The 72,089-nt window shown below is 39.2% G+C and overlaps 1 protein-coding gene across 1 annotated transcript; it reads left to right on the top strand.

Moving 5' to 3' along the window:
* The first annotated feature begins 37,872 nt into the window (after positions 1-37,872).
* On the top strand, positions 37,873-70,727 carry MTDH (metadherin). The gene is made up of 13 exons (XM_080380121.1): positions 37,873-38,466; positions 44,644-44,748; positions 49,097-49,178; positions 49,627-49,806; positions 51,292-51,360; positions 53,942-54,193; positions 56,325-56,411; positions 58,738-58,836; positions 61,139-61,263; positions 61,818-61,937; positions 64,298-64,417; positions 68,301-68,457; positions 70,041-70,727. The coding sequence occupies exons 1-13, from the start codon at positions 38,062-38,064 to the stop codon at positions 70,109-70,111; spliced, it is 1,872 nt and encodes a 623-aa protein (XP_080236247.1). The 5' UTR covers positions 37,873-38,061; the 3' UTR covers positions 70,112-70,727.
* The last annotated feature ends 1,362 nt before the right edge of the window (positions 70,728-72,089 follow it).

The following is a 72,089-nucleotide window of genomic DNA, read 5'->3' as shown; positions in this document are numbered from 1 at the left end:
ATAAGAAAGATGGGGACAGAGGGACAGACTTCTCAATAGGGCCTGTAGCGATAGGACAAAGGGTACTGGTTTTAAACTAAAAGAGGGTAGATTCAGACTAGATATATAGAAGAAACTTTTACAATGGGGGTGGTGAAGCACTGGCACAGGTTGCCCAGAGAGGCTGTAGATGCCCCATCTCTGGAAACATTCAAGGTCAGGCTGGACAGGGCTTTGAGCAGCCTGATCTACTTGAAGATGTCCCAGGTCATTGCAGGGCAGTTGAAATAGATAACCTTTAGAGGTTTCTTCCAACTTAAAACATTGTATGACTCTATGATAAGAAAGAAGAACCAAGAAAGAAGAAAGTTGTTTAGGATGTCTTTGAAAATTGCTGTTTGGCTACTTCCATTTGACTACTTGAACACATAAAACAAAAAAAAATACCTTTCTTTGACTAAACCACTTGTATCTATTCCAATTCAATTGGGAATAAAATGTTATTGTTTTGAGGATGTGGAGATAAATTGAGTACAACAGAGGACACGTTCTCTTCTTTGAAAACTGTCTTCATGAACCCTTACTTGGAAAAAAACGGAAAATAAACAAGTAGACCAGAAAAATCTCAATATATTAAAGAAACAAGTACTTCTCAAGAGGTTCTTCCTATATTAAAATCTCTTCTCCCAAGAGGCATGAGGAGACATTAATTTCCAAGACTGACACTGACTCAGAGTGAGCAGCTAATACACAATAAAATGGGTAAAGACACACTTCACAGAAGCTGACATCAAGGACAGTGTTTCTAAATGATAGTCCATAGAGTCTGAAATTCAAGCAGCAATTAAAGTTGTTAAAGACATAGAAGCAAAACTAGCAGACCAAAAGTAGAATGTTGCACTGCTGCAATTAAGGGATTTTTGTGCTCTAGGATTGTAGAAAAGTTCTTCTTGACTTCTAGTCACTGCTATAGAAATGAACTTGAATGAGCTTAAGACAGTCCAAATATAACAACTGTGAGTATAGCAAATTCAATTCAAATAGCTTCAGAACAGTGTGACAAAATAAATTCTAAAAAAAAATCTAAAAAGCATCCAAAAATGATAGCTGGAAAGAGAGGTGTTTGCAATACTTGTGGAGCTGTGAGTTAGACACTTTCTCAGAGGTAAAATGAACTCCTCTGACTGACAGCTTGTGTCTGTACAGTCAAGCTGATTGCAATTACATGTCCAGATTTTCATAAGTATCTAAGTATAATCATCCTTCCTTTCTTTTCTGAATGAGATGTAGTGGGAAATTCTGTCTGGGATTGTACAGCTGGTCTATCAAGGCTATTGGAGTCGTGGTTATTTTGGGACCTCCACCTGTTCTTCACTTCTCACTGGGATAAGGAGCTGTGACACGTCTTATGAAGAACTGCAACCCAAAGACTACTGCAAATCAAAGACTAAGGATATGCAACAAAGCTTAGGAAAATAAATCCCTACTCTTATGACTCATTATAAATCTGTGGTCTAGTGGCTCTCCCACCCAAGCCTAGTATACTCACAGACTGACTAAATATCGCTGTTAGCAACTGATAAACACCAACTACTTTAAGTAAGCATTTCTGAATCATTGTTATCTCATGTAGTCAGTGAGGAGGTGAGAATGAAATAAGTATTTATTACTCAAAATCTCCATAGCCTGAAGTTAAAGAAACTCAAGTCACACAAATTCAGTAAAAAGTATATACAGACTTGCACTCACATATATCCATGAAGAGTAGCTACTCTCCAAGCTTGATGACTACTTTAATAATGTCTTCGTATGCTGTCTAAACTTGCAACATGTCAGAAGTTTTGTAGAATGTGTATACAATCAATGATTTATATATTTAATGTGAGTATATTACTACTGCCAAAGGGTTGTGAGCTTCCAGGCAGTAGTACTATGAAGTAGTTTCTGTGCCTGCCTTAAGGAGGAGCCAACAGCATCTCAAAAAATTCACCTGCCAACAAAAAAGTTTCCGTAAGTTTCAACAGTGGCTGTGGATGAAATAATGAGGAACATTTGCACTTCAATCCTAAAACCTGACTCCTAAAAGCATCAGGAGTGAGGACAGCAAAGAAAACATGATTCAGAAAGTGACAGGGCTTTCTAGGAAGGCATGGCCCACCCTGGTGAACAGGGTACCAGCTGAGGCTTATGTTTCAAACCAAGGGTAACCCTAAGGGTATGCAGGTGTTGCTTTCAACACTGAACGCCTACCTACATGTCATAACAGGGCAAGATCTTAGCGTGCTAGGTAAGAGATGATGAGTAAATAGTATTTGGTATAATTGAATTATGTGTTTTCTGTGTCTGTGACCCTTGTTTCCAATCTAAAGTCTGATCTTAGGTCTAGCTGCAACAGCTTATATTTACTTTACTATTGAGCTTGTCTAGTGCTAAAATCAAGATGAACAATAAAAATGCACTGTCTCCCCAGAGGCAGTGAACCCAAAGAAGTATGCGTACACAGCCTCACTAACCCATATCCAGAGAAATCCTGAGGAGAGAGGTGGAACTGAGAGTGCTTTCCGCCAGACTGCACTGCCAAGTGCCAAGCTGTGGGAAGGAAGACACCGGTGATCATCATACAAAGCAGAGATGCTCATGGATATTCCATGACTCAAGGGTATCTCTAATCACAGACTAGCACAAAACCTGAAAGTTACCCCAAGTCAACAAAACTGGAAATCCCTGTGGTATCATTGATTGCAGAACTTACAAGGCACTCATGAGAAGTCTCTTAGAGGTGCTTCTGGATAGCAATATTGAGAAAAACTGAAAAAAAATGCTGCTGAGCCAAGGAAAATAATTTCTTCACATCATAGAAAAATAATCCAAAGCATACTATGAAAGAAATTTTCTCTATCTAGAAGGCAAGTATTAAGTTATGCAGGAGAACAGCATTATTATAGACCAAACAGTAAAGCTGATGTTTGAAAAGTTTGAACTGAAGAAGCAACAACCCCCAGTCATTTGTTTGCTTTTAAAATCAGACATAGATTTGATAGAATCTGATGGTATCAAAGAACTCTTAGCGGTAGGAAATCTTTTCCTATCTAGCTGCAGAGAACCACATCTTACAACAGAATTTGGATATTCTAGGCACGCACATGTTAATGAACAGATATGCAGACTCAGAAACTGAGTTCTGCAATTTAATCTTGCTGACTTGGAATGGTTCAAAGAAAGAAAAAGTTTTCTTTCAACCTTTACTTTGTATTTGCACAGAATAAACAGGAGCAATATTGACATGACAAACTAGAAAGCAGGTGTTTTAATTAAAGCAACCACAGGAAGGATCATTTGCAATGTCTCAACAGCCACAATTAACTGATCTCTGTGTCTCAGTGTTAATGGAGCTCATTTAGGAAGAATCAGAACATTTAGAAAATGCTGCAAGTCAATTGTTTTCTATCTCCTGTTTTGTAGGGTTACTGCAGAATATTCATTCTTCCTCCAACGTAGCTTAAGTTAACATTAGAAAGTCCCCTGCATTGTAGCTATAGAGTTAATTGGCTTCATTCAAATTCAGTGGTTATTTACAATGCAAAATTCTGAACATTAAGAAGACCTCACTGTGGCAGTTAGGTAGTATACAACCTTTGTGGAGGCTCCCTACACACAGATGAAACTCAGCCTCAAGATGTGGGTCTATGGAGGCATTCTACCCCCATGCCAGGGATGCAGTCCACAAACGAGTATGAACTTCACTGCCTGTGATCTGGAACGTCCCTCAACAACGGACCAGTGTTGGGCTGTCAGGGCTCTCCCCAGAGGCTGTGGCAGAAGGAGAAGGGGATAGTCTAGTACTAAGGACCTCACAGAAGGACTGCAGCTGCTTCTTGCCATTCCAAGTATGTCTAATGGTGTGGCAAGATGGACCCCCTCCTGCCAGGAAACAGGCAAGTAAACAAGCTCTTCTAGAAAGACCTACATCCAAAAAAGCAAAATTACCGATCTTCTAAAGCTTTGTTTCAAAGAGTGAGTTTCCCCAACTGCATTTTTGCTCAGGTAGTCACTGTTTCTGTTGGTCCCGATCCAAGCTGTAGTAAACAGGCTTCCATGCCACAAAACCACCATGACAAATACAATTCCACTGAAAAATCCCAGTATGGACAAGGTCTGAATTACCACAAAGATTGTAGTAATAACTTTTTCTGAACATCGAACTTCTATTAAATAACTATTTCTGACAATACCTTGTGAAAGAAAAATGATCATGGAAAGAGACCCTGTAAGGTTTAAAAGCTATCCACAACGAGAACTGACGCTATGAGTTCAGATTATTGAAAGGGGATACTCTGCCTGGAGATGCGGTGGTGGTTCAGCCATGAGCTCTCCTACCAGCCCATCTCTTAGGGACTCTCTTCTCTGATGCAAGGAAAGGTCAGCTCTTGGTGAAGCAGCAGAGAAACTCCAGTTGTTTACAATATGATGTGTTTATATAAACCAATATTCAATTTTTATTGTACTTAATGTCTCAGGGTAGCAGTGGTAGCAATCCAGAAACTACTGCATGAGCTGGAGATTCATCTGGGGATTGAGGCAGGACAGGTAGGTGGGGACAGCACCACCATAGCTACCCCAAAGGCAGTCACCCTTGTGGCAAAGCAAACTCTGTAAGCCAGGCTTTCATAGCTGGCATTATGGCTCATTGGGTAGGAACGAACACTAGCGAAACTTACCATCTGCCATCTTAGCACTCCTTGTGCGTTGAGGAGTGTCATTTCTTGGGAGGTTATTCTTGTTAGCTAACCATCAGTGTTTCAGCCTTCCCTATGCTTGCAGCAGGAGACCAACTGGGGACAGGAGCCTCATCATCACCACATGAAGCTCTGCAGTCCTTTTTTGTGAATTAAAGCTTCTAGTAATCATGTAGCATGCTGCAGCCATTTAGGATCTATTTTTTCTGACATAGTTGTCACCTGCACTTCCCATGGGTTTCAGCTACCCCTGAGGCTGATTAAATGTTCTTTCTACAAGAAAGTGGTGTTTCAACTAAGTTAAAATGTCTGGAGATGGAACACGGAATCTTTTTCTTTTTAAAAAAAAAACACATATTATTTCTGTTGGAAAAGCAGTAACATTCAGCTGTAAGCCTTTTTATCCAGGCTATTTGATTTTTTCACAAAACCTCAAAGCTCTCTGTGGAGTGAGTTCTCTGCATTTTATAACCAGATCTGATTATCTAATGCCTGCCTTTTCTGGAAATATAGTATATTCTTTAAACCCTTTTGTCCCATAAGTATTTCTGTTGCACTTTAAATCATCTTCCTTTTGACTGCTTTTTACTATAGGAGTTCTCAGCACTGTGATGCTCATGTCGTTCTCATTTCATTGCTGAGATCCATGTCAGAAACTTCCGTAACAAGAACATTCTATGTAGCTCAAACATTTGTTACCCTCTGAATCCCACTTTTCTGCTTTCTGCAAGCCAGTGCTGCCTCATTTTCCCTTTCAGCTGTACACATCTGCAAGGCTCTCCCTCCTGTTAGAACAGTGCCTCCTGGGTTACTTTGCCCTCCCAAATCAAATGGTGTGGTTTCCCTCATGTTTTTCCTTTATGGATATTTATTAACAATCACCAGTATGTGAAATGACATATAGACCAGAAACAAGCTCAGACTCAAGACTGTAATCTTGTAGACACGTCTGTATTTATAATTTGGTAAACGTTTGTGTCTTTAATTGAATGGGACCATTCATGTTTATTAAGTTGCTCACCTGTATAAGAGTTCACAAGCTTCTGGCCTAAATAAAAGAAATAAATATTCATATTATTTGCAGCAGAACTACAAAATGACCATCTGCTTAAGGCAACTCCTTCGCCTTCCATGTTTCTTCCTTGCTCATCTGCCACCATCTCATTACACCTACTGTGCGGTTAGGTCTTTCTCCCTGTGCAGGTTGGCTTATAACTTCTGGGGGAGTTAGTTGTATGAGTTACTCCAGTGCATCTGCAGGACAGGAGGGTACACTTTCATCAGCTTGGAGGCACCTTTTCTTTTTTGTCTCTCATATGCTTGAGAAATTTCTGAACACTGTAAATACTGATGAAGAGACAAGACCAGGACACAGACCATACAAGCTCCACAAATTTTCAAACCAAATATGCATAAAACTCTGTATGCTCTGGAGGAAAACACATTAAGGATATGCATAAAGTGATACCTTTGGATTGCATCTGTTTCTTCATTCTCTCTGTCTCACTGAGATTTTCCACCCTACAACACAGCCAAGGAAGGTAAAGTAAGATCTTATTTATTCCACATTAGTACTGGAGAAATTTTACATGAAATAGCGGATCTGCAGGATACAACAGTGAGCACTTACATGATCAAGCTGCACCTCATCAAGCCAACTTGCTTAGCCTTTAGGTGCTTTGTTTGCTTCATCTGCATATCTGACACTATTAGAAAATGCTTCTTTGTTTAAGATTTGTGCATTAAATGACAATGTCCAGCTGGGAAACACCAGGCAACATATATTGCTAACACCATCCAGTGGATGATCAACCACATGCAGAAAAAATTTCGTATGCGGACACGCTGAGGGTTTGGGGTTGCTCAGCCTGAGGAAGAAAAGGCTCTGGGGAGACCTTATTGTAGCTTGTCAGTACTTAAAGGCGGCTTATAAGAAAGGTGGGGACAACCTTCTTAATAAGGCCTGTAGCAATAAGACAAAGGGTACTGGTTTTACACTAAAAGATGGTAGATTCAGACTAATATATATATTACTATATACTATATATATAGAAGAAACTTTTACAATAAGGGTGGTGAAACAGTGGAACAGGTTGCCCAGAGAGGTGGTAGATGTCCCATCCCTGGAAACATTCAGGGTCAGGCTGGACGAGGCTCTGAGCAACCTGATCTGGTTGAAGATGTCCCAGCTCATCACAGGACAATTGAACTAGATGACCCCTAAAGGTTCCTTCCATCCCAAACCATTTTGTAGTTCTATTCTATGAAAATGTAAGAGGGAAACAGAGATTGTTGTTTTCATGTGCATGTGTGTGTGTGCATGTGTACGTTTGTCCACAACTGTACCTCTGACTAGACTTCAGAACATCAAATAAATAATACGACTCAAAAGGTAAATCATTAAATAAGGTATCTTCAAGTGCACCATTTTATTCAAGTGTATGAAGAACATAGACCAAGCATCATCTCGCTGAGACAGGAAAAGCTCAGAGCAAGGTTTTCCTATCTTTAAGAGGGCAAATGATGACAATCTGTTTTTTTTAAAGCACCCTTGTCACAGCTGTCCTTGTCACAGTGTTTCTTTTACCCAGAACTTCCCTGCATGTAAAGCAAAACATCTGCTTCTGGATGTTTCATCACTGATGACACCTATAACTATTGGCAAATACTCTTTTTCCCATTCATAACTGTTTGGCATTTATTTTAAAGGTGGCAACCTTAGAAAAGACAAAAATGACTGATCTTTTGAGCAGGCTCCAAATGTCACATTGTGAAAGATGTTGTTTTATCATCGACATATGGTATCTGTCTGGGATCCTTAAAGAAGTCTCTAGCTGAAAAAAAAAAAATGTTTTCTAAGCAGGATCTTTGTGTCTCCAACTTTTAGGCAGCCTTGACTGAAACACCATTCTGAACATTATTTACCTTCAACTTAATTTGATCCTCAGGAATTTACACATAGTTTAAAGTTTCAGAATAAATTCCTCAACTAACTCCTCATTAAATTTACTTGAAGGGTTCTTTTATGATTAAAACAAGCTGGTTCCCAAAAGACTGTATCTGCATAAATGTACACATTAGTCTTTGGACTACCCACATCCTGGTACTGTGGTTGCCTGTGCTTTTTAATGAAGAGTGAACTCCACAGTATATTTGCTGTGCCAGGAATCAAGATATTTTCAGTGTGCTGCCAGATAAGGAATTTATTTGAGCCTTTAATAGGGCTGCCTTACTTTGCATTCTATGCTTTGTTAAAAAACATTTTTTTTCTCAAGAAATTATAGTTATAGTCGATAATGAAATAGGGGCAGAAGAGCAGCCAAACTGTGCAGCGATGGATGCTATGGCAACTAGACCAGGTATGAAAAATGCTTTCAAGCAGAGTATTTAAGTCAGAAAATTTGTAACAAGAGAAAGCTAATTAGCAATTTAAACAGACACCTTTGACTCCAGAAGTGAAGAGCTCTGGAATGCTAGCAGCTGATGTTGTTACAGCTTATTTGGAAGTGCTTTTAATTTGTTGTGGGTTCTTTCACTGCAATTCAAGGAAGACAAATTTAAATTCATGCTAGCTTTTTGCCAGTTTCTTCCAGGGTGAATTCAGGCTTCTACAGCAAAAAGTTTGCCAGGAAAAGAGGCTGTGGCAATGGAAAGAAGCAATGAGCATGCTATGGCTGCACCATCCTTGGTGAACCCACTCATGAATAAAGGTGGCACTGCTTTCAGGAAAGAGACATGAGCAGGAAAGTTGAGGAAATGGTGACTTCAATGTGTTCAACTAGTAAATATAGCTCAAAAAAATCTAACTTGAAGATAAATCTCTTTGGAAAGTCCAACTTGGTGTAGCAGCATAGGTCATTCACCCTTCCTGTCTTGTCCAAGCACAACTGACCAGGTTAAACTGGAGAAGTAGGCCTGAGTCCTTCTTATATGATTTGGCCTCTTTTTTTTCAGAATCTATTCACTTGCTCCTGGAGACACATAGATCTTCTATATACCTTCTGTGGACACATACACCTTTGCATCTTTGGATTCCTTCAGTACTTGATTTTCAACATGTGTTGTGCAGCTATCCTGATCTGACATCCAGTTTAGCCTCCTTCCAAATAATACAAATTTTCTTTCAACTCCTCTAAAGAATATGGGTATATAACAGTTGATACGAATATCATCACTGTTTTCTCATTTTCCTGCAAAAGACAAATATTAATTTCTGTTCTGAAGATCAAATGCTAAAAAAAAAGGAAAAAAGTAAATACTGTTGTTTTATGGCAGGAACTCACAAGACTACCTCCTAGGCTGCAAATGTCACATCTACAGGCACACTGTGCTTCTGATCTCTGTGTATTCTTCAAAGCCTCACACACTCAGTGTGGCATGGAGACAGCTGCTCTGCTTTGCATATGCAGTGCCATCAGGCCCCCTCTCCTTCTCCCCCAAGTGTCTAGATTCCTTAGAATAGTGCTCTTGATAGATAGTCTTTAATGGCAAGGCTGCTTAGCACTTTGCAGGATCAGGCCGCTTCGGCATTTGAGAAGCTGAAGGTTGGTTACAGATTATGAAAACAGCCTGAAACCAAAGGGCTAGTCAGGTGAACATCTGAGAAACTTACAGCTCCACTTCGCACTGATGTGACATGGCGATGGACTGGGATACTTCTTATAACAGAAACCCCTAGAAAATATGAGAAATGTTGTTGCCAATCCTGGCTCCTTCCCTGAACGTGCCAGGATGCAGGATGCAATGCCATGAGAATGCGAGGAGCCAGCCAGGGGCCAGCCCTGTCTCTGGGATGATAAGTCCTCCTGGAACCTGCAATGAGGGAAGCCTGGAGCAAAGCCACCTGGGTGGCTGTGGGCATTGCCAGGTCCAGCACGGCTCACTGAGTCCAGGCTGCTCAGCCTGAGCTGGCTTCAGTGTCTGTAACATACTCACCAGCACTTACAAGAGCAAGCATGTGAGATACGTGCTGCCATCCTAACTACCCCTTATGGCTTCACATGGCAAGGAGCCCGACAAGGTACCTGTACCCCTGGCATGTGTTATCTATAGCTATAGATTTAGCTATAGCTATATTAGATATAGATTTATAACTATATAGACAACTTGCTTAAAAAAGAGAGCTGATTGCTGAAGATATGCTATCCTCTAGCTTAAATAGTCTGCCTCTACAGTGGAATAGGGGGAATTGATTAGAAAACCCTGGAATGTTTTTGTACCTTTGTTATAAGGCTCTAAGACCACTTTTATTACTCTAGATTACAGCGAACGGGTTCTCAGTGGTCCTGCAGTTTTATAGTAATCACATCCCATAACATGCAGCAGCACAACACAGAGCAGATCAGCTTTAAACAGAGGGTTTGCTGTGCTAGCTGAAATATTTGCTTGTTCACATCAAAGTCACAAGGAACTGTTCTATAGTCAGCATCTCAACAACAAATCACAAGAGTGTTTTTGCAGAGTAGATGTAACTGCATCAAATTTGGCCTAATATAAAAGACCCTGGAACAGAAACAGGCTTCTCTATACATCACAAGCCCCTGTAAACTAGATGTTGACCTTTTGCTTCCACAACTTCAGAGACTATTTTCTTTAAAGTAGCCTCAGCGGTTACTTTCTTTCTAAAGAAAATAAATGTTGTTTTAGTCCTGCTCCTGGAGACTGCACACTACGGAGGTGGTTACAGCTAGCTCAGGTGACACTGAATGAAGCTGAAGAATTAAAATGCCCTGTGTGGTAAGAAAATGTAGGTGATAGATGAAAATACATTTCTTGATCATGTCCTGCACAGAAAGGACATGAGATTTCAGTAAACAGATCCTGGTTTATTAAATCAGCAACTTGATTTTAGGGGCAAATGGCTTAAAAACAGCCTCTCAGTTTGGGTCTGCAGTGACTCAGGAGCATGGAACGGAGTCCATGGTTGATAGTCATGGTCTGCTAAGGTACAGTCCTGAAAATCTGACTTCTTTTACAGTTCAAGCTGAAGCAGAGGAGCCTGAGTATATTGCGCAGGCACTCAGAAGAACAGGAGAGCATTCATGGCCTGACAGACCACCACACAGATACATGCTTCCAGGCAGGGAAGACAAGAGCCTAAATGCAGCCAGAAGCATATGTAGGAGATCAGGCCCAGGATGACAGACATCAGCAATGATGGTCAAGGACAGCATTAGCCAAATTCAGCTTGCAGAGTGGATGAGGCCCCTCCAGCAGCAGAAAGCTGCATCCCACCTTTTCATCCTTCTCCCCACATGCTGAGGTTAGTGGTGACAAGGAGATGCTACCCCAGAGCAGCTGTGAACCCATTACCATGCTCCAGCACTTAAGAAGACTGAAAAGATGAGTTAGCCCCAAGAGCAGCGAGGCCAGAAAAAAACACAGTGGTCACCTTTTTAGCCAGGTGACCACTCCCTTTCCCATGAAAGCATGTAGGACAGCTTAGTCTCTCACAAGTCATTGTGACAGTTAACTCCCCCACACCCTGTGGTTCACATATCTTGATTGCTAGCCACTGTTATTGAATCCATCTGTCACACCATAACATTGTACTGGGAAGAGTGGCAAACAGCCAAGGAACTTTTCCAGAGCTGTAACACAAGATATTCAGGAGTTCCAGTAAGAACCTCCCAACCCTCATGTAACTGACGTATGAGACCAGTGAAAAAAAATGCAGCATTCAAAATAAACCTGAAATGTGAATCTGCAGTTTGTTGGGGTTTGTTATTATCAGTTCACTATACTGATCCCCTCTTCCTTTGTATTTTTTCTTACACGGAGCAGCAGAGGCTTTATGAATGTGTGTCTGAAACACTTCTTGGGGCAAGGCAAAATATTTGCCCCCAACCTTACTGAAACTGAACCTGAAGTTTGCTTTAGGGTTCTTTCCTAAGCATCAACCTATGGTTGTGAAAATCTAGCCAACAGTTCTGCTGGCTGTATTTCTGTGCTCTCAGGTGCAGGGCTGGTCTGGTCCATGACATGTGATGCCATGGGCTGAGGGCAGTGGCCCAGCTTGAAGCCAGAGGGACGATAGTTGCATTAACAAACTGACATAAGTGTAGTACCACACTGACATGTCTCCCCTGCTTTTAGCACCAGAAAAAGTATCTTTTCATGGTTTTGTGTTATACTATGTTGACACAACAGCTTGCTTCGTGTCTTGCAGACATTTATTTTTTTTTTTGCTTTTCCAGCAACTGCTCCTCATTTTCTTTTTCTGCTCTTCTTAGGTTGGATTTTTTTTCCTTCTTCTTTCCAACATGATTTAAAGCTAAAATTCTTCTTATGTAGATGGGAGAGGTTTAGTTGTGCAGTAAGACAGTCCTCCATTCCTTATTCAGGTCAGGTTTTTAGCAACAAGAGTGGGAGCGCTTCGTGTGCACTGACTGTTGGATTGGCCCCATGACTTCTGCATTACAAAAGGGTCTGTTTGCAGGGTTTACTGGCTGCTACCTGCTGCTCTGCAGCCAAGAGAAAAAGTGGAAAACCCAGGGCCAAGCTCCATTCCTGGTGGAACCCCAGCAGATTTATGTAAAATGAAGTTGGCTCATAGGATGTTGTAAAAGCCATGAAATGAACGGCTGTTGTTTCTGCATAAATACTTCAGCGATGATGATAGTTTGCTAGTTAGCTGCTGCTACTGCCATCTAAAGAAACATAAATACTGCAATTTCTTTAGGCTGTACAGTATGGGGTGCTCTTAACTTCTTTTGAAAAAACTTCTACTTAATGCACAGTAGTCAATAGCTCAGTATTCAGTTTCCAAAACTTAATACCCTTAAATTACCTCTATCATTTGATTAAGATACTGAAGTATTCTCTTGAAGGGAGAGATAATACCTTTGCAGGACAAAAACAAAACGAAGTCCTGTTATTAAATTTTAATATTGGTGAATCCCACGGATCAAAATACTTTTGATACCAATACAATACCACAATGGTCCTCTAGCATGTCAGCTCTCCATGCTTCCGTGCCTCAGGAACTGTCTCTGTGTGTCTTTGTTGTCATTAACTTGTAAAAAAATGCCTTTATTTCTAGGCTTAATAAAGTTTCTTAAGGAAAAATCTTTCTCAGAGGAGTAGTTAATTTGATCTTTTATCTTAAGTCAATGTTTTTCATTTAGTTTTCTAAGCAAATAAAAGGTCAATTAACACTTATAAAATAATGAAACAGCCTCCGTGTGTCTTCCTTGAAATCTCCAAGTTATCATTGAATGTAATTACACAGGAGCATTGCTAATTTCATTTGCAACTCTCTATTACCCTATTTGAAACACTCCTTAAGATACATCTTCAACTCCCATGTCTGGCAAATATTATTCTATTTTAGCACTAAAGTATAATGCAAGATTATCACACAAAGACCAGCATGATTTAGTTCTAGCTACAAACTAGTGTATGCACAAATGGCTTTCTCATTTTTCCAATCAATATAAAAATGGAATATTATTCTGAACTTACTATCAATCAGAACTCCATTACTAGATACTTTAGGAAATACTGTTTCTTAATTAAAAATAAATATTACCCTTTAAAGCTGAAACTACTTCATATTTTCTCTATTTTTCTCCCCCAAATCTCAGTATTCAAACTTAAATGTTCCCTAGAAAGAACAGCCACATGTTCCTTTAGTGATACCCATACCTGTTAGAATGAGACCCGCAGCTACCTTTGCTACTTACACTGCAGTATAGCATCTTGATTGACAAAGGCTGGAAGGAAAATAACCTTTCTACCAAGGAAAAAAAAAAAACCCATGTTGTGCTTATCCTTTCTTATATGTTCTTTTAAGAACTTCTCCATCTGTCACGGACAGGATGCCTGGCTTTGGATTAACCAGTTCTTTATATTTATACTCGTAGGTGTTGTATAATCCTAGTGCCAGTGAACTGGTGCCAATAACAGATAATCAATGACTGCTTCACTTTCCTGTGCGGGGCTGGCTGCTTTGGTGGTATTACTAAACAGAGTCTCTCCAAAGTTCTTCCAGTTTTATGTCTGTGTGCTGTTCCTGCTTTGACATGTTAAATCTCTGACATCACTGGGGTTTCTATCCAAGACAACGGTCTTGTTGAAAACAGAGCTCTGGAATTTATATTTGGATTGTGCGTGGCTCACTGGATGACTTCAGCCGTTGCAGAAATAGTTTATGTATACAACAAGCAAATGTTGTAAATGAGAAGCTGGAATCAAATCAATGTTTTAGAAGGAATTTGAGAAGGTTCATCAACTTGTCTGTCAGCAGTCTTATTGTCTCTAATTCCTTTATTAAAACCAGCTTTTAGTAGTTTACTATGAGAACATTTAAGTTGCAACACAACCCAAATTCATCCTGTGGCCAGAAAGTCTCCAGGAGTAGCAGAAATTGTACAATTCCACTTTGGAGAGGGAGGAGCTGAAGAACAGTTAGGTAGCACAGAGAAATCCAGAGCTTCCTTTTGAATCCTGTAGCCTGACACTTTAAGTCATTTTCTACAATCACTTGCTCTGACTGTGCTGTGAATCACTGCACAGCAGCTCTTCAGGTAGGAGGGGAAAGGTTTAATCCTAGAAGTCTCCCCCACCAAAGCTCTTTACTCTTTCTTCTTGAAAGAAGATGGATTTCATCCTTAGATGATGACTAGCATTTTATGTATTCATTCTCTGCCGTCTGGGAATAGAAATCCTCTCACACGGGCATTTGAGTAGCTTTTCAGTGCTTTACATCTGAGCAGTTAAGAACTAATCCCATCCTCAATACAGAGTTTTGTGTGCTGGATTATCTATAGCAGTGGGAGAAGAAGAACTTCTCTCCTGGCAGGCTGGAGCACCCTGTTGGCTGGTTGTTACTCCCTGATAGGAAGATGAAGCCAAGATTTCTTGCAGTTTTGGCCTATAATTGTTCTGCCATTCCTGATACCCTGAAGCAACCACACTCTGGGTTTGAACCAAAATGGAACCTCCCCCCAGCACACATCCCAAGACTGGCCAGACTGTCAGTCACTGGCTGGGTTTCTAATGCTGCTACCTCTCCAAGTGTGGCTTCAGCTGTTTTCTGGGTGGTGGCATCGGGCTATCTGTCATGAACGCTGACCGGCAAGCACCAAATGTTCAAGGAAGCAAGTACAGGGTTTTACAACAGTTGTATATTGGCCAAGCCAACCACTCTAGGAGGCTTTGGACAGTCAGAGAAATAAAGAGAATTCATGGGAGATGGGTCTAAAGACATTTTGGGTGTAGTTGTTGACAAGTCAGATATTACACTCATTTTAGACCAAGTACATCTTTGCTGGCTTCTGGTCTCCTGCCCCAGGTCCCGTGGAGACATCCCATCCTGATACTAACAACTGCCGGGAGCTGGGGCCAGCTGGGGTCAGGAGGTGGTGGCAAAAAGGACAGGGATGCTTTTGAGCTGGGGATAAAAACCAGGACCTAGAATAAGAAATGTCAGAAGGCTAGTGGCTTATCCCTCTGGTCAAACAGGGAGAGGAGCAAGAGAAGGAAAATCTGGCAAACTTCAGGTAAGAAACAGATGCTATTCCCTCCTTCTCTTCAAATCAATTTGAGCAGGAGAACATGATCCCCAGAGGACAAGGAAACAGCATGTAGGTGTGGGGAGGTACAGGGATGGTCTAATAGATGTTAAATCCCAGCTAATCTGGGAACCACTTTTTCCCAGGAACAAGAACAATCAAAGCAGCTAACAGCCACGTTCCCCCACCCTCCCAGCTGGGCTAAGCACTGCCTTCACACAGCTGACAACCTAGTCCTTAATCTTGTTTCCCTGGATAAACAGATGACAGCCATGTATCATCCTTCCCCTGTTGACTTTTACTTCTGGCACCATTTCTTTCCATTTCATTTTAAGGTCAGTATGAATTGTCTTGGGCAAAAATGACTTAATAATGAAATTAATAAAAATGAAACAATGTTAAAGTAATACTATAAACACATCTTCTGGCAACCAGTCCAGCAAGAGAGGCCTTAGATCAGATTATTCTATAACTACTGTTTACAAATATACCTAAGCCATTTCTCAGCGTAAACTTTCAGATAGCACAGGCGCTCAGCAGTCCCTTGTAGGCTGCGGGTTCCTATCTTTCAAAAAACTCAGCAAGGTTTGCTGCATGAAACTCTCCAGTCTAAAGACTGTGATATAACTGATTGCTTTAATATACTTTCCTAGCAGAATGTTCCATAGAACATTATGCCTTGAGATAGCATCTGAAAGTGGTTGCTTGGGAGAGGTGTAGGAGGACCAGGATTCAAGACTCCATGGCAACTGAAAAAAATGGGGTCCCAAAGTCATAATAAAAATGATTCCCTGCGATAGGATATTCTGTGTATTCTTTGAAGCTGAGGGCAAGAGAAGAAAAATAATATTGATATCTAACCAATTGGAACAGGTGGAGCATTTTATACTCTGGTCGGAAAAAGCAAGTATGTGAGTCATCCTGCAAGACAGCAGCATGAGGCAACTAGTAGAAAAGAAAAGAAAAATAGTTCACAGGAAGAAAAAAATGGCATCCCTATACAAAAATTATTCCTTAAGAGTACATGGGTTTCCTAGCCAGAGACATGGCAAATCACATCACAGACCATGAAGTAACTAGCCAGCCCACATCATCTTAAGGAGGAAATGAAAGCAAAAAAAGATGGGGCACACACCTCTTGAAGCAAAACAGCATGGCAGCACTTCAGTCAAGGCTAAGTAAGAACTGGGCCTGGAAGGGATTAATAAATGGACAACATAGGAATTTTTTTTCCAGAGTTTTGTACATTGAACAGAATCTTATGTCTGTGCTAAAACGTGCAAAAAGTGCTGCCATTTTGCACAGATGACTACCTGAGGAGCAAAGGCCGAGACAGTCAGGTCTTTCATCTCAATAGTTACAGACAGCAACAGAAGAGATCTGATGATCTACTGATGTCATATACAATTTTTTTCTTCCACAGAAGAAGATTAAGTGCATTCTGTCAATTAACTTCTACCCTTTTCATAATAAGCAGTGAAAGACAATTTTAACTAAGCCCTGCAGTAAATGAAAGACATGTGTATACGGAGTAAAATTGCTTCTTTCCTTTTCACAGTTACAAAAAGACGATCTGACTCCAATGATAATCAGCCACTCCACATGATCCCCATTAGCTCAGTCCACGGAACACCTGAACAAAAGCCAAAGGAATTTGGACATGTTCCTCATTCTGCCTTTAGTTTTTTTCATCTAAACATCTGTTTTCCCATGTTGATGTATGAGCTCATAACTTGCAGAACAAAGACAACCTGGTCCTTCATGTAGCAGCATGTTTATGTAGGTAGCGCTGGGCTTTCTGACACTTGCAGATATCAGTTCTACCCTTTAGCCTGTGCCCAAATTCTCGGCCACTTTGCAAGGAATGAGCAAGAGGCACTGAACACTTCTCATGCGGGGTATGATTTTCAAAACATAAGCAGAAATTATGGCATAATTTAATGAGGGATATTGGTTAAATATAGTTTTATAAGGAAAACATGATCGTGATTACTTCATGAATAGCAATGCTATGACCACTGTCACAGATCACATCTATTTAGCTGCACAAAACCATAGCATTTTCAAAACAAATGGAGCACATGTACTCTACTCTGAAACACTTACATTTTAGGGCCATAATCTGTAAAAATTTGCACTTTTCACAGATTGTGGGGACCTCTTGCAATACCCAATGCTAAGTATGTGTGTGTTACATCTCAAAGGACCAGGGCTTCTTAAACACAGAGCAATCCTACTGTGTTTAAGATCATGGGAACCTGTGGAATGTCTTCCATGTGGAAAGCTATGAAAAGTGTAAGTGCTTGCAGATCAAATAAGTGAATTTAGAAATAAGATGAAAGAGAAAAAAGTTAGACATTACAAAATGGAGTACGAAGTGGACTTGCTTTGGACTGTAATGTGGTTTGTGCTAGTCCTGCTGGTGTTGGCTTCACCTTGTTTACATTACAAATGCTGTGTACCAAAACACACTTCCTCTCCCCTACATAGATCCCAAATATAATTGAAGGTGGATTCAATGTTAGGCATTGAAATGTTTAAAAAGGTTTAACAGTTTACAGTATTGAAGTTTTTCTTGCACCAATGCAATTAATATTATCTTTAGATTAGAGTTTACATAAAACCAAATTTCTTAATTTTATTACTTTGTTCTCAATTACATAAGGAGAAACTGGAGTATTGAGATCAAGAAAGTGAAAGGCAGAGAGGGACAAGAAGATGATAAACGACACAGGAGTCACAGTGGGAGGATCTTGGAAACGAATGAGAGAATGAGTAGCATCAGTAGATTAAGAAGGTGAAGCAGTAATGGTATGGATGTATGGATATGTGGCCATCTGGGCAACTTAATAGAGAAATGCTGAATACCAAACACAGTTCTGTGTATTCCCTCAGTAATGTAAACAGAGCTATGGGTGTCAGGAGTGCAGCACCTGGCTCCAGAGGTGCGGCCACGCTGCTGTCAGAGACCATGAGAAGGCACCAGTTCCAGCACCAGCTCAGGGACAGGGACTTTAGAAAGATCTTCCAGATGCTGGTGGCACAGAACTAGAAAGGACCCTGGGGCTCCAACTGGCTCTGTATTCATTGGGAAAAGTCCAAGTCAGGGAGCAGCAAATGTGATTTCATCAGATTTTGGGTTTTTTCAGGTTTCTTCATGTTGTAATTCTTCATGCACAAACTGTTTTATTGCTCCTCAGCTCACTTTGGGGAACCTGTACTTCCCATCATGGATTTCTGGGGATGCCCATTTCCATAATGTTTATTGTTTGAACATTGCAGATCTAGCCATAATTACTAGTGTTTCAGCCACAAAAAGGTAACCATAACTTCAAGTATTAGTCACCACCATCCCATGAGCTACATCTCCTCACGTGTCTTTTCCACCTAAGAGGAGGGTACAAATGCCAGTGTTAGCTGACTCTGGTCCCATGACAAAGACATTAAGAGCAAGGGCTTCTTAAATCAGATCTACGTACAGCAGATGCAAGGGAATGCAGTTTGTTTTTATTTTTGTCAAGATGTGTTGCATCTGAGACAGAAGTAGTGTGCTTTCTATATGGTATGCACTGAGGGGAAGCGTTCACGCTGTGCAGTTTGAGGGGAAGGCTGGGGAGTTCAGATCCCTGTGTACAGGACAAATGGGCTTCCCCCGGAGGGCAACATACATGCTGTAACTTCTCTACAGGCTCTGAATCTGTGCAGCACATCTGGCCAGCTGATGCCAAACAGGGCATGAACACCCTCCTCATACCTCCCAAATACCTGGAGCTGTGTTTTTCGTACCTTCCCTTGCGCTGGCACTGGCACTGTGCTGACGGTCTCCGTAACACTATAACAAACCAGGTTGGGGAGCTAATGCAACACCCAACTATTTGCATTTTCCAGTGCTGGTTTTCTGTTGAGTTGGCTTCCTGATCCCATCCCTCTGAGAAGGCAGGGGCCATCCCACTGCAGTGCTGCTGAGCCTCTGCCGGGCCACCAGGCTGTACAGAAACCGGCAGCACTCTGGGACCCTGCTTCTCCAGCCTCTCAGCATAGATCAGTGTGGGTGCACTGTCTCACGGGCAGGAGGACTAGCTCCAACCTAGAGAAAGCAATACAAAACTGTATAGTGAGTGAGGGTAGCTCATTCCCACCAGCTACTCCTCCTACTCTGGAAGCCCTGGAGTATACTCAGTCCACACCAGAAACCATCATCAGAATGCTATGGGGTCATAGATTTTTGGGTACTGTGCAGTTGCCTAGCCCTTCTGCAGGTTTTGTTACTTCTTGCTTCTAGTCTTTCTCCCTCCTTTATTTGTGTTTTCCAGGCAGTAAAAGGAAATATCTTAGCTTCCAAGCTGCAGAGGGATATGGAAATAGGAAGATGCCCTAGTTGTCTCCCAGATAATCTGGCAGGGTCAGGAAGAACTTCCCAGCAGAAGTGTTAGGATTTTCTGCTGTGACAGAAACATAGAGCTTTGATGGGTCAAATGAAGATGAAAACCACCTTTACAACATTTCAGGGCAAAAAATGGACATTTGGCTTCACTACAGAAGCATTTTCACAGTATGATGAGCTGCACTATAAGCTGAGTAATGCTGCTGTTGTGCTTGTGACCCAGGATCCTTCTGAAGGATCTCTCTCTTCACTGCATGGGGTGCTGAGCTGACTCTTTGTTAAAACAAAGTTTTTGCAGAAAGGAAGTGTGATAGCAGCAATGGCTCACCAGGGCTCAGACACTGAAGAAGTCTTGAGTCATGTATACACAGCTATAGAAACTTATGAATCTGTTTGCAGCCAACCCTGCCAAAACATAGCTAGACACTGCCCCTGCCCTAAAAGAGTTAAAACCCAACTTGGGAGAAGACCAAATGGAAAGAGAGAAAGGAAAAACATTAAATAATAAAAGTGAATATTTATATGGTAACTAGAAGCAGCTAAAGTCTTAAAGTTTCAAACAAGGATAAACATTAAGAGGGAACACTTCATAAAGGTAAGGACAATCTGAGAAAGGTTGCTTGGAGAGAAATAGTGTTTCATGCAGTTCCATGATTCTGCAGATTTGTATCATTCCCAGATGTCCCACTGGTTTCATATCTGAGATCCTCCTTCAAAGAGAGTGTAAACAGAAGAGTAGTTCTTGCAGATCAATTCAGAAAAGGTAAAGGGGCATGCAGCAAACAAGCAGCTGCAGCAGAGTGGATGGCTAAAGGAAGAGCAGTGCTACAAGAAACTCAGCAATGAAGTGCTTTCACAGAGAATTTACATGCAGTAAAACTCAACACGTTTCACAAACCTGTTTTCATGCTCTGCATGTATATTTAGGGCTGCTTTAAGCAGTTCTTTCAGTACAAATTCATTCGCATAGTTTGGTTCCAACTGTTCTATTTTGATTTATTAAAAGAACCAACATAATGAATGAAAGTATCCATCTCTGTTCTTTAAATAACCTTCAGTACTATGAACTCACAGTAATTCACAGCAACTGTGCTTCATAGTTACATTCACAGACCTATTAATTAAGAAAATACTGTTATCCTCAGTACCATGAGAAACCAAGTTACTGATAGACAGACCTTTAAAGTTTTGAGGTGCCTATGTCCCATGGGAGCTCGCAATGAACGGGAATGTGGGTGTCTGACAATCAAAGAGCTTTGCAGCGTGGCTGAGAAAATTGAACCTGCCTCTTTGCACCCTCAGGTATTCTAACAAGAGTAGCATTCTTCCTGTGAGCACTCAACTGGATTCAAATGGCATTGTTCATACTACGTGTTGAGTCATACGAGGGTTCAGACTGTCCTTTCTCCATTCCTCCTTGCTTCTGGGTACAGCCAGCCTGAAAAATACTGTACATTAAGTTCCAGCAATGTGAGGGTATAGGAACTTCACTTTGGAGATCCCACACCTGAAAAATCCTGGCCAGGACATGACCAAATTCCAACTTAATTTTATATATCAGGTAGTATAAACAACTTCATGTAAAGTAGTGTTGATTATAGTCCCACAATGAAACTGCCAACAGCGCTAAATCTGATTTAAACCTCAATAGTTCCTCTTACTGCTGTTTTCCTGCTATATTCCTTCATGTTTTGGTCTGTATAGATGTGTAGAGGTGAAATGATACATGTGCTAGATACACAACTATTTATGTCACATCTGGCTTACATGTTCTGATTCAAGAAGAAAGAAAAATTACATCTCCTAAGATCAAGATTCTAAGGAGAGGACTGTTGTTTCACTCAATGCATAAAAACATTTATGTTTCAGCCTCCCAGCACCTACAGCAGTGAACAGGGCAGAGAGAAAGATAAGCAGAAGTGTTTAGTCACTCAGCCTTTATCTTTTTCCTCATTTTCATCTTTCTCTCCTTCCAAATACATGAAAGGGAAAGAGCACACAACAGTTAGCTCTTAACAAACCAGACTAAAACCCAGGCAAATCTCCTGATCCTTATCAGGGCAATGACACAACAGCACAGTATGTTTAGAAGAATGCATGATAATATTTTGCAAATAAGTATGCATGCTCCTGAGATGCCTATTTATGACCCATTTGCTTCCTATACTTGACTGAAATTGTATCATGCAAGAAGACTTACAGTACATTCACTGACACTTATGTCCCCCATCTGACTGAACAGACAATTTAGAAATACTACATTCTACATTCTAAATACTAAATTCTTGTTATGCATGTTTGAAGTCTAACAGTCCAATGTTACATACTGAGGTAAGTGCTACTAAATACTTCATGCTATATTTCACACTGGTATGAAAGCTAGACTTTTTGTAAAGTGTTAGATTTTCTCCTGGACATACTTACCCTGTTAGTTACAAAGCAGGAGACAACTAAACTTGCTAGTGGACAGTTTCAATACTTAATCTTTGGCATACACTGTGTAAGAAATTCCTTTAATCCAGGAACAAAATCTGAAACTCTTATTCAGATTTAACTGCCTTCAACATAAAGAACTGGTGTGTCGTCCAAGGTTATGCTGGATAACCAATGGAAAAATGGTCTTACAAGCTTTTTGTGATACCTTCTGCTGTATGGAATGGCTTCAACATTAAGTGTGGGTAAAACTCCTACCCACATAGTAATAATCTCAATACTAATAATAGTAATAATACCAATAAAGCATCATCTGGCATTATCTAGTTTTGCCAAGACAATTGCTATCATAATAAAGAAATTAAAGACCTGTTTATTTCTAGGTGTTCATGGAGCATTTAATTTTATATTCACAGAACCATATTAAGAAGCTATGTAACACTTCTCATTAAGAGTGAAGATGCTGCCTGGGAATGATTCCTGTTCTGGCGCAAGCTGATCATTCTCTAAAGAGTGTTTCACTGAGGAAAAGATCAGAAACAGGACTGAAGAAAATTTAAAATAAAATACTGGAAAGAAATGGCCTCCTAGAGTACCATATAATCCAAATAACCCAGCCAACTAGAAAAAAAGAAACTCAAATCCCGAGCAAAAAAAGTTACAAACCTCATTAGTTTCCTTCACTTACCATTTTTAGGATACCAAGGAAGAATAGTTTGGGCTTCTCAGCTGAATGGCTAATGAATAAAAAGCCTAGATGCTGTAACGTCTCCCACAAGGGAGCTTGGGAGCTTTGATTTAGAAAGTGCCCAAGAAAAATTAGTATGGAAAGCAAATTTTATACAATTCATACAGAAGATGGTCTTTCATACTGCAGCTCAGATCTGGAAAATAATTCAGGGTCTGCAAGAGAGGTCACTGAATTGTGACTGTTTGCAAGTATCAAGCTATTTCCAACTATTTCCTTTGCCTTGTCTTTCCCCAGTTGGAACATTTTTCTTAAGCAGTAGACAAATAATAATAGAATGAAGCACATAGCAGCGAAATTAGAGCTCTCCATCAGTTAGTGGATTTTATGTTTCTTACACCATGAGGTGAACTTTACTGTAACTTGTCTGATTCTGTGAACTTACATAAAGGATAGAACAAACTAATGAGTACAGTAGGATGAATGGCAGTAAAAATAGAGCTGATTTCAAGATTTACTGTGAATTTTATCAGGGCTTTAAATCTGCTATACATTGTCCAGACCTGTATGAGTTGTTCCTGCTACAAAATGCCCAATTGACTTCAAGTCTGAAAGAATTCCGACTCATTAATTCACATTATCGGTGGCAATTCATGCAATTCAGTAATAGGAAATATTAGTACTCAAATGCCATAGAATCATAGAATGGTTTGGGTTGGAAGGAACCTTTAAAGATCATCTAGTCCAATCCCCTGCCATGGGCAGGGACACCTTCCACCAGACCAGGCTGCTCAAAGCCCCATCCAGCCTGGCCTGGAGCACTGCCAGGGATGGGGCATCTACAGCTGCTCTGGACAACCCCTGCCAGGGGCTCACCGCCCTCACAGTTCAGAATTTCTTCCTAATATCTCATCTAAATCCACCCTCTTTCAGTTCAAAGCCATTGCCCCTTCTATCACTACCTGCCCTTGTAAAACGCCCCTCCCCAGCTTCCCTTCGGCCCCTTCAGGTACTGGAAGGCCACTGCCAGGTCCCCCCAGACCCTTCTCTCCTCCAGGCTGAACAACCCCAACTCTCCCAGCCTGTCCTCATACGAGAGGGGCTCCAGCCCTCTGACCATCGTCATGGCCCTCCTCTGGGCTCGCTCCAACAGGTCCATGTCCTTCTTATGCTGGGGGCCCCAGGGCTGGATGCAGCACTGCAGGGGGGTCTCACAAGAGCAGAGTAGAGGGGCAGAATCACCTCCCTCGACCTGCTGGCCACACTTCCTTTGATGCAGGCTGGGGTTCAGTCGGCTTTCTGGGCTTCAAGCAGACATTGCTGGGCCATGTTGAGCTTCTTGTCCACCAACACCTCCAAATGTTACTCCTCATGGCCAAATGAGAACAGTTTCCCTTATTTTTGAACAGCCAGATCACTTATCATAACTCCACAAACTATTTTTTTTCCAAAAATACTTCAGTAAAGAAAGCGCAGCAAAAAAGAAGGATATATCTAGGAATTCCATACTAAATAGATGAGAAATGCAGCAAACTTTAATCATGCAACCCAACATGGTTTTGAAGCGCTTGTATCTTCAGGATTGGTTTTTCAGGTATTAGCTCCTGCTTTTATTGATGTTCCAGGTCCCACAGCGGCTGTACTGATGAGTGACAGGACTGCATTGGATAAGCAGGATCTGCCATCTGCTGGAAGGATATTTTCTAGCACTAATGAGGTTGGTGTTATTTGGTTAGGTGCCCAAACACGGGAAAACTGAACTAACAGCATTCTAGGAGCTGGGAAATTGAAACTTAATCTACAACATAATAAAGACGTTCACATGCTGTTTACCAGTGGAGAAATGAGTCACAGAAAAGAAATGACTTACAGAGCGACTTAATGGAAGAGGACTAGACAATCTAAGTCCTAATCCACTTTTCTGTATGGTATCCCACACTGCTCCCGTTTTAGCTCATAAACCCCACCAAAAACATTTTTGCATTCACAGCATTTTGACAAAACAACCTTTCCCTATCCACTCTGCAATTATTTGCCAGAAACATAGAATACACAGTACTGCATGTTTGAGCAGAAAAGGGTCTTGGTATTCTCGTGTTATGAGAAGTAAAGCATTTAAGTTAACCTTGATGATAAAACATTTTAAAATGGCAATCAAACCTAGTGTTCCTGTAATGGAACACTTGCAATTGATATAGATGGCTACTGTTACACACACATACATATATGTTGCATACATGTAGACTCTCACATTATATATCTTTGGGATTTTGACACAACGTTGTTATTTGGCTGTGCTTCATAATGCCTTTAAAAGTATACCATTAGGCTTCAAAATCGTATTTCCATGATGTGAATGAATGGAGTGAAACGTTATAATCACCTCTGAGCTAAAAGTAATTGCACTGCCTGTACTGCTCTTCGGTGAGCAGTAGTACTCTACCTGATTTGGTTAACACATTAGAGTGTTTTAGTCAGACTGGTAGCGCTGTTATGACAATTATCCATCACTTCCAAATGCACAGCCCTGTTATCAGCTGCATATAGTTTTGCCACACTTGAATTACTCAGTCTGGAATTTTCCATGCTGGATGTTTGCCTCCAGACAATTTTCTAGAAAACTTCAGTCAAAAGCTTTCAGCTGTTTCTGATAACTAAGAAAAAAAATTACATTGTTTCAACCACGTTAAAAAATTCTGGCAGGCTTTTCTTTAAATAGCTTTAGTATATTCATCCTTTGGTACAGGGACTTTCTGTTTGCAAGCTGGGTGGCCTATTTATCGAAGATGAACTTGCTGTCCTCATGAAATTTTACCACAGTTTGGCCACATGACCTTGGAGCCTGTGCATAACGTGTTTTCAGTAGAAGACCCCAATTTTGAATTAAACTCTCCCAGAGCCCATCCACCCAAGCAAGCTCCAGCCTCAGGCTTTGCATGACTTTCCCCATGTTTCTGGCTCTAAGCTGCTGTCGTTGCTGGATGAAGTCTGGGAGTGTGATCTGAGAGCAGGGATGCACCTTCAACAGGCACAACGTCAGGTCTCAGTGGTATGGGAGAGAGACCAGGGGAACTGGTCAGGACAGGAATGCTGTGGTGAGTGTGGTGTGGTGTGGCATGCCATGGTGTGGAAGCTGCAGCGTAACAGAGGAAAGCTGGAACAGGCTGCCAAGGTGCTGAGAGCAGTAGGATGGGAATAATCAAGAGGAGAGAAAAGGCTGCGTGGGTAGCTTAGGATCTAGTGTGAGACAGGATTGAGTTGAAGATCTAGAAGAGTCTGAGTGAACAAATAGGTTGGTAGAAAGAGGTATGAAAGGGAGATGGGTTTAATTAGAGATCAGCTATGGTGGGAAATGTCTAGGAAAAGACACTAGAACAAGAAGCTGAGATGAAGCTGAGATCAGGTGACAAATCTAAAGGAGGAGATTGGAAATCAGTGTGAATGCAGAAGCTGAGGAAGAAAGACTAGATGAGGAGTTAGGAGAGAAGAAACACTACAGGTAAGGCAAGCATGGAAATGTGAGCTGAGGAATGCAAAGTGGCCAGTCACTGAGACAGGGTGGGAGCAGAGCTGGGATTTAGTTGGATCAGAAATTAGTACTGGCCTGAGAAGCCTGTCAAACTGAATATTCCCAGCCATCATTTATTTCAAGACTCCTTGAGCAATATGGGATGTATGTCTCAGAGGAGTATGTCCAAGGCATGGGTTATAGGCTGAACTTCCACAAATGGTGTAATTACACAATATCTTTTCCTCCCATTTCTGCTCTGATGAAGAATTTATCACTACTGGAGTAAAGGAAACTGTGTTGTTTGCTGGCCAAGATGTAAACAGAGGTGGCTGAAGCCTCCCATTTCAGTAAACATACCAACTATCAAAGACAGGGTTTACCACTTCCCTCAAATGGTTGTGCATGTGTATGTATGCATGCATTTCTCTTAGTTTACGTTTTCTTCACAAAGTGGGAGAGAAATATGAAGGAGAAGACAGTGATCTATCACCTCAACCTACTGTACCAGTACCGCCCTCAAGCTTGCATGCTGCTTTAAAAATGAACCTCAAGTATTTTCATGCTTCTTCTGGTATGAAGAGAGCTGAAAAGCATAAGCTCATGTTCAGAGAGTCAGCACATTGAGAACCGCAGGCTGGAGAGACCAAGATGCGTGGGCAGAGCTGTGGGCGGCTGGCAGTGAGCACCAACAGTTGACTGGAAGTTGCTGCATTTCTTGCACTGGCTCATATGAAGATCCCACTGCGTCCCTGGCCATACACTAATTCTTTTGAGAAATCTGTTCTCAAGAATTCCCCACCGATTTACTCATAATTTTTAAAGACCACATTGGTCTCAGGGGCACTCTACTGATAGACAGTAATCCATTACTTTCGGATTTTCATAAGCATGGTTAGAAGTTATTTTGTGACTTCAGCAATAAACAGGATACCATTTTCTCATGCAACTGAGGAGCAGGGAGATAAAGTAACGCAGAGATAAACAGAAGTTTTTCCCCTGTCTACTGAAGACTGTAGTGAAAATGCCCATTTCCATGAAGGCAAGAAGAAATAAAAAATACCTAATGAGACTAGAAGAAACTTAGTCATGTATATAACATTATGGATTAATGGATTTAGAACAGGTACTGACTTACTGCTCCCAGAAAAACTGCATATAAAATCTCTAACATCCTGTAAAAAAAATCTAGGTTTTGCTAACAAGAAAAAAAACCAAGAAAAACAAAAACAAAAACAGAAAATAAAAGGGAAAACAGATTCAAATATTTGAAATATTTCTGTGTATCTGGAGTATAATTTTAAGAAAGCCTTACTAAAGCTTCCACAACTGATCTGTAGTCTCTTTAGACTGGAATTAGAACAAATATGAAAGAACAACCCATGTTATTCAGTGACAGACAAGGAAGTCTTTTAAAGTGGGTGATGTGTGTACTTGAAGGCTTCCATTGCTCTCTGGTGGCAAAGGTTCCCAGGCACCAAACCTTTCCTGAGTGGTCAAAACCAGAGTTTTTTCAACCTCCTCTAAATTCTAAGCTATTTTCTTTCATCTTTCTCAGTCCACCCTTGCCTGTTCCTGTCTCGGGTTCATGTGAGTGCAAAGAGTCCTGTGGTATTGCTGCCTAGTGCCCAGAAAAAGCTGTGCTGCGCAATAGCAGCTCTGTCTTATGTGCTGCAGCTAATTAGTGTCAGGAGGAACAAAATCAGAAAGAAAAAGAAATGAAATCTTGAAAATACACTTTTTTTTTTTTAAGGATCAAAAAAATATTTCACTGTCCTGGACTGGTGTCAGGAAGACAGGATCCAAATCATATAAATACACTTCAAGTGTGGGTGATATATTTTTATTCCTTATGCACAAAATTCCTCCCTCCCCCTCCTAGCTGACAACATTGAGGCAGAGCTAAAAAAAAATCTTTTGAGACTCACTTGGAACTTGCTGCTGCCTCTCTGTAGCCCAGTTTCTGGATGTTTGAGCTTCAACTCACAGGCGCATGCCAATACAAAGCCCCATATTGAGCTCAGTGGGATCATTTGTGACACTTTTCTTCTTGACATGATTTCATGGTTTTGGCAAGCCTTTACACTGCTCCACTAAGAAGGATTTCAATTCCTTCGTCTCTGGGTAGTTCACCTTTGTTTTAAACTCCTCCTACTTGTTATCATAAGGCCAAATTTCCAAAGCTGCAGAAATGCTAAAGTAGGGAGAGAGGCACAAAAGGGGCAAGGGCATGGCAAACATTTCTGGAAGACAGCACCGAGTAGCTGTGTGGAGGATGACTGCATGTGCACAGGATTAATGCTTCCTGCGTGCTGTGCCTGTGACCAAGGATAACATGACCCAGGATTATATATTCAATAAATACTTTTGAACAAAGTAAAGGGGGTAGGAGATATCTACCATCTATTCATCATAAAGAAAGTAAGGTCTCAGGGACAGGAACTGCCTTTTTGTTCTGTTTGTACACTGCACATCTCAGTGAGTTCCTCAAGAGAACTCATAGCACGATACAAATAATAAGCAGGTGAAGAACTTGGACAATGCAAGGATCACTTAAGCAGTTAAACTGTAGCCCACTTTTGCTCCTTTTTTACTTCTGCACCTGCAAGGAGTGTTCAGCAACACCTAATGTTCAAGATGTTCTAGTCTAATGTGAATTGTATCTAACAAGCTGAACAGAAAAGGCTACATGTCTTCAACACTGTCGGAATTGTTAATACTGAGTAAAAGCAAAAGTGTGATTGACATGCTCCTCAGAAAGCAGAAAGTAGTGTGAAGTCCTACTATTCTTTTTGGTGGCTTCTAGCTGAGAGGATTAATGCAAGAAAGACATGAGGAACTACACTTGTCCAATACTTTGGTCGGCTTTTTTCTCCAGATGCTGCTTACCTGGTTTATCTACCTGACACCACAGAGCAAAGCTTTCTAGGTGATCTACATCATTTTTCAGTGCTGGATAAAGCTGTTGACAGTCTTACAGCAGACAAAATTCATTAAATGGGTGCAAGTTTGGAAATCCTGTTCTCTAACACTTTACTGCAGCAACATCCAGTGTTCCTAGTCAGTCACTGCCTGTTAAAATGTCCTGTAACTGAATAAGAATCCTGATAATAGAAGGAAGGAAGCCGGTTTTAGTGTCATTATTACTATTAACGCAACTCTCACTTTTCCTTTGTATCTCAGTATACTGCAAGCAGTTGCTACCATGGCTGATGAAGGAAGGGAACACGGGACCAGATGAAAGGTTCCTTTTTAAGTCATCCCAGACAATTTCCTGACACTCTAATTCTCTGACTACCCTTCATTCCCCCAATCTACCCTTCTCCAGCTCTATAGCATCTTCTCCTCTTTCCTGAGAATTAAACTACTCTACTTCTCCCCATCTTTAGGAGTAGACAGTTCCAAAAGCTGACTCGATTTCTGCTGTAATTTTTTGAGGCTTGGATAGTTATCAGCCTAGACAGACAATTTAACCAGGCTGGAAATGTCTCAGGTTCTCCCTAGCAGCCAAGACAGATCTCTAAGGAAGAGCCAAAAAGGGAGTTGTATTGACACTAAGTCAAATTCTCTTTCTTTATTTCTGGATGTTGTTCTCCTTTAACATATGTAGCAGATGGAGCCTCTTTCATACTTCTCTCAGCCAGACTTACCCATTCAAGCGTTTGGGTTTCTACAGCAGTAACTAAAAGCAATGTTGCAGAGATGCCCCAAGGCACATCATGAAGGGGACACCAGTGTACCTGACCCCACAAAAAAATTATAATGATGCATCAGAAAAGGTATTGTCTTTCCTGAACAGTTTGCACTGTAACACAGACAGGATAAAAGCAAGATGTAACATACACATGGAGTAACTGGAGTAAAGGCTAGCAAACTTTCCAACTATATTATATTTAGTTCTTATTCCCTGTTCAGTTATGTTATATATCTTAGTGACATATGTTTAATTAAAAAAAAAAAAAAAAAAAAACAAGTGTGTGAGAGAGAGAGAATGAGTTACAGGGATTATGGAATTAGGAAAGAGCAAGAGTACGGGCATAATGCTGGAATGAAAACCATGGCAGGATCTGGGACAGGAAGGGTTAGGAGGAAGGTAAGTTAGAGGACAAACGGATGACATTTCAGAAATGGCAATTTCTGAATTTCAAAAAACAATTCAGAAATAAAAGAAATAGGGCCAAGAAGAAGAGAAAAACACCTAATGTCCACTCTGGAGCACACAGTATGTTATTTGTGCCCTGTTGAATAAATAAATGAACCATCTATTGGCCTTTTGAAAAATCTCCTCTCCTCATTACTGTTTGAATGTCACTGCAAGAAATACAGTATTTCAGAAGGATTTATCTCAGTGAACTTTGGGGAAAATGGTCACCATAAATAGAAACACTTTAAAAGATTATCCAGACATCAGCATTAGGAATTACATATAACTGTTGGAGGCACTTTTGCATCTGCATAAATGTATCACCTTAGATTTTAATAGGAGTCCATTTTCTTTTAAAGATTTTTAAGCATCTGTTATTTCTTCCCTAATGCATACAGACTGCTGATATCCTGAGAATATTCTCTTACTGTTGTTCACTATAATTCCCCAAAGAATATCCCACACTTTATGACTTGATTGATTTGAGAGTATGATTTTAATACAGGAAATAGAATGTCTATTTTAGACACAGTAAAAATGGAGCAGCAATTGTTGAATAGTTTCTATAAACAACACATAATAAACCTAAGTAACATATAAGTTAGTCCTTGGGTTAGAAGACTGGGTTTTGGTAGTTTGGGGTTTCGTTTTTACTTCAAAGGGACTTTAAAAATAAAATAAAAGAAGGCAAGGGGACATGCAGAATTTTCTTGAAGTCAAAGGCCATAGGCCAGTATGACATGTTGATAGCATAGACACAGCACAGCGGCAGGTAGGAAGCTGGGATGCTGCTCAGAAATTATGTCTGCAGTCTGCAGTGTTTGCATCATACTGGTTCATGATCACAAACATGCTTTGAAAAATATGTGGAACTACAAAATATGTGGAAGACTTTTTAGGTCTTCATTTTTTTAATGAAATGCTTAGGCCTGTTAACCTTTTAGAATCTATAAAGTACTTCTTAAAGTTCAGCCTACAGAAGAACCAATTAACAGTGAATATGGTAAAATGGAACTGAAGGGAAAAGTTTATGAATTTGAGTCAAACCGCTGACTAGCAGTTTTAGCTAGAAGACAGGGTGGAAAATCCATATAGGTTGAAACAGTTCAACTTTTTTGCAATAAAATATTTCTGTTCAGAAATGCCAAAAGCTTTAAAATACAATTTTTGAAAAGAACATTTTCTCATTTTAAAAATAGCCTAAGTTAAAGCATGAAAAAGACTAAGCAAAAGACATAACTCTAAATGGAACAAGAAAAAAGGCATGTTTTACATTTTGATTTGCCAAAATCATTTCTGTCTTTTCAGAGAGGAATTTTTGGCATTTTCCCCATTGTTCTGGTTTAGCTTTCAGCCCAAAATACCTGTTTACTTCCCAGCTTTCCTTTTATTTACATACTGATTTTGGCCCTATAATGTATTATCTTAGTGTAAAATTAACTTTCTCAGTACTTTTTAAATACTTAGAAAGCTGGAGCACATGACATAGTAGGAGAGTTGGTTTTGGTTAGCCTGGAAAAGAGAAGCTAAAAGGAAATTAATTGCTGTCTTCAGAATAGTTATAGAATGAACAGGGCCAGACTCTTCTCCATGTGCACAGCAAAAAGAGAAGAGGCAAAGGTTGCAAGCTGCATCACTGGGAATTCCAGCTGGATATAAAAATAGTATTTTTCACAACTAAAGATTGTGACCGAGCACTGAAACTTGAAACAGGAGAATCTGAAATATCTCCATTTTTGGAGACTTTCAAAACCTGACTGGACAAGGCTGAGCACCCTGATCAAAGTTAGCCCTGCTCCGTGCAGGGAATGGGAATAGATGGGTCACTCCAACCTAATTTACTCTGTAATTCTAAAAGTGAACGTTTTACATAGTAGTGCTGTGATTTAGATCAAAACCACACATGGAATGATTAAGTAACAATTACAGGATTACCAAAAAGCATTGGTCTGGCAGCTAATGCGCAAAACTTCTTAGAAATCTAGGTGGTCTTTCATGTTTTACTTTAGACTTTCAGGTTGAGCTTGGCTAATGTCTAAGAGGAAATTTTCAAAAGTGAACACTTCTTTTCAGTACCTATGTTAGACATTTTAGATAGGTCTACTTATATGAATAAAAGCTGACAAAGAGTAAATTTGAATCATTTACTCTGATCATTCACAGCCCTTAACCATCAGTTTGCATCCTGGGTTTGTTTTGGACCACTCCAGCTAATTTTCCAACCAAAATTCAGGCAGCATGCTCAGGGTAGTTTACTGTAAGCACCATTGATAAGGTTTGACTTTGTCTGACCTACACAGTCTTCATGTGTTGAAACATCTTCACAGATCCTTATAACACACAGCAAAGCATACACCCCTCCATTTCATTCTATAAAAACCTCACTCTGGCAAGATGCAACACAACCCTCACATTGTTTTAGACAGTTTGACCTAAAAAAAACCCTACAAAAAGAACAGCAGTTATCTTTTAGGGTCATGGGAACATCACATGGTACTCAAATGAAACCCAGAGGCACCCCCTATACAGTATGGACACAGGACATCAGCTATAGGAGTCTTAAGCAGCGTGAGTGTGAGGCAGCATGTGCTACCCCAGGGCCAGGAACTGAAATAATCCCTGGGATTATTTCACTAAACAGTACAGACATACACACTATAGACAATGTGATCTTTCAGGGAGTCAGGTTTCAATGAGTTCTAACTGAGGCTGATGTTTTATACACTGTTTAGGAATAATTTCAATCTGAAGTAGATTTTAAAATCAGGAAAACTTTTCTTCCTATTTGATTTTCTAAAAGATCTAATTGGTATATAAATTCTCACATGAAAAATAACTAAGAATGCCAAATCAAGTACCCAGAAGTTTGGAAATGTCATATCTAGCATTGATAGTGCAGACTGAATTCACATATGTTCTATGTGTTATTCATAGTTTCATGACTGACCAGTGGGGTGTTTTTTTCTCTTCTCATGGGACTATACAGCTTTCCATCTACTAACAAAGGGACTGAAAAACCATGATATCCTAGTTCAAGCAAGGGTTTGGGTTTGGGGTTTTTCTGTTTCTAAGACTACAGCTGGCTAGAGTAAGTCTTCTCTGTGGTAGCCCTCACAGCCAAGGGTGCTCAGGCTTCACAGCACCTTGCTCTATGAGCCATCAGGAAAACAGGACCAGACGAGGCTTCCTGTGAAAGCCCCAGGTGTGCTGCATCAAAAGGTCACTGAAACAGATGTTTCCCTCTGTGACTGTCAATTCCCTGAACAGGAGTTTTCTGATAACGTTTGGCCATTTTGGAATATTCCCACCTTCCTCTAGCTCAGAATGACAGAAACCAATCCCAGCCTAAAACAAAATTATTTGGAGCAGAAGATACAGGAACAACTAAAAGAGTTTGAATACATCTATACTTAATGTCCCTGTTGCTTCTGTCACTAGCTAGCTCAGGTAGTGACAGTGCAGCAGTCAGCAATGTAAACAGCAGTGCAAAGGGCTAAATGCATAAATGAGCCTGCACACTCGGATGCTGTAATTGTATTGCTACTAAATGAGCCACACTGTTTCAAGTTAACTTGGTGCCATCTGTATGAACAGCAACCATCTCTTGATTAAAATGCTGTATTAGGAAAACTGTCTTGCCTATAAAATAAAGCTGTGAAAACTCTCCAAATTATACATTAGAAGCCATATTACAGGAGATATTTAATGTACACTTGAAAAAATACAGAAAAAAAATGTGGATAACCAGTGGTATGAGCTAATAGGCCTATAATTTGGTGCTTGCTTTCTTTTAATTCAAAGGGGTTTTTTTTCTTAGTTGGGTAGCAAGTCTTTGCATATTTATTTTTCTCAGTGCTTAGGGCTGATAGAAATTTGAACATGAACAGTCTGCCAAAGTGTTCTTCACTTCCCAAGACATTCATGAACTCTGTCACTCATAATGACAATCTAGCGTTGATAACTAAACACTATTTACACCAAAGTTTAATGAGAACAGACTTATTCTTCACACAGGGAATTAAGTTTATGTTTTCTGTCAGAATGTTTCTATATTTGAATTATGTGGTTATGCACAAGAATGTGAACTATAAAGAAAAATAATGTAAAATTAAGAAAGACTTTGAAGAACACAGTAGTCCTTGACAGTGGATTTTGATTTAAGATTCTGCGTTAGCTCAAAAAGCTGATCATGTCAACAGGATAAATAAAAAAGTGAACTTCCAAAGTCTAAGTGGGACATGGATTACTCATCTAATTGAACTGTCCTCTTCCTTTCCCCTTAGGAAAGAAATCCTTCCTGAAGCACTGCATCAGAAAAACTGAAATTGCTCAAAGACTTGCTGAAATCATTCACTACTCTGAGAACAGGAGGTCACTGAGCATTAGCCCAGGTCCCCCAGTCATAGCTCACATGAACCAGTTCTCAGGGGACAATTTTTTTTCCCGCCTATACCTTCCTTCAGCATCCCTCTTCGAGTCTCTCTCCTAGTGGAGCTCTGTGCTTTGCCTCTCTCCCAACTCCAAACCTGTGTCTTGGTGGAGACTTAGCCCCAAATACTCCAGGCAATGTATTGGATGAGACTTAAAATATTCTAATCATGTCTCAGATAAATATATCCTCCTGTCAGCTGAAGCTCAGCACGATATCTCAGTCATGACCCATGTGGAAAAGATCTCAGGAGAGAATTCTTTTAACTATCCACTCTTCCCTTTGGCAGGTCCAATATATATAATATATTAATATATATAATAATATATATACTATTATACAGGATATGTCTAATAGTAGTTGTGGTAAAACAATGTTTGCAGGGACAAGAAAGATTACATTAAAACAAAGATTAAAATTAAGCTTTGTCTTCATTCTTTTAGGTTTTGTCATTATTTCCTCTTTTTCAATGTGTCTTTCAACCTTCTGCTATGATCCTTGGGAGAATAACATGAGAAAGATGTTTTATATTCAGCACTGCCAGAAAAAACCCTTGAGGTAGCTTTGATCAAATCTATTAAGGCATTTTAAGATTAATACTAGACTAATTTCAGTATCAAAATTAGCATGAAATAGAAGGTTTGCTTTATTTCATGAGTATTGTCATAGTATGTTTGTTCCCACTGTTTTTAATGAGTCAAACTTTCTTGAAAATATTTCAATTGCTACAAAATGTATGCCTATTTATGGCTATATCTAACAGTTCAGACTAAAAAGATATTTATTAGTTCCAGATCAACTTGCTTCACCACCCGAACCAAACGGAAAGTGGCTATTTTCAAGTGCTTTCAAGCGAGGATGTGCTACCTTTATTCCACACACGCCCCGCCCAAATCCTTCTTACGACTGTTCGGCTATTCATAATGCTGCCACTAGGTGGCGCCACGATGCTGTATTTCAAGAGCTTCAGCGGGTCTAAAAGTCAATCGGTTGGATTGTGGAACTCAACCCAACAGGTTCTTGCAGTGTTTTCTTTAAAACGAGCAGTATCTACTGTTATACGGCCTTGGATTAAAAAAAAAAACAACACAAACATCCACTGTAGCTGAATCATGCTTTCAAATTTGTTAGACGTATTTTTTCAGCTAATGTATTCAGAATTAAAACTGTGATCAGTGTCCCATCACCTCTGTCTATATAGGACAACATCTTAAACAAAGAAACTACTTATAGAATAATTTATTTGGCATGTTAGGGTGGTTGAATTATGCAACAACCAGTACAATGACAGTTAATATTTTCTCCTAAATGTGCATGGTTCATGCTAAAGCTTAAAAGGCTTATAAAAAAAAGTATTATGACTTTGAATAATAATAAAAAAAACATCTAAAAATATATACATGTCTACCAGTAAAATGCGCTGTCTGAGATTGTTGCTGCCACTACGTCCAGCAATATCCTTCCAACTGAAGCTGATTAGAAAAGCAGGAGTTGACTGCCTGGTGGTATCATTAAATAAATAAATAAATAAATGAAATTAGGACTTAGAAGCAATTTGGGAGTACTTCACTAAAAAACTTTGAAAGCAGTAAAAACATGTCAGTACTTGTATGTGAAAGATACATTGACTTTACAAAATAGAGCAAAGTTATGAGCATGTGAAAGCAGCGTGAGCTATCGCTGCGCCGTTTAATTTTATTTTGCTTTTTTACTTACAAATTTTACTTTACTACATTTTAAATTTCAAGTATCCCACACAATTTCAACACACTAAACACAGATATTTTTCTAGCAGGCTGTGAGAGACGAACCTTTTTTTTACATAGAATTGCAAGTGGAAAGAATGGAAGCCAACATCACTTTCCAGCAACGCACCAGTTCAGAAGGCTACAGTTGCTGTGTAAGACTATGCCAGGTTCAGGCTCAGGTTCTGACAGCTCCCATTCTGCAGGGACTCTGGATGCTGCAAGTCCGGATTTTCTGAAGAATCAAGACATGCATTTGGGGTCAAATTTTTTATTTCACTTTTTTACTTACAAAATTTATTTTGCTGCATTTTAAATGTCAAGTATCCCACACATTTTGAAAGCACGTGGAGAAACGCAGTTTTCAACTCCACGAATGACAAAACAACTCCTCCTGTGATACACACCGCTGTATATTTCATAGAACTATTTTATTTGACGTATTCAAGCCAGTTTGCAGCACTCAGGATCTCACACAATGTGGCTGGTAAAAAAGTGCCCATGTTGTTATGTTACCCTGGTTAGTGTAATTAGGACTAAGAAAACAAAGGGGGTTGGGGTTTGTTTGGGTGTGTTGGGTTTTTTTGCAACGTTTTCAGATGCCTTCTGTGCAGAGGTGGCTCCGGAGGGCCCCCGCCGGCCCCTGCCTGGCAGCAGCACCCACCTGCCGGCTCCAGTGCCCGCCGGCAACCGGCGGCTCCAGCGCCCGCCACCGCGCCGGGGCCGCGCCGCCTCTCCGGGGCGACCGCAAGCTACAATAGAGCCGATGAGCGATCGTTACTATGGAAACGCGCCCACGGCGGCGCGGGTCTGGGAAGGGGCCGGGACACGGGCGCCCAGGCCGCCCCTCACCCGCTGCCTCAGCGCGGCGCCAAGCGGGCCGGGGGCGACCCGCTCCGCGTACAACAGCACTGGCACGGTCCTGCGGGGGTGCCCCACCGGGGGAAGCGGCGCGGACCCCGGAGAGGCCGCAGAGGCCACCTCAGCCGCCCCGTGAAGCGCCGCGGGGCCTCCCGCCCCGGCCGCAGGGGCGACGCGACGCGGCCCCACCGCCGGGGGCAGCCGCCGCCGCCCCGCTCGCTGGCTGCCACGTCGAGGCTGGTCTCCGCGCCGCCCCCCGCCTCCCCCGCCCTGGGTAGGGCTGGGCTGGGCGGGGCGGGGCGGGGCGGGGCGCCCGCCCTGCAGGCGTCACAGTGGGCCCCGCGCGCGGCGGTGACGGCGGCCGCGCTGCGGCAGCGGCGGGCGCTTGGCGGGGCGGTGACGTTGCGCGCTCGGCGGAGGGCGGGCAGTGGGGAGGAAGAGGAGGAGACCCAGGTGCCGCCGGGGCTGAGGCAGCCGCGTCCCGCCGAGGCTCCGCTCGCGTTCTGTCCTTCCCCCACCCGCCCCCGGCCGCTGCGGCGCGGGCAGGCGAGCGCGGCTCTCCCGAGGCCGCGATGCGCTCGGCCTGAGCGCTCCCTCGCCGCCCCGCCCGGTTTGGCTCTCTGCGGGGCAGGGGACCGCGATGGCTGCGGGGAGCTGGCAGGAGTCGGCGGCCCAGCAGGCCGAGGAGGCGGCGGCCCGGGTGCGGGACGTCCTGTCGGGCGGCCTGGGCCTGCTGCGCGCCGAGCTGGGCCTCGAGCTGGGCCTCGACCCGCAGGGCCTGCCCACCTGGCTCGCCCTGGTGGTCCCGGCTGCGCTGGGGCTGGGGCTGCTGGGGCTGCTGCTGGCCGTGGCCTGCGGAGGCGGCCTCCGTAAGAAGCCAGCTCGGGGCGCGGCGGAGAGGAAGGGTGACGAGGCGGCCGTTGCGGGCCTGACAGCCGGCGGGGGCCAGGGCAAGGCGGCGGGCCCGGGCCCCGGGCAGCTGCACCTGAAGGGCGACGAGCAGAAGAAGCGAAACAAGAAGAAGCTGCCGGAGAAAACGGCGCGGGTGAGAGGGGCTGCCGGGGCCGCGGCGCTCGGGAGGGAAGGGGTGAGGAGACGGTGGGGCGGGGAAGGCGGCCGGGCCCGGGCGCCGGCGGGGGAGGGGGATGAAAGGCTCTTTGACAGCGGCGGGATGGGGACGGCGGCGGCGGGTATTTGCGGTGGCACCCGGCCGGGCGCGGCGAGTCCCTGCGGGGGGGGGGGGGGGGGGGGGGGGGGCGGGACCGTCTGGCGAGGGGCCCGAGCGCGGCTGCCTCTCTTCACTCCTTGTCCCCGGAGCCCCCTGTTCGGTGACACGCCAGCCGGTCAGGTAGGCACCGGTGAGAAGGGCGAGGACTGACCGCAGGGTGTCAAACCACAGAGCCTCCCCCCTGAACCGCCGTGCGATTCACCTGGGTGATATTTGCCTTGAGAAGGGGTGGGGGGTGTCCTGACTGTCTGCTCTGGAGCTGTCTCGTGTTGTCTGGGTCACTCGGTGGCTTTGAAAACCTGGAGGAGCAGCGCTCACATACGGAAATTACATGCTGATAGTCTTGGGTGATGAGGCAAACACTCGTTTGTTTTTAGCAGCTTGTAAATGGAAACAAGAATTACATGAAAGTATTTTTTTAATTAGTATTCATCGAGTGCTTGCAGGGTTAAGAACCACTAGTGGAGACCTTAGTATCATGGCTCAGAATTTCAAGCCAGGAGTTTTAGTTCAGGCAGGTACAGACTACTGGAAGCAGCATTTTGAGCCCCGTAAATGCTGTGATGATTCAAACTTGAGTAAGCCTTTTTGCTGTGTCTTGTCAACAGAACATGTTAACGTCAGTCTTGTGGTGAGCTTGCCTCAGTAGGAATATGCCCGATTTAGTTGTTACAGTAAGGATCATCTGCTTTAATAAGGAAATCTGTGTCTTAGCAGCCCCTTAAAAACAGATCATTCCTGTCATTATTTTTTTTTTTCAATCTTCAGTATGTGGTGTGGGAACCTTCCATCTTTGACAGTGTGTGGGCATTTCATGAGAAAATCAGCCAAATGCAGAAATTATCAATTGGCCTTTTAAAGCTTCCAGTTATCACAGTTTTGGGGCTTGAAGGGATTGCTTCTATAGCTTTTATTTTGTTAGTATGTTTGTAATCCTATTTATGTCCAAATGGATTATAGGAATGAAAGTGCAGCAGATGTCCCCTGCCTGTTAGAACTGTGTCTTTTAATTATATCTTGCTCTATAAAATCTGAATTGTTCCCCTAATGACCAGAAAAAGGAGAGGAAATTGGTTTGTACTTTCATTTGAGTCTGTGGCAGTATTAAGAAGTTTGGGGTTTATTTTAATGAGAAGGCTAGAACATCTTCAAAGAAAACAAAAATGGTCTGCATGTACCACCAACCTGTGTTTGAGCAGTGAACTACTCAAGTTGATTCTGGAAGTTGCTGAGCACCAGGAAGAGGAAGCATTTTGTTTCAGAATCTTTCCAGTGTAGCTAGGTCTCCATTTTGGAGAAGGCACATTGGGGATGCAATTTTCATGCCATTTTGAATAGCATATCTTTCAGGATTTAGTAGATCTGTTATGCCTTCTTGAAAAAAAAGACTAATCATTGAAATAGTTTAGATTTTGCTTGGTTTATTTTCTTTAAACTCCAGTATAAAAACAAAACATAAACTCTTGCAAGTCATCATTGAAGACTCATGAATGCCTCAACAGAAGATAGAATGAAGAGGTAGATTAGTGCAGGGCTTCATAAAAACGAAGTTTGTGTTAATTTTATATAAAACTTAACTAGCAGACATTTATGGTGACTATAAATACTTGTAATGTTTCAAGCTTGGTTTACTTAGGCACAAAATAAAAGTTAAGGCTATGCAAGAGCAAAGATTTTCATGATCAAGAGAGTGAAATAGTTTTTCAGCTGTCAAGCTGTCATTCTGTATTGTTAAGATTTGTAAAGTTATCTTTATAGTATTTCATATTCATTTTCTCCATGCAGAGGTGAAAAAAACCCCACCTTTTCCAAAAAGAAAATGCATGAACTGAATCATTAACTGTAGTGCAAATAGGTTTATACCGGTGGCAAAGTTTAATAGGCCTGCCTCATGCTTGTTTTACAAGATAAGTTCGTAAGACCTGTATTAGCATGTCACAATATTTTTTTTTCACATGGAAAAATCCTCAAAATAACATTAGAAAATTTAAAGATGTAGCAAAAATTCTTACTGATTGCTGCCTAGTCATTTTTGTCTTGTGTTCTTGTACACTGCGATGCTGATACTGAGTTCTGTGAAGGGAAAAGAGTAAGCCTATTATCAGTAGATTTACTACAGGGTTTGCTATGCCAAGGTCTAGATTTCCATTGCAGGCATTTCAGAAAGCTTAGTGCAACTGGTCTGTAGCATTAAAGAGTACACTACAAATGTCTAATTAAAAGCTGTAGGGTTACTTTAATACAGAATTACTGAGCTCATCATATGGCAGGTGAGGTGTAACTCTCATCAGTCAGGATCAGAAATGCTCTTCGCTGTAGCTTTTCTGAGGAAAAATGAGTATTAATGCTTTGTTTCTTGCACATGGCTTTATTTGGTTCCTGTATAGGTAGGGTACAACTTAACTGATATTTTTAGTAAAATAAATTTAATTGAATAGAACTGCATTGACTGGATACAGTAGTGACTCTGAGACTCTGATTATTTACTTGCTATGGGCAGACAGGAAAAAAAGTGAATCTGGAATGATTTAGCATTCGTTAACACTATAGTTTACAGAGCCAGTTCTGGCTTTCTTCAGCTGCTTGGAGCAAGGTAGTATCATGGTATCCTTACTTTAGATTCTGTGCAGTAAACCCAAAGCCTTTTTTTATACTTTTTTTTTTTTTTTAGCTCCTGGCAGGGGCAGAGCTTCTTGTCTTCTGTCACAGAGTTCTTTGGCCCCTGTTAATTTTTTTCTCTCCAAAAAATCTCTTCATCTTTAATTTTAATTCCTTTTCCTTCTGAATAATTGCTGTGCCTCTCTTCTGTTTTTTAAACCTTCAGCAGAAAATGGTGAAACTGTTCTTAGGTGGGTTCTGTACAATTTGAAAAATACTACAGAAACTTGAGAGTAACTGTCTTGTGTACTCTTCTACAGCTTTCTAAAGACATTCGTACCATCTATTTGTAGATGCAAAAAATAACCAATTGACTGTGTACTTCCTGTTTGAAGTATTCCTGGACAGTAGATGCTACGTGTTTCAGTAAAAGCATTTGCATTTAATTGACAAAGTTTTCTGCTTGAAAGAACTTCTCAGGCTATGACTGGTTTATGCTTATTGCACTTAGAAATAGACTACGTAAGACTTTTTCATACTTTCAACTGATACTCATGTGTTGGTTTTGTGTATGTGTTAACTGTCTGATTGTAGAAGTAGAGCTGTAGGATTCTCCAGGGCTCAAACAGAATATTGCTTAGTTTCTTAAGAGAAGCTTACAGAAAATAACACTAGTAAACAGATTCTTTCACTGGCCAAAGATATTCTAAGTAGGCATGTCTTTATAATGTGTAACTGAGGGCTTTGGCTAATAAAGCCTTGTAAAACTGAAATGATAGCAATTTTATTACTGCTGTTTGAAGTGTGAAACTGAGTTACCCATTGCACTGTACCATACTTAAAGAACCATGTTACTCATTTTAGCAGTTTCAGCAAAACATTTCTTCTTCTTTTGGATTATCTTAATGCCTTCAAATGAATGTGTGTGAAAAAGGTTTGTTTAAATATCAGGATTTTAAGGTCAGCAGGCAAGAAATGCATTCAGAAGCCAGTAGTATTACTGAAAGCACTATTTCTGCCCTGTTACATCTTTTCTGTAGCTTTTAGGATGAGGAGGAAAATATGGCAAATAATAAATAGCACAATTTGAATGAATTAATATTGGTAGTGGATGTTTAATATATTACCATAAAGTTTTAAACAGTCATTTTGGCTGTAGTTCACTTTTTTTAAAAAAAAAAAAAAAAAAAAAAAAAAAAAAAAAAAAAAAAAAAAAAAAACAAACCACAACACTTCCAAATACTATGGAAAAGCTTTTTTCTTTCCTGCTTCTGTTACTATCTTTGGTACATCCAAAAATGGTCACATGAATTTTGGTTAAAATTCTATGATTCATCAGTGGGAAGAAAATAAATGTGGAAAGCTTCCACTCAAAAGGAGGCTGTTACAATTCAGGGATACATTCAGGGAGAAATGTATCAACATACGAGTTTTTAAACATACTTCTAACAGTTGTTGTTTATGTGATCAGGTAGCATTTTAAACAGTCATGTGGATTAATTTTTCCATAGGATTCTTAATGGATATGAATTAGTTTATTACTTCAGAGAAGCAGCTGATTTATTTTTTTAAAAATTATAGGCTAAAACTTATCTACTGAGTTTGAGACAGATTAAGAAAGTGGGTTTCAATTTAAAGTGTATATGTAATGGCTAAGAAGTAAAGCAAGGTACAGAATTAAAAGAATTAGCTGGGTGTAAACATTTCTGACACAAGTCCAATCATAGATGCAGCGAATCTGTTATTGAGCTTTAATGCTAAATAACTTAGAAATAGTGATTCTTTCTCCAGCTTAAGTTCTAAAACGTCACTGGTACTAACATGGATTGAAAGACATCACACCACTAATAACATGACTGTGTGGAATCTGGAGAAAATAGAGGGGTTCAAGAACTGGGTTTTGGCAACAGGTTATTTTCAAGATTGAACATCAGGTCTTTGGTATCCGTCTGGAATTGAGTACTGTGAGCTTTGTTGAGAGGAACTTCTAGAGAGTGAGACACAGATCTGTCAAATATACTTCATTTTCAGAATGCTAAGGGAAATGTACCACATCTTAGATATGAAGTCTAGTTTAAAGCTGGTTGTTGCAGGAGGAGAGGGGTTAGGTGACCTGATCTTTCAATTTCTATTAATAGTTACAAAATAAGAAGTCGGCATGCTGGCTAACTACAGTAAGCTGTACTATGTTATGCAGTGGTGAAATCATACCAAGGGTGATATGTAAGCATAATATAACATGGCAAGACTTAAATACATTAAAAGTTAAATTGAGAGTCAGATCTGATACTTGAAGGAATAGTCACACTAAGTTGTAACATGGCCTGTGTTTTACTTTAAAGCAGTCAGGTCCATGTGGTGCAGTTAAAATAGCTTTTGGTTTTTTAATAACAAAAATAACCAAAGATAATAAAGTTTGGGCTTTATTTAAACAGAAATTAAAGCAACTATGAGGTAGTTTTTTATGCTTAATGTCTTATTTAATTTTCAGTCTTTAATATATCTGAATCATTATGAGTCCATCAGGATGAGATTTGTGTGGACTCAGTATCAATTACTACTCTTGACAATTGTTTTTCAGTTAAATGAATGGCTAACAGTAGTAAATGCTTTGCTTATTTTTACCTCTTCTGCAGTTAAAACACAGTAGCTTCAGTTGCAGCTTTTTGTTAACAATAGACATGACTTTAAAAGTTCTTACATTTTTGCATGGGGAATATATGGGCTAAGGAGGTGTACGCCTTCGCTGTCAAAGGTGACTGATAAAGACTAATGACTATCCAGAGTTTTAACTCTACATGTTAAATAATACGTGCTAATTTTCATTCCCTTATTATGAGGTGAAAATGGTAGACTACTGTTAATGCCTAATAATGAAGTCTGTCTGAAAAGAACAATGGGTTGTCATGCTTCGTGTTTGACTTCTAAGTTCTGTTCTACTATGAAGTTTAACTTGTGAAGGAAATGAACTTTGAGGGATATGCATAGGTAAAAAATGCAGAAATTTGGTCAAAGTAGAAAGGGTTTAAAAAATTCAGCCTGTTGCTGAACTGCTACAAAGTGGTGTGTTCATGTAATTAGATAATTTATGGCACAGAGAACTGTGGCTGTTCTGAGAACTGATGACATTCAGAAAATCACCTTTTGATAAGCAATTCATATGTTAAGTAGGATTGAGATGAGATGAAGAGACCTGTTTCTTTCCTTTCTCATTTCTATGTTTAGTAAATACATAATTGCAGTAGATATTTTGAGAACCAATCCACGATTCTGTCTGCTTTACTCAATAATCTTGTGAGCATTTTTCAGTCAATAAATAGTTGCATTTTAGTAATGGTGTAATTTGAGCTTTGCTTTCTCCAAATTTTCTATTATTCACCATTATTGTTTACGCAGCCCAATGGACGGTCTTTCCTTGATGTATCTGAGGATGAAGTAATACAAACTGTTCGTAAAGAAAATGTAAAGCAGCCTGTGGACACAGAAAAGAAGAATGAAAAGGTCAGTTACGTGTATGAAATGAAAATGTCAAAGTTTAGTGTATGTTATTTCAATACTAATAACTCTTATTTGTGATTTGAGACCCTGTTAACATGAGCAAAGAGGCATATTTCTTACTATGAAGAGTACTAGTCTAATCTGGTATTGGAAAGAGCTAAAGCAGTATTTTCTTCACTGCTGAGATCATACCTTATCACAGAATGTTTGCAAGCAAGCCTCCCTCCCCACCACTCACTAAACACCGGTATCTCTCTTCCAGTGAAGATGTTAAACTTACAGAAATTAAGTTTGTGTTTCATCTTTGCTGGCTTCTATTGAGATGCAACATAAAATGATAGTGGTGTTAAGTGGCTTGAAAATGCTCTTAACAATTTGGGAACTGCTATTCAAAGGATTAAGACCATGTGCCTGCTTATTTCTTTTGTCAGATGTATCCATTATTGATCAGAGTTCTTAATGTCTGATGACAAATATGGGCTTTGAAGTCTGGTGTGAACTTTTTTTTATGCAAATTAAACAGCTACGTCACAAACATCTCTTTAAAGCTTGGTCTGTAGCTTTATCTAAAAGGTAACCATGCTAATGGCAGTGTTAATTTTTGCACTGGGGACTCATATTTTCTTGCTTTATCATAAATACTGTCATTTGTAGGCAACATGGATGTATTTATGATAGGCCTCTGGTGATAATTTTTGGCTTGGTTCTTCTTGCTAACGTTGTGCATAAAACTTTCCTGCTGTCATGGATTTCTGATATATTTTCTTCAACAAAATGCATTTGTTCTAACTATACTGAGGAATATTTGAAAAATAAATGATTATGCATTAACAGTCAGAAACCAGTAGCTGATTATTGTAATGGGTTTAGCTCGTTCCAGCTTTAATTAACTTGACTATCCTATAATAACTTCTTTTGCAGTTAGTATGTTGGCTCAAAGACTGTATCCTGCTAGTTGGCTATAGGACTCTCAACATTTTTAGCATTGGCAAATAGAAAGACTTTTCTGTGAAGTGGGTTTGCCTTAAAATTTTGTGCCACGCACTTATTTTCTTTTCTCCATGTGTCTCATATCAGATTGACTTTGCAGTTTTTTTAGTAATATAAGGAAAATTTGATCCTGAAGGAATAACTGTTTTTCTTCTCACCTTTCATTTTATCTCAAGCAGGTTTCCAAGTAGGTAAGGTGTTGTAACACGTTAACTTGAGCTTTACCTTAACGTTGCAAACAGTGATCTGAATTTTAAAATGTTAAGTTGAAGTTGCTGCTCCAGAAAATCATTACCACTATATGGATATGGATGCTTATTCAGCTAGCTATGTTTTTCTATCATCTTGGAGAACTGTGCTCAAAGCATGATTACCTCAGGGGTTGATTGCTAACCTTTCAATTAAAAACATATCCAAGAACTTTCTTTAAACTATGGGTAACTTTGCAGGCATCTTAATTATTTGGTTAAGCCTCTCAGGGCATCTGTTACATTTGTAACATTGCAAACCTGCTGAGGAGATCGTAAGAAGTCCTGTGTATGTGCCTTTGTATTGCTCGGGATGGATGCTATCAGTCAATAGGTGGGATTTAAGTAGTATGTGCATGTGCCGAGATGTATGAATATATATATAACTTGACCTGAAGGGTATGATTTCTTTTCTTTTGTGCTTGAATATATGCTTTCAATGAAAATTGTACTCCCTTTGTGTTTCTGTATCTCTTAGCTGCTTCGGGGTTCTGAATTTCATACATGTTTTTTCAGGATAGTTATTTACTTTGTGTTGTCTTGGGGAGAGGAAGCTTTAGGTAATGTCTGGATTGTGGCTGTTCATATGGTTTATAGTTCTCTTGATGCTTTGAATAGTTTCTTCCCTTTTTTCCATTTTAGTGACTTGTGTAGTACAGGGGATTTTTTTAGTTTTTAATGTGAGCAACTGTATCTAAGAAGTGACTCTGGATGAGATTGCAGCATGTTAAAACTTCATTGCCCGTTGGGTTTGCAAACACACAAGTACTTTGTGTTGAACACTAAAAATAAATAGACCATTAGGGATGAGGAAGAAAGGTTTTGTGTTTTGTTTGGTTGTTTTTTTTTAAAATTGTTCTTGCATGGGGGATAGTGCATCTTAAAGACTTACGAAATTTTGGCAGGCTTGCCGAGTTCCTCATGTGCTCTTTGGCTGGTGGCAGAGCCAACACTGGCAGCTTTTTGTGTTGCAGAAGGTGACACTTTGAATGAACAGGCTTCTGCAAAATGACCCACTAGCTTGCTCAGTAACCTTTAACATCTCTTGCTGTTTCAGTCAGTTTGTTACTGAGATAGTGAATGTTACAGCAGTAAGTTGGCAGGTGGTGAGTAAACTGGATAACTAATTACGGTTCTGGTTTCTCAGGTCAGGTTAGGAAAGTAAATATATTTTCAAGATTTGAATTCTTAGTCATACTAACAAATAGGGGGTTTAAAAACAAACTTATTTTCTAAATTATTAAGCTTTGGTTTTGTGAGAAGTGTAAAATTCGATGCCAATAGCTCTTTAAGAGCTAGTTATTTAAGAAATAGGAGTTATAACTTGGAGGAGCAGCCATCTTAAACTGTCATCTAGGAGACTGCTGAGGTCATTTTGGGTGTTCTCTTACTGCCAGAGGACAGTTGGGTAGTTAATGGCTTTGTGGATGGAAGACTGAGATCTTAACTTCCACTCTCAGTGTAGTTGAAAACGGGAGATGTAGGTAAGAACCACTAACCTTTCCTCCGTTTTGGTTCCAAGAAGCAATTAATAAGTGGGTTTCATGCTGTTTTTCACTTCCCTGTTTAATTCTTTCTGTAGAAGGTGCTCTGGCAAATAATTTGGCTTCTTCATATTCTTAGGACTAATTCTTCTGTTTGCTTTTGAAACCAGCCCTTCTCTTTTGGAGACTTTTTAGAAGTTAGACAACTGGTATGGGTAACGATAGTCTACTGAGCAAATAAGTGAGAGAATTCAGTTTGGCTGTATCTGTATTGTGGGTCCCTTAGTGCAGTACACCATGAGTTAACTATTCAAGTCTGTTCTCTAAGTGTTACAGGTGTGTTGGCACAGCATTGCATATAAGCAGTGAAATTTTTATTCTCTCTGGTGCCACACTAACAAGCTATACTGCTTTCATTACCTCTATTGAAGCTACATGATTCTTTTTGGTCATGCTAACTCAAAGGCATGTGAACTGCAGGCCATTGTGGACCCATGGGATATCTGCTGCAGCTGTGGTGATAATTTAGTTGTTACCAACTCTGAATTCTAGAGAGATTATTATACTGTTCTTGAACATCTAAGACTAGAAGAAAATCGTGTTTGAACTTGGGTATAAAGCTGGCAATTACTAGTTGTACTCTGGCAGAAGTACGTATTCCAGAAAAACATTCAGCATTCTTAGAATATTCTTATTTGAATATTCCAGAGACAGTGAATCAGTGAATAGTTCCCCTTAACACATTTGAGTAGATAGACATCTTTCTTTAAAAAGTCTGGGGTTTTTCATTCAGGTTTATCTGGTAGTTCTTATACCTTCACTGGATTGAAAAGCTTCTCAGTACTGTATTTCCTTTCTAAGAAGGTAGGCAAGTCAATTTGTCGTCACTTCAGCTTATCAAAAGATTAAACTCCAAGGCTTTCTGCAATATGCTCTCTCCCAGTATCCTGTGTCACTTTTTGTCTTTTTTCTGTATCTTTTTATCATTTGATATTGCTACCTGTTGCACTAAAACAGTTTGCAGAAGTAGTCATCTCTGTTTCTCTTTATCTCTGTTTGTATAGCCAAGAAGCAAGCCATAACTGGTGAAACCTTGAAAAAAACCCAACAAACCAACAAAAACAACAACCACCAACCTGTATATCTATTGTATGGACTGTAACCACAGTTCCAGTTTTGAAGTAATTTTCCAAACTGGAATTTTTATCCACTTTAAATTTTTGAAGGAGCCACTGGCATTATTTATTTCTCCTTGTATAACTTTATACTCTGCATAAAACAAATTTTGCCGGAGTGAAATCTTCCTGCCAAACTGCGACTGGAAGAAGCTATGCTGCTTCCACCAGCCTTTGTGCTCTGCAGCAGAAGTTATCATTCCCCCCACCTGCCATTTGTGTACTATGGAAGTAATATGAAAGACTCATGCAGTCTTATGTTTGGCAATTAGTATTGTTTAGTACTCTTTTCAAGGGGCTGTCCATACACAGGGTTGTTTGGTCAGGAAAATCTGTTTCAAATTTACACCTTTATTGGGGGGGGGGGGGGGGGGGGGGGGGCGGGGAGACTCTAAATCGCTGTGACAAGTGATCGCTAAGTAATTATTAAGATAATGTTTTATTTTTATTCTAGTCAAAGAAAAAAAAGAAATCCAAGGGAGATGCTAAAACGGTTCAGGATATGTCACGTCAAGATGGAAAGGAAGTTGATGAAGGTACTGAACAAAGACAGACAGAAAATGCAATTGGACATTTTGGCTTAAATGCTGTTAAGACTTATTTGTGCTTCATAAAAAAACATAAGACTTTTTGTCGTAACTCTATAGTCATGTATTATATGTGGAAACCTGATCTTTGAAATGACAGTATTTAACTTACGGAGTTTTTTTTAAGTTAAACATAGAAAAACTGAGAAGTTGTGGATACTAGGGCCCTCGTCTTGTTCATGTTTTGCTCTGTGAAGCAAAGTATCATCACGCTGCATCCAGAAAAACTTACCTTTGGCCAGCTATCCATGTTTTCAAACTAATGTTGAAGTTGACTGCTATGTCTGTGACTTTTAGACTGAACCTGTACTCAATTTCAGCTTGACATGAGACAATCTAAAACTCTCCTTTTTGCTCTCTGATTTATTTATGGTTTTATTTTTGGGGGCTGTTTTAGGAGCCTGGGAAACGAAAATCAGTAACAGGGAGAAGCGACAGCAGCGTAAGCGAGACAAGGTGCTGACCGACAGTGGCTCAGGAGAATCAAATCTCCAAGGGGTGGAAAATACAGTTTCTGTATCCATTGAACAACTGATGCCTACGCCATCGCTTCCAGTTGGCCTCAGAAAAAATAAAGGTATGGTGGTTGATAGGTCTGTGAATGTATTCTAGAAAGGTTACTTGAATGCTTAAATAGTAACTCTGTTTTGAATGTATGATATGTATATTTGGAGGTGTAACTCTTGAGGATTAGTTCAGGCTACGTAAAGAAACTTTTCATTGTGCAAAACTCCTTTTTTTTTACAGCCACGCTTTTGGAGAAGCTCAGGAGAGAATGTTCTGGAGTAAGTGGCTGAGACACTGGCCTCCACACTGGTGCTCTGTCAGTAGCTGCACAGCTGCATAGGCATATGTCCCCATTCCTTCACTTCTGCTCTGCTGACTGTGCCCTTTATATTTCTGGAAACTTCAAAGACACCCTCAGCACTGCTGCTGGCAGCGCCAACTCCTTGACTTTTTGAATGCTTCCTTGTGGGAAGGTTATGCTCATGAGTTATCTTTACAGATCATTCACTGCATGTAGACATTTTTTCCAACATAGTAGTACCTGTACATAAGCTGTTCATAATGGTGGGGCACATCTGGCTCAGATTTTGTAATCAATTATTACAGCTAAGGATTCAATAAGAAAATGTAGGCTTTAACTTCTGTGGCTGCTACTGTTTCAGAAAGAAGTTGCATGGACCGGTTTAAACTGTGTGTAGGCACAGGAATTCATACTTGGCTGCAACTGAGAAATGGTTTAAGAAGCTAAAAGAATCCGAAGACAGTTTAGCTTTCTAATGAACTTTTAACATACTGATACATTGGGTACTTTGATTGGATGAAACTTGATGTTTTAGCAGGGTGACAAAAAGACTGAGCCTTAGCAACTGTCTGGTACCTAGTAACAACTTAGTGAAATTTGCAAACCTTACCTGGTGATTTTATTGACGCTTGTTTGCATCTTGACAGAGTACATGATTCTTGTCCCCGAGGACGAGATCAGTTGTTTCCTGTTTTCTTTTTTTCTGTCCATTTACAGAGAAACAGCCTCAAGAAATGGTAATTCCAACTGTCTGTATATGCTCTGTAGCTAGCCATAACTACTGTAACCTTTCTAGCCAGAGTCCTTTATGCATTGGATGTTCTTATGTGTTGCCTTGTACCAGACACAGCTGAATTCTTTCCAGCTTAATCTAGTGTTTTTATGGTAAGGTGGAAATTAGAAATAGCTATATATTTCTGAAATAGAGCCCCTTGATTGAAAAGGACAGCCTCTGTTTTTGATTTCTGCTCTCCATTCTTGGGAAAACTAGCTACAGTTCTTTGAAATCTGTGGTTGCTTGGTTTGTAGGCCCTAAATGAATTTTGAGTTCTTTCTGTTTGCAAAATAAACACAGATTTAAAAAAATAGAGGATTTTAATTTTAAGCTTTCTGGGAATGTTGTAATTGACTTTGAGGTATTTGCGTTTTTTTTCCTTAGAATATCAGTAATGGCTACTTTTCTAAGATTTTTACAGGTATTGCTGTTTGATTAAAAACTTACTCTAGCTCTGTTTTCTCTTACTTCTTTATCAGGTGATGTACTTCTGAATGCACAGGTTAGCAGCTCTAAACCTGCAAAAGGGGAGTCATCAATTCCACAAGGTAAAAGGCTTTCATTATTAGGCATCCTAAGTAACTAGAAAAGTGTTTTACGGAAGTGAAAATACAAACTGTTGGTGCAGGATTTTGTGCAGTTACTGATCTTATCTTTATTAATAACACTGAACTTTATGCAGCTGTTTTTTTTAGTTATGTAAATGTTATACTTCTAAGTTGCAGTTACTTCTTAACAGGTTGAGAATAGTATGTGTAGAAAAAAGGTTCAATATGTAGATTTTTCAGACAGATTACCTATTGTACAAATTGTTATTTCCAGAACAGTACATCTTATTCTCAGGCTTCACTTAAAAATTCTTTATGCTAGCTTTTCAAACTTACTCATTCTTTTGTGTTAATGAATTGGTTAGTTGTTAGAAAAAAAACTTACATAGATAACTGCAAAATCTCAAAGATACCAGTCCTGATGGCAAAATTTGGACTTGTTCCAGATTGTATACACAAGTTACTGGGTTCTTTACATACTCCTTTGAGAGGCATATTTTAAATACATTAATTTTGCAAGTACTTAAATATGAATGTATGTTTACATACCTGATACTATCACAGACATAACTGTTGAAGTATTTGGCTATTTTTAGGCTGCGATCAACTAGTGAGTCTTAGAAGTTTTCTGCTAAGAGACATTGCTATAGTAATGCTTGAAGTAAATTAGTTTAGCATAATGAAATCAAAATGGTGGTTTTGTACTCGTAGCCAACATCAGTGGTGTTGCTTTAATGAAAAGTAGTTAGTGTAATTAAACGAGTCAGCAAATGAGTTATTAAAAGCGCCCAGGTCCAGAAAGTGAATCACGCTGCTGGTTTTTGAGAGCTTTACTTACTTCATGTGAAAACTTCCTGGACTGTAGCCCAGAAGGAGGGAACTCTAATATTCAGAGACGCATAATGAGAGATCAAGAGGCCCTCGCCAAGCTTCAGTAAGGGAAATTCTGACTGGCCACAAGGTGAAAAGCTCTTTGAGATAGATAGTTCAGAGCATCTCTGGGCAATCCACCTTTATGTTTTTCGGAACTTGAATAATGTGGTATTATTTTGAAGTTAGCTGTGCTTTGAGCAGAAGGTGGAGCTAGGTGACTTCCAGAGATCCCTTCCTATCTTGAGTTTTCTGTGATTCTGTGAAATCTTGCTGGTGGTATAGAAGGTAAATGTTTGTGACAGGAGAGTAGCATGATAAACGGAGTAATCAAGCTCCTGCTTCAGAACTTCAGCTGTCGTCTTGCAAGGTTTGCAAAAGAGTTGGTTTTTAGCAGCTACTGTTTGCCTTCTGTCTCTGCTATTTTTGTTGTTGCCTTCCCCTAAGATGTCCTATTATCCTTAAAGGATGTTGACTGACATGAACAATGTTAGTGCCATGGAGAAAGGGCGATGTGTTTAAGCACACAGTTTTTGGTGACCTGACAGATGTCTGTGTTGGAAGTAATTTGTCTGAGAAAATGTAGGCATCACCTAATCAATTCCTTGCCAGTGAAGCTGCCTTGAATGTGGTATGTTCATGCTGCCCGAGCTATGAGTTCATGTGAGGAATAAAATATCTGGTCTGTAGTTTTTGTTGGCACATAATATTGACCAACTTGTGCATCAGGTTTTGGCTGACTATTTAAATGTTACACTTGCAATATGCAGGTATTTCTTAATTGTTTGTAAATCAGTTTTTCCTGTTGTTTACACTGCATATGTAAAAAGAGAGGATTTGATATACAGAACCCTTTGAGAAAGGTTTGTGATATATATGAGGTCAGGCTGGGTGCAGCACTTTGTTTTATAGGGACATAAATGAAAAAAAAAATTACTGTTACCTTCATGTCTCGGTGTACTACTGACTGCTCTCAAAGTATACATTAAACTTGCTATAGCTAGTAATTTCTCATCAGGGTAAACTGTTGCAGTCCTGTGATCTTTTACCTTAGTGTAATGTAAAATAATTTATTTCGAGTGTTACCATTATTATTTTTTTCCTCTAACCTTGATGGACACTATGGTCAATATGATAGCTATGCCCTTTGTAAATTCTGTGTGGTGTTTGGGAAGCATTTTCTAATCCTTGGTCGTTTCTTCTACTTCCTGCTTAGAGAACTGCTGTATGCGTTTATAAAACAAATCATTCTCCATTTAGTGTGTGAGGTTTTCCACAAATCATCACCATACTCTGTAAGCAGTGTTGGAAGTAGCCACTACCCACCCCCTACCCTCCTCCCCTCGTCTTTTGTTTTGGGTGTGGAGTTTCTTGGGTTTTTGTTTTGTGGGTTTTTTTGTTTTTTTTTTTTTTTTTAATCTAAAGGATCTGGTTCACCAGGTATTAGTCCTATAAAGAAAGGGATGCAGGAAGGAGAGTGTAGTTTGATGCTGTTTTTTCCTCACTCTCCAAGTTGGTAGACAGATGGTGCGTGTCATCTGAACTGGAAAATCAGCTGAGGCGGAGCAGCAGCTCTTCTGTATCACACTGGTGTAGCAAAGCTGCTGTTCATTTGTACTTTCTTTTTTAAGTGTATGTACACATAAGTAATATTTTAATTCTTCATCCAGTTCTTAATTTAAATAATGTTTTCATTATGCATGTATTTAAGTTTCTCCAGGATTGAGTGAAAGCCATACAGTAAATGGAGGAAGCTGGAACGAGAAGTCTGTAAAAATCTCCTCACAGATTGGTGTAGGGGAGGAGAAATGGACATCTGTTCCTTCAACTGCAGCTGGGAAGAGGAAGACTGAGACATTGGCTTGGGGCCAGGATGCTGGAGATGCTAATGGAAATGGAAAGGACTGGGGTGTAACCCTGGTGGGCAGGCCCTGGAAAGAGCGTTCTTTGTTCACTCCTATTGGTAAGCTATTCCAAAGAAAACTTGCTTCACTTAAGCATTTTTACATAAGATACTTTTTGGTAGTGAATCTCATAAATAGCTTTATGTTTATATATTAAAAAATCTTGAAGTGGTCTGGGGAAATGTGAACTAAGCAGTCTGTTTACTGTAAGTTCTGGTGGTTTAACATCTATGTGTCTTGTTTACAGTTTAACAGAGTTTGTGGAATTTATCTGAAATAATTTGATTTCTGTGAAGGAATCAATTTTTTTATGTCACTTTCTTAAAATTCTGAAAGTGAATACTAAGCCATTTTGAAATGTAACTACTTTTTTTTAATGAATGTCTTAAAACCCAGGTCATAAATCTATTCTGTTGATCGAACATGATCAAATCAACTGTTCGTTTTTGGCAGATATTTGTTTAGGCTGCAGGCATAAAGATTGTTCAGCTCTCATGATGTTTAGTGTTACACTGGTTTTCTTATTAGAAATCGGGTTTAGTCTTCTCAGTACAATTTTATGCCTCTATCACTTATACTGTCCATAATAATAATGGAGAATTCTGGGCAACAGCCTTTAACTTTGTAGATGCTGTAATACAGTCCTTCTGACTGTTCAGTGTAAGTGATCCTTGCCTTTTCTGTAGAGCAGTATTCCTTTGTAGTCAGCAGCATTGCTTTAGTCTAGACCTTTTTTACTTGTTTCACATATCTTGAAATGTTGTTCCTGAGGCTGGACCTGCTATACCATTGGAAGCTATACTATTGCCAAGTAGAGTCAAAGAGTTTTTTTCATATTCCAGTTAGCTGTATTCTGCTGTATATTCTAATAAGGTAGTTCTTAGTGACTGGGACCAGCTTGATGTTTTTGTTACCAAGAATACTTCATGCCTGGCCAGGCTCATTTGCTTCTGGTAAAATTACTAGTTTTGTGGGTGAGGGGAGAGCAATGGACATCCATTATGATGACTTCAGTAATGCTCTTGACACTGTGTCTCACAATATTATTGTATCTAAGTTAGGTGGTTGAAAAACTGGTCAGGTTTGAAGGTAGTGGTTAGTGAGTCCTACTCTGCCTGGAGGCTGGTAACAAGGGGGAATATCACAGGGCCCTGTACTTCAGAGTTGTCCTGTTTATTATCTTTATAAATGACCTGGAGGAGGCAACGGAGTGTTAATCATCAGATTCCCAGATTACACCAAACTTGACTGGGGAGAGGGGAATCAGTTGATTTATTCCAGATCAGGGGTGCCATCCAGAGGGACCTAAACCAGCTGGAGGAATGTGCTAACAGGAACCTCAGGATGTTCAAAGAGGGCAAATGTGAAGTGCTGTACCTGGGTAGGAAGCACCCCTGGCTGGGAACTGACTGGAGAGAAGCTCTGTGGATAAGGCGTCCTGGTGGACACCAAGCTGGACACAAAGAGTGTTCTGGGCTGTATTAACAGGAACCAGTAGATTGGGGATAGTGATTTTTCCCTTCTTGGACCACATCTGGAATACTATGTCCAGTTTTGAGTGCCCACTCACCCAATTAAATAAATATGATTCTAAATAAAAGCTGCCGATAGGTTTTATTAAGAATCACATTCTAACCATTGACGCTATTAGTGCCTCTGATTATTTCTGCTTAATTTCTACCATACACTGAACAGCCAAGTATATCTTAATTTTTAAGCAATATGTCCTGTTTTGTCAAAAATTACTCTGAACTCAATTCTGTTCTTTAACCAATATACAATATGCTTCAAGACAGGTTTCATCTACAGATTAATAAATACTCATTTAGTAACTTAGATGATTGCAATAATGGGAAGAATAATAGTGTGGGGCTCAAAACATTTACTTTTCTGTTCTGAGAAGTTTATATATACAAAAGGCTGTAGAGGGAAGATCTTAGAAAGCTTGAAAATAGATTCAAGCTGAGTGTTCATACAGTCTCATCTCGGTACTGATTTGCTGATGTAGTAAGCGAAATAATGCCCTCAGTTGTGTGAAATGTTAACAGAGCTGGAATGTCCTCTGTTTTTCTGACCCTGTTCATAATGAAATAGTTAACTTTTTCAGTGTTGCCAACAGTGTGAAGTTTTTTTGTCGTTTTTTTTCCTCCCCGGCCCCCCGCCACCACCACCACCACCTCCTTGCCACAGCTGCTTGGAATGTGGATGCAAGGATTAATACCTCTGAACAGAATTCTACTACTTTCTCTTCATTTGGATTAACTCCTGGAGTTTCTGGTATGTATGCCCTTGCAGACATGTTTCCACTCTTCTCTCCACCAGGTGGAAATAGAATTTGTCAAATGTTATTAATATGCATCTTTCTCATTGTTCTTTGAAAATAGTACTGGTAACTGGAAACAGGTAGAAGACACCTTCTATGAAAGCTTGGAAAACTTTTTTGTGATGCTGAAATTATGCACTAAAGTAATTTTTAAATCATAGAATAATTTCTGTTGGAAAATACCCTTGAGATCATCAATTCCAATCGTTAGCCCGGGACTACCAAGTCCATCGGTAAACCGTGTGAATAAGTGCCTCATCTACACATTTTTCTAAACACCCCCAGGGTTGGTGATTCCATCACCTCCCTGGGCAGCCTGTTCCAGTGCTTCACCACTTTTCACTGAAGAAATTTTTCCTAACACCCAATCTAAACCTCCCCTAGCGTAACTTGAGGCCGTTTCCTATTGTCCTGTCACTTGTTATCTGGGAGACCTACCCCCACCTGCCTACAGCCTCCTTTCAGGTAGTTATAGAAAGCAGTAAAATCCTCTCTGAGTCTCCTCCAAACTAAACAACCCCAGTCCCTCAGCCACTCCTCGTAAGACTTGTTCTCGACTCTTTGCCAGCCTTGTTGCCCTTGAAATGGATAATCAAAAGCTAGATCAGCGATGTGTGGTTTTTTGAGTCTAAGTAATGGGCATAAGAGATTTCTCAGTGTTGCTGCATCTGAAGTTGGAGATGGGAAGATTGCTTTCTTGAAAAGTCCGTTTACCCTGATATGCTGGGAGACTTTTTTTTCCCCCTTCAAGGAACTGAAGCATTACTTTCAAAATAAGTTTCATAGGCAGGATTTGAAGTCTTTTCTCTGTATGACATGTGGGAAAGCTGAGCTCTGGGGTTTTCTGATTTTGAAGGGTGAAAATGCTTTGGAGTGCAAACCTGGCTTCGTAACAAATTCTGTGTGTTAATTTGCTGACACAAGTGCTACTGTGATTTTTTTTTTTTTTTAATATATATAATGAAGGGATCATATGTCAGGTTTTCTGCTCTTGCTTACTGAAGTTATTGAGCTTGCCATAGCTATTTTCTTCTAGGAAGTAGCTGGCCAAGTGCTTATGCATTTAGGATATACTTACTTGTATTGCAGTTTACAGTCTTTTAACTGTTGAACTTGAGCTCAGTATCCTACAGCTCAGAGTGCTTCATTCTCTATGCACATCTGAGCCAGGATAACAAAAATTATAAATGCCAAGGCCTGATTTATCAGACTTCCCAAAGGACAGTTCACTTAATGAAAACTTACAGAAACCTTGTCTTAAAGAAAAACCAAAGTCTTAATTGTACGGAGAGTTGTAACAAAGTAACATTTCCCATGGAGCCACTTGAATTTAAGTTCTGTCTCTAGGCTAAAACTTAAAGTTTAATAAAGTGGGACAACAGGCTAAGATTCATCTGCAATACCACCATTCCAACTTTGAGAGAGAAGTGTGAAGACAGTGAAGTATATTAATCTTCTTTGCACCTTGGCTAACAATGTTGTGATGCAGAGTGACGACATGAATATTTACTTCTCACTTGTGACTGGCTAGCAAAAAATGAGAACATGTTCATGTCATCGGAGGTATCTCTTGCAGAGGTGTTTATAAAATAGACTCAGGTACCTGTGGTTCTATTTAAACATCCTTTCCAAAGTAAGTCTCATCATAAAGTAATAAATTTATTTCTCTCACAATTAAGGCTTTTTTGGTGTTATTGTTGTATAAAATGATCTGTTTGCTGTTGCCCTGTTTTTCTTAACATAATTATGTTAGATGTCTAACACTTTCTGTTACCATGATCGGTATTGGCCTTACTGTTTGTCATGCTGCTTTTATATGTTCCTGGAACTTTTTCCCAGAAATGAGAATTGGATTCTTAGTAATAAGTAACTTGATTGCTAGATCTGCAATGTAATTGATGAGGTTTCTTTCTAGGACTCTTTTCTTTTAAGCTTCTCCTTGTAAGGGTTCTTACTGATACAGGGTAATAATTTTTCTACCCATAAAACTTCATTGTATTTTTCAGTTTGAGGAGATTACTGCTATTCACCCTTGCCTCTTCCCCCCCCCCCCCCTTCTTCTCCTGACTTAATTTTGTCTTCCTTCTTCAGTTCCCTTGTTTTCTGAATATATGTAATTTTCAAGACCCTTCTAGTTTTCCTGTCCTGTGCAGTCCTTAGAATCAGACTTTTTTTTTCTTTGAGCCTCCTGTCTCCCTTTCCTACTTTGATTGGAATTTTTTCACCCAGGAAAACTGGGGAAGCTTGTTAACCTATGAGTATAATTTTATTGCCTTTCAGGATCCAACAGTGAATCAGTCTCTCAGGCTGGTGCTTCGGATTTTCAGTGGGATTTAAGTCATGCTCAACCCCCTGTTGATGATGAATGGTCTGGGTTAAGTATGTTCCTCTAAAATGTTCATAAAGAAAATTTTGTTAATTACTGTTACTTTATAGTCACTGTTACTTACCTACTTGTATTAGCCAATAGTGAGCATCTGAAGAACAACCTGGAACATTTCATTTCTGTAAAGCTAGTTGGCAGTTTGAAGAAAGCAGGAAGAAGTATTTTGATGAATGATAATAGAAAATGGTTAGGTTTTAGGAAAAATACTTGGATATTGAAATTCAGAAGGGAGAAAGCTCATGCATTTTAAGGTAGTTCTGGCTTTTGCTAGAAAATCTTGGTAATCAATTAAAACAGTCTTATTGCAAATGGTGAGAAAAATCTACTGCAAGTCGGCAAATGACATATTTAGCAGATTATATTTCATTCACAGAGTTTACTTTTACACGTTTGTACCTTACTGAAAACTTAACATGACATAAGGCACTTGTATTTAGTTTAACTTACTTTCTTGTTTAGAAAACATAGGGAAGTTCTTACGTGTATAGAAAGCATATGCAGGATAGAAGTCACAGAAATTACTTGGGAATTGTGCTAAAATTGGTGTTTCCTGTCCCCTTTTCCTTCCCTGCCAATTTTAAAATATTCTTGTAGTTCTTTATCACAGGGTCTCCCTGAACAGGGCTGTGTTATAATAAAGGTACAGCCATTCCTAAATATTTCCTAGTGAAACTACCTGTGAAGAAAGCTTCAGCCTTAAATTCACCATTTGAACTGCCTTTGTAATTGATAGCTTTATTCACTCAGCTCTGAGATTGTTTAAGAAAAACAGTTTTGTGCCTCTCATTAGGTTATTTGCCTGAAACGTTGCTCAAGTTGACCAGAAAAGCTGCCTTGCATGTTATCTTCTCTATAAGAACAGCTTCCTGTTTAATGACTGCAAAAGTGGAATGGATTGATGCAGTCCTTGATTCCACTAGTTTTGTCATGACTGCTGTGATACCAGGTTGTTTTGAAACTTCTCTGTTGTCTTGTTTAAGGATGAAGGAAGCACATTTCAGTTAGTCATTTGAAAGTAATCGGTTTTATGTATTATTAAAACGTGATTTATTCACATTTTTGAGCATAGGATGTTTATGGCTGTAGCTTCTGTAATCTGGTCACTAGCTGTCAACTGATTCAAGTGAATGATAACAGAAGCAGGGAAATTGGCCTAAAACTTCCCATGTGGTACACAGATACAGCTTACTATATCAGGCTCAGGACAAGGAAATTAACTGTATGTACAAATAATACTTATTTTTATTATTAACAAAAATATTGGATTTTTTCCTTTAAGCAAGTAGTGAGAGGGCAGTAGGTATGTTATAATTTTATGTTGGGCAGTAATTATTTTTTCAAATCAGTAAATTTTAATTGTCCAAAGTAAATGTAATTGAGGTAATATTTTTATATGAAAGCAAGAAGTGGGAATCTATTGTAAGTAATCTTGAGTTCTCTTAGTGTGTATCTGGTTTCATAATGTTTGCCAGTAACTAATTCTGACTAATTCATTCTGACTAATTTTCAAATGTTTAAACTGAATCCCACTGTGGTTGACAGACCAAGTTTGCCTCTTCTTCAGTTTGGCGTAGTCTGAGGGTGAGAAATATTTTTGATGTTAATATAAATGTGGAATGGCAGATGATCTTTTCCAAGGTGTTCTGGTTTAAAATTGGCTTGCTGTAACTTTCTACTAAACAGACAGTCTAAGGCTTAGATCTTCCTTTCAGAAATTTTTAATTTTTATATAACTCACCCTTTAAATCTGTTACTCCTTTGTGACAACATAAATATGTACCATCATAAATGAACTATAGCGAAATGGAGTAGGGACTTAGAAAAAATAAGGTTGTTAAAAAATGTCAGCGTTACAAGATGACTTTTGGCTTGATAAGATTTACTGTCAGATATATCACTCGTAAAGGATTCTTACTGAGGTAAGATTGATCAGTGTTACAGTTCAGCTTAATTTTTTTGCAAACTAGGAAGAAGGTTTAAGATAGAGTACAACTCTCAAATTTTGTCCCTCTTCATATAGTGTAGAAAAGTACCTCAAAGCAATTGCATCGAGCTTGCTGCTGCTGTGACTAGTTTGCAGTCTGATTGCTCTGTAAAATGTCTTGCTCGTTACTTATAAAAGTCTTCCAGCTGTCATTAATATCTTTACATTTTCCAGAAATACATGAAATGAGTGTTTATATTTTGATATAAAGAAGTGGGTTTATGTATAGATTTTTTATTATTATTTTTAAACTGTCAAAGAGCACCTGAAAAGTATGGAGATGTTCCTGAAAATATTTTTAATCTTTGTAGACGGACTTTCTTCAGCTGATCCCAGCTCTGATTGGAATGCACCAGCAGAAGAGTGGGGAAACTGGGTAGATGAAGAAAAAGTTGCTTCTGTTCCTCAGCCTGAAGAGATACCTGATGTTCAGAAGGTAAAAGGTGATATTTTCTCCTTAGCTCCACGACTTTGCCTTTACCACTGCTATTTCTTAAAGTAACTTAAAGGTGGTGATAAAGGTAATCTCTCATCTCTTTTACACTGGTAAGAGTAGCACAATTCTTGAATTTATACGTAGAGAAGGAAAATACTCAATGTTGTTACTGAGAAAATGGAAGCCACTTAGCTCCATGTCAAATTTTACTGTCTCACCATAATATAAGGATTACCTTATTGTTGTAGACTAAGAGGATTTAGATCTGTTTTCATAAATACTTCCTAACAATATTTAATTCTTTCTATGAAAAACAACATTTCCCACGAGTACATGATGCTCTGTTATCTTTTTCATTCCCAACCCTGTACCTATATTGCCAGGTAGCATTTAAAGAATGTGGTCTTCCTAAAATGAGCTAAACAGATAAGATTGTGTTCAGTTATACTTCTATATGCAATTAAATTCCTTATAGTTATTAATTTGTTTAGTCTATAGAAGATGTGTTTCACTGTAATTTTTCAATGCTAAAGAACTTGTATTCCCTTATGAAGACTTCAGATAATGAAAGAGAAAAAGCAGAACCAATACTTCAGAGTTCTACAAGTGGCAAGTCCAAGAAAAAGAAGAAGAAAAAGAAGAAGCAGGGTGAGGAAGCTAACTCTCCTGCACAGGTAAATGGAACAAAATCTGGATAATCAAAAAGGCAGTTGTGAGGAATTCACAAAACCTTATTTTTATATATTAGTGTCTTAAGCAAAAATTATTTTTGGGAAATTCTTTTCCTGATGATATTGTTTACTTATAAATTGTCTACTGTTGTTTCTCAAGAGTTAAAGTAATCCTTCTCTTATTAGTATTTCTTTTAATTTGAATTATTCTGTGTTTGGCTTGTGAATCCAATGTAGGGTTGCTGGATTTATGGAAAACACGAAGTATGTGGAAAGTATTTATCCTGAATTATTTATTTTCTATCACATCAGGATTCTGTTCTGTAGGGATGCTTCCAGGAGGAGCTTTCCTCTGCATGGGAAGTCTTCTCGTCCTGTCTTTTGGAAGACAGCTGTCTTGGACATGGCTAGCTAGGAGAATGAGATAAATTGAAGGTTTTTCTTAGGCTATCTTAAAGTACAATTCTATGAGAATATAGTGGTTTTTCTGGAGTACTGTCGTAACTTGATTTATGTGAAATGGCAAGTATCAATGCCTCGAACTCGGTAGGTGGAGCTATTGGGAGTCAGATTTGAATGAGGTAGTATTTGCAAACTGAGGATAGTTGGAGTTTTCTGTTACTTAAATAGCTTTTGAAGAATTACATGGAAACAGAGTTTTGTAAAAATAGAAAAAGCAGATCACACTTCATTTGGCAATTGAATAGTGTTTGAATATGTGAAGACAAGTACTTTCCTAATAGGAAAAAGGTTTTAATAGCTCATGCTCAGAATATATCCTGCTTCTGCTTGTAGTAGCAGCTATTCATAATTTGCATTGTTTACAAAATGTTAAATGCTCAGTTGAATCTGACAAGGTGAATTGGAGAGAGAGGGAAAGTGTCGCTTTGGATTTGCTTTTTATCATGATTGTGTTTTCAGTCTGAGATTTTATTAAAACAATTATAAAAGGTTAAATTCAAATTACATATAATTATTTTAAAGTTGTCTATGTGGAGGTAGATATTTGTGCCAATTTGCAGTTTCTTATGAGGCAAATTAAAACTGAGGGTACTAGTATTGCAGTTTTTTTGTAATTGAAATCTGTCATGTTCTTGTATCTTCAGTGACTCTTAAGTGTTTAAAGTCAAGATTAATATGTTATGGTTAACAGGTGTTTGTGGATGTTTTGCATGGATCTTGAGGTCAGTGAGTGCGTTCTGAAATAGAGGTTTTTTCTGTTGCCTGTGAGCTGCCTTTTAAGTTGTATTTGTCAAATGGAATCTTACTGTTCGTATTAGGATAGCTAGATCCATTTATTCTACCCATTGGTCTCCAACCATTCTGATTTTGTTACTTTTTCATTCAATCCATCAGTCTGAGATCATCAGTTTACAGAGGAATTTTTCATGTTTATTAAATTTTTATGGAAAACTAGGGGGCATTGCTTGATAGGAGCAAAGAGAACTGTTAATACATCACAGATAAGTTATCATTGTTACAGCATTTCGGTAACTTGCCAGTCCTACTTCAAACTCACTTAAAATTCATATATTTATCCCCTGAAAATTGAACACGTTCACTTAAACACCATCATCTTTCTCACTGATTGTACTTAAGTCGTTAACACATGTTTGTTGACTTCAGTGTTTGTCAGGGCAGTGGAAGCTACCTTCAGAGTTAGCTGTTAGGCAGTATGTTTTCTTTGCTGTGAAGAATCAACAGACCTAAGCTATGGCCGCATTTTTCACAGGGTTCTGGGGGAAGTAAGTGAAGGAACAATGTTTCAAGAGGTACTTCCAGCTTAAAACTGGAGACCTGTGTTGTATTTACTGTTCACCACCACAGAATTCTTCTGGTGCTATAAAAAATGTAAGCTAATTCCTCATGTAAAACGAAAACTTTCACCATTAGAGTGTTTAAGGAATAAAGGTTGAGACTCTTGGATACTTCGGGTATATTTTCAGTTTCTGTGTGTTTTGCTTGTAACAAAGCAGAGTTGAGGGCTGTCAAGTCTCATTATACTTTTACAAAGTTTTTAGAGTAACTGCAGTTTAGTTTCATATCCTCATAATTTCACAGGAGTGTGAAGTGTCATTCATTCAGACATAGCAGGATTTTTTGACAGTGAATTGCATGAAGAGTACTGCTTTCTGAGCTTTTTTGGGTTCTATAGGTATTTTTCTATTACATTCTATAAAACTTGAGTGTTAGTGTAGACTAGTGTCAGCCCACTACTTTTTTTTAGGTATTTTAAGATAGATTTTCTTAGTTGAAGTTGATCATGGCAAAAAAACTGATACGCAGGGAAGAAGAGTCAGAATTTTACTGCAAACACAAGCTCTTTCTGTTTTTTTTTCCCTTCCCCTCTGCCCCTTTTGTAGGACACTGAAGAACTGGATAGAGAAGCTGGAGAGGAGTTTCGGGAGGATACCTCAAAAGTTCAGCCACAGCAGGAAATAGCTTTTTCTCTGAAGACCATGAGTACTAGTGAACCAGCTAAGGTAGGGAAACAAAATTGGATACAAAATTGGGTTTATGTTACAATTTTGGATTTGGAAGTGCTCAAACTTCATTGAAACATTAATTTGTGTAGGTAAAGTTACAGTAAGAATACTGTTTCAGGCTATATGTTTATGAATGTAAAGGTGATTGAGAGGTTGAATTTTAGATATGTTAGTTACAAGTTTTGCGAAGCAGTATTTTCTAAATCAGTGGTCACTTTCATGACTGTCAAGTTATTTTCTTGTTTGAATATTCAAGCAATAGTTTAAAACTTTGAAATATGGAAACCGAAGAACTAATGGGTCTGAGCACAAGACAAATAGCGTTTTTGCTGTTTCACTGCAACAAAACAAACTGTTACTGACTTACTGTATTCTGACTTAAATACAGTCTAGACTTTATTTTCAATGGGTGTGCTGGGCTTAATGTTAATGACTGAATAAGAAAAGGTTTTATTTGAACTAATTCACAGACTGTTTGCTTCAGCTCACAGTTGAAACAGATTCCAGACAATACAAGTTCTTTTTAATCCTTTTCCAAGTAGGAGCTTTTTTAGATACTGTTACCCTACAAGCATCATTGTAGGAAGAAGTAAAGTATTTAATATTTCTAGTGGTGTTGGGTTTGCATTCCATAAAGAGTGAATAATACCAGTGAGACAGTTTGGTACCAAAGAGTATCTGTCAGAATATTGAGTTTTAATTGCTAAACACTTGTTTCGTAAAAGATAACAAGGTCTTAAATTTCAAATGAAAATATTTAGAATGGACTCTTTTACAAGAGGCTGCAGGTAACCGATGGAAAAGTACAGAAAGTGTTTATTGAGAACACGTGCCTTGAAAAGCACGTTCAGACATACTTTCAGCTTATTGTAAATATCCTGCATCAAAATACTACTATATTTGTTCCATTTAGGTTCAGTTCAGCCTTAATTCAAGGTTAGCAAAAGCTACCTGGTCTGACTAGTGCAAAGTTGAGTTTTGTGGTTTTTGTTTTTTTCAAGATGTATCTAAAAAAAATAATCTGTTTGTGTGCAAGTGGCTTTATTCCTGGCAGTGTGTGTGTTATGAAAGATAATGTATTTTCTTGTGATTTATTTATTTATTTGTTTTGTGTTGGAGGCCATAGTTGAAAAAGCGTAGACAGGAAATTAGTTTAGATTGTGACATCAAGGTGGGTGGTGTTGACATCTAGAAAGAAGTGTAATGGTGTGTCCCAAAAGGCTAGGTTTTGCTCTTTGGAAATCTAAATTAATTTGAGAAATACTTTTCAGCTACATGTAATGATTCTGTTGGTCTGCAGTTAGGTACTCTATTGTTTTTTCTCACAAGGTGTTGGCACTGCCAAAATACCAGCTAGTTTCAGTAGACTTTGCTCAATTGTTTAGTGTTTAAAACCATATACATCTTCCTTGGTGATTTGATGGCATCAGCTCTGATGCAGACCCACACTGTGCACTGTTTTGGGGGGGCTTGAGTGCTCCTGTTTTTCTTGGGTCTTAAATTCAATCTGCTCGTACATGTGCCTCTATATAGCTGTGTTAGGGGCAATTTTGTGAGACAAGACATAGTCTGTATTACAAAGACTTGCTGGCTGGGGGTGCAGAAGACAAACAAAAGGATTACTAACGACGTTCTCTGGAAGTTAGTTGGACTTGGGAAAGGATGATTTGTGAATTGTTGCATCTGACAATGCCTGTGGTCTTTATCAAGTCTCCTTGCTATCAGATTTGGCTTCATTGTAATTTCACACATGCAGAGATGCCTTCTGATATTGTTTGACTTGGCTGTTACAAAAAGTTTTATAAACAAGTCTGTGACTGATGTTGTGAAATTGTTGACTTAAGTTTCCAAGGTAGGTAATCTAGTCTTGAGCAAATGCCTCAAAACATGAGAACCAAACATGAGGAAAAATAAACTGAACACAAATAAGTTACTATCCAGAATATCTTCATAAAGACCAGAAACAGCTGAATGTTGAATGCGTCTGGTTTTTATCTGGTGGTGATATTTTTCCCATATTATACACTGGGTTGTGTGGAAACCTTTGGTGTTCTGTCAACAAGCACAGGTTTTGAATTAAGAGATCTCTTTGGAAACCCTTTATTTGTAACAGTCTCACAAGTCACTGCTTCATTAATAAATAGTAAAACTATGCACATAACTATTTGTATTATCAAATAAGCTTTATTCATGGTTTCAGGCTTCCTTTCTGAACTGGTTTATTAACACAGAATATCCTAGCAAAGAGTAGTACCTAGTCCTTAATGTTTGGTATCGCTTTCAGCTTCCCCTCATCCAAAATTCAGACAGAAGTATGTTTTTTAGAAAAATGGCCATATAATGTTGTATGTACCTGTTTAGTTACATTTGTGGTAATACTGCATGCTTTAACATTCAAGCTGCAACATGTTTGTAAGTCAACCAGAGACAGCTGTGTGCCACTTAAATCTTGATTGAGTTGCTTTACCTGCAGGTGGAGAGTGAATCTGTCCTGATGAAAAGATGATACCAGTGATTTGAATCAATTACCTTGCAGAACTAGGAGCTTTAACTTGTCCTTGTTTTAGAGGCCACATGCATTTTGTTGAAACTCATATTTATGTAGCTGATGATTGCTAACCATTAGACAACATACGAATTGGCTAAGCTTGGAAATCCTGTAAGATGGGAGTTCATCAGCATGGTTGATATCAAAATCAATATTATCATATTTTCAGTAGATAAGAGAAATAACAAACTTGTTTCAGTTGATGTGCAAGGGCACAACTCCTTTATTCATAAAAGGTTAGCAAGCTGCTACTCTCCAAATTTGTGTTGGGTTCTTTCAATTAAAACTGTTTAACTTCTTGCTCAGTATGATAAAGTAAAAAACATTTATCATTTTGCTCTTTTGTATGTTCTGACAACATTTTTGAGATGCTTACATTCGTAATGAAAACAGTAAAAACTGATGACCATAATGTCGGATCTGCGTACATCCACATCAAGAGCTGGATGTGGACTGCACTGTTCTGTTGTGACGGTTCCCGGTCCTAGCTGTTGTGGCACAACTACAGCCATAACTACTTAATGACGTCCTAAAGTTTGGGATTTATTACTTGACTGAGGCACTGTTTTCTAAAATACTCTTCTTTGAAGCTGTTTCTCAGTGGGTTGCCTGCTGTTGGGGTCATATAATTTTATGATCTGGCTTTCCTATTGGAATGTCAAAATGTTTTTTGCATATTGAGTTCTGTTTTACTGTACTTGAATTCCAACAAGTGCTACACGGTAAGCTACAGTTAGATCTTGTCTCTGCAGCGGTATCTTTGAAATAGACTGGATAATTGGAGAATACTAGGAATATCTTACTAGGCAGTTATTCCTGCAGTAGTTTCCACTGAAATACTTCCTGACTGCTGTCACAAATACCTGTTATTCTAATATAAGCATACAGAGTGTTTTGAGCAGTTGACAGGAATGAATGCAAATACTTCCTAAATATTATAAAAAATTGTTTTATTTTCATTTGAGTTGTGTATTTGGTCCTACACAGCTTGCCTGTTTGCTTTGCAAAAAAAAAAAATGTTTTTGTGTCACCATCTTGCATCTCTTCTGAAGATGTATGTATTATAGGACCTCTCTAGGATCTTGGTGATTGTTATCCTTTTCTTGGCATGTCACATTTTAAGAATTCGTGTGGTTTGTTTGTATGCAACTAAAAGTTTTGGCACTAGATGGCAGTCATAGTCTTGCAGCCTTGATTTAAAATGTTGAAGGATTTTAATATTGGCTTCATTTTTTCAATGCTATCTTTCCAGCAGCTGCTAAGTATACCACCAAAATAACACCGCATAAGAGTGTTTTACTGTTGTATGACTTTTTTCTGTTTTTCAAATAGCCTGAGGAGGCCCCTTCACTTGCTGTTTCTACTGAGCCATCTGTAATTGTATCACAGAGCGATTCTGACAAGATGGCTTCCCAAGTGCCACAGATGCTGCAAGAGACAGATGTTTCTAGTCCCAATATTAAGCAAAACAGTGTGCCTCCTCCACAGAGTAAGTATGTTTCATTACAATTCATTTGTCTGAATTCAGGGTGTACTTTTTTCCCATAGAGAGTATATAGTTACAATGTTTTGCCCTGAGTTTCAGGTTTAATGTGCCATATGGAGTACTGTTTCATTTCTATATCTTGCTGTATTTTAGCTTTTGTTGAAGTACTTTGACAAATGTGCTTCCACTGTGAGGAAAAACTGGTTTTGTAGGCTTGGATGACTGAAAATGTCTGTTGGCTTTGTCCAGTCCTTAACAGACATTTGGAAGTACTCCTCACCATCAGGACTGGAGCTCCATGCTGTGACTTAAGTAGTTCTGTCACACTGTTTCAAAGGCCTGCTTGTGAGTCTTCAGTGGAATAGATTGGTACTAACATAGCAGTTGACAGTATGTTTGTTTGGAAAAAAAAAAAATATAAGCAATTAAATTTTCTTTTTGACTTCTCAACTTGGGTCATTAACATCTTTTTTGATATACTTCCATGGAATGTAGTAGTCATGAAGGAAAACGGGTGCTAATAAGACAGTGGAAAGGTAATGGCTAATGCCCTCATTTTTGTTGTAGCCTAACAGCACGTATGTCAGGCTGAACTACTGCAGGTATATTGCTTTTCAAAATTATGTTGTGCCCAGAGATGTCAAACATATACTCTGCATTACCCTGCAAAAGCGCTTGTAGTGAAGTACTTGCCCAGTAAGACAGAAAAATTGGAAGGGAAGTCATGATGTGAAAGGCATTGCTTAAAAAAAAAAAGTTGTTTGAATTACACTTTGAAATGTCATTATTAATCTCATTAAATAAGAAGTTCCTGGCTAAGTGCTGAAGTACTATATCTGTCCCTAATGACTGTAGAAGAAACTAAATGGTTTCATAATATTAGTCTTATTCAACCACTCTAGTTGGCTTCTTGGTTTTGAATATATTAAACAGAATCTTTCAAGTCAGTGTATCAGTTTACAACTTTTTTTTTCTAAAATATGAAGGCTTTTGTGACTGATTCATGCCTTAGCAATTGAAAGAACATCTCTAATGTTCAGCATAGAAAGTGCTTTACCCAATTTACCACTTTTGACAGCTAGCATGTTTTAAGGTAATCTCTTTTAATAAAACAGCATAGTACTTTTTTATTTGATTATGGGTTCCTTGTAACCACATCTTTACATAGCATTGTTTTTAAAAACACTTTTGACGTGTCGCATTTAGTGGTTAAAAGCAGTGTAATCTGATAAGTGAACGTTTAATGTCAATTGTGTACATGTACATTATTTCCAGATGGCCAAAAAATAATGACTCTACTGTAAATAATACATTTGCAAAGGAACAACCTTTGTTCTGTATCACTCTATGTAATTGTAGTGTAAAAAAGTAGGTTGAAATTAGCAAATGTTGTTTTAGATGCGCTTCAAATTAGACTATTTGGGAGAAGCAAGTAAATATAACTCTCCTTCAAAAATTATGCTAGTTGATTGTTCTGAATTACATCATAATAATGTGGGGTATACTGTCCAGGATTTTAAAAGTCAAACTTTTAAAACTGTGTAAACTTACTCAGTCCTGACACCGTAGTTGTGTTTTATTTTTAGCAAAGTCTGAAGAAAGCTGGGAATCCCCCAAACAAGTTAAAAAGAAGAAAAAAGCAAGAAGGGAAACGTGAACTTCCTGAGATGGACATGTGTTGCTGAATATTGTCATGAAGATTATGCTGTTTATGCAATAATTTGTGAACATGTACAGAATTTTATATAAGTTTCAAACAATTTTTAAAAACAGAACTGCTGTGAACACAAACATCTTTAAAAAGGAATCAGAGGAAAGTAACTTTATGATATAGCAAACAGAACATGCTACATTTGAAAGACATTCTGAAGAGTCTTTTTCCAACTTTTGGAGAGAAATCTTAATTAAAAACTGGTTTTACAACACAGTGCCCTGTTTACAACAGATTATACTCATCTACAGCTGTGGATAAAAGATTAATTTCAAGGAAGGGTTTTCTGTAAAAATAATTGTCTGTACAATAGTGGGTGTTTCTTGCGTCTCTTGAGTGATGCATTAGAAGCACAGAATGTCAACCATTTGAATTTGTTTCATGCCTAAATCAAAGTGCTTTGATTAAATACATAATCTGCCATATCTTTACAGTAAGTTGGTTAGCAAGTCTGCTGGCTATTACAGGAATCACAAGTGCAAATCATTAACCATTTGTACAGTCAGACCTTCATGGTTTATTATATGAAGTTAACACAATAAACTGCTTTGGGTTAAAAGTTTGAGAATGTGATTTGAAACTTGAGTATGGTTCATGAAGTTATTTTTGATAATGTCTATTACCTTACTTGAATTATTGAAGATAACAGTATATTTTTAAGAATGCAGTAATGTGCATAAATTTGATTTTTCTCCTTCATTCCCTACTGTTCTTGGTTGATTCCAACTCCCATCTAAAACTGTATTCTTTCAACTTTTAAATTCATGGAATGAATTGAAATCACATATTCCCTTCCCTTATTTTTTTAACTTACCATACCCAGTTCTGTTCTGTTCTCTATTACTAAAACTCTGAAGAAAGCAAAGTCGAGGGGAGTTTCCCTCAAAAATTATTTGGGATTTCAAAGATCTGTTGGAGAGCTGGAGTGGCTTCAGACAGCTTTAATTGACATTGTCAAGACCAGTTATCAGGAACACATTTTTTTTACTGCCTTAACCTGTAGTATGTAGAATGTGTCTAGACTTCTGGACAGGAGTTAGTGTTTTTATATAAAAAAAAAAAATTCATGCAAGTATAGCAGTTGTAAAATAAAGACCATTTCCCGCTTGAAACTGTTAATTAAAATGGTGTTTAAGATGTGTTGTCATTTTCAGGCACTGTGTAATTACATGGTATCAAACTGGCAGATGTATTTGTGACTGTAAGGTGCATGCTCAGCCATGTACACTGTAAATAGTCTTTACAAAAATTTGATAAGGATGGCAATTAACATCACCTGGTAAATTCAGTTAAAGAGCCAAGATTTTTTTAAAATGATTGACTTCTGGTTTTGTGGCACAAACAGAATTGTTAACAGCTGTAACACATAGTACTGATCAACGATCTTGTACTCTTAACTGTACTTGACTGTTCAACAGTATTTCAAGGCGAGAATAATTAATGCAGCAAGCTGCTTTTAATTGTACTGAAAATACGCCTTGCTAATGGAGAGCTTTGCTAATAAATGGATACTAACTTGCACAGGTATTAACCCCTGTATATCAGGAACATATGACACTCTAAAATTTATTTGTTAAAAATAAATCGAGCATGTTGATGATATTGATTTATTTACCGGGAAGGAGTAATGCCTGAGACTGATACCTGTCAAGATTGCTGTAAAATAAATTTAGAACTGAAGTACAGCTTTTCAAGGAGTACCTTAAGGCAAACACTAAAATAGTGTATTACAAAATTATGCCGAGTCCTTTGCGTGTAAGTAACGTTATAACTTTACTTCATAAAGGTTAAAAAAAATACTCTTTGAATTCAGGTTTGTAACTTATGTCTGAAATGTCTGTTTCCAATCTGTATGTTGTGCTACGAGAGACTTCTGTAGAAAACATGAAGACTTTATGTAATGAGAGGTACTACCCAAGGGCTT

Source organism: Falco punctatus, assembly GCF_963210335.1.
Source record: "Falco punctatus genome assembly, chromosome: 3".
In the NCBI taxonomy this organism is placed as follows: Eukaryota; Metazoa; Chordata; class Aves; order Falconiformes; family Falconidae; genus Falco; species Falco punctatus.
This window is presented reverse-complemented; position numbering and strand designations above follow the sequence as displayed.

Excerpts from the sequence above, each read along its gene's own strand:
- MTDH (XM_080380121.1), top strand. The coding sequence starts at position 38,062 with ATGGCTGCGGGGAGCTGGCAGGAGTCGGCGGCCCAGCAGGCCGAGGAG. Across the intron at positions 44,749-49,096 it reads CAGAAAAGAAGAATGAAAAG|TCAAAGAAAAAAAAGAAATC; the intron begins GTCAGTTACGTG and ends TTTTTATTCTAG. Across the intron at positions 58,837-61,138 it reads TGATGAATGGTCTGGGTTAA|ACGGACTTTCTTCAGCTGAT; the intron begins GTATGTTCCTCT and ends TAATCTTTGTAG.